This window comes from Camelus ferus, chromosome 35 (genome assembly GCF_009834535.1).
Source record: "Camelus ferus isolate YT-003-E chromosome 35, BCGSAC_Cfer_1.0, whole genome shotgun sequence".
Lineage (NCBI taxonomy): Eukaryota > Metazoa > Chordata > Mammalia > Artiodactyla > Camelidae > Camelus > Camelus ferus.
In genome coordinates, this window is record NC_045730.1 from 6,737,861 (window position 1) to 6,809,949 (window position 72,089).

Below are 72,089 nucleotides of genomic sequence, written 5' to 3' on the forward strand. Positions count from 1 at the left end.
TGTTTTGGTTAGTACCAAAAGATTATTACTGCAACTCATAGCAGTCAGCCACTCCAGTCAGTCTTGAACCCCATCTGGGAGGACTCCACTGGACCTTCCAAAGGGAGCTTTGCAGAAAGATCTAATTACATTTCACCCTTTTCACCTCCCTGTTCCTTCCCAGGGGTAGCAAGGGTGAAGAAGAGAGGCAAGTCATAAATTTTATATAAACTACATATGCACATGTGACATTCTTGAGGAGGAAAGATATTCTGCTAATCAGTCCCCAGGTTTCCAGAACACCAACCTTCCAAGCTAAACACATGAATTGTTTCTGGCATTTTTATTTTCACCATAACAATTGAAAAAGAATTCCAACCACAAAGGAAAGAAAAGCTGGTTGTTTCAAAAATACATTTACTCTTCAACAGAATGTTCCTACACACCCATTACTTGTACACTGAGGATTTGAAAGCCCTTATTAAGCTTAATTCACTGGGCCTCAAACCATTCACTTGAAGCATAGTTGCTTATTTTAAAGTCCAAAGACAAATTCAGTCCTTATTCTTTTAGAAGTTCTCTTCCACAATGATAGCAAATAGGAAAAGGCAGCCTTTCAACTTTCAACATTGGGTTCTTAAAGGGTTTTTTTTGTGCATTTTGCTGCACATTGGGACAGACTGTCACATAAAATATAATCCTTCCATAGAAAATAATTAGGAAGAATAATATAATTGTCTACAATCATTATCTTTTGAGGGGAAAGCCAACAAAAAAATAGACTCCAAAACTAAACAGAAAGACCATGTGAGACATATTCTTTGGCATTTCCCCCACTTCTACCATCTCTGCTAAACATAAAATAGTCAAATTTAGTATTAGATATTGGATAAGTGGCATCAAAAGTCACATATTGTAAAGATTTCATTTTTTTAATATAAAAATTTCTTGTGTGAGTCAGAGCCATTTACCAAGACAGAACAGTAATACTTTGAATGTACAGTAAAAGAGATAAAGGTAGCCAAGAGCCCAGCAGATGGTGGTTTGCGACATCCTGAATGTGCAGACCAAGTCAAATGGCAATTTAGATGAGTTCCATTTCTGAGTTTTGACCACCTCACAGATCCGCCTCTCCTAGCAAGAAACATTGTTAATTAAACTGAGGCTGGCTAATAATACAAATGACAACCTCCTTCTAGATTATTATTAATAGAATTCATATGCTAATTTCAGCTCATAATTAATGGGAAAAAGGAAAAAAGTGTTAACAATGGTTCATGAAGAAAGAGATTGCTGTTTCCCATTGAGAATGACTCATCAGGAATACGATGCAAAAACCATGCTATTTAAATAAATGTAGAGCCAATGACTTCATTTGCTTTAAAATTGATTATTGTTTACCTACATGTGTGGGATGGAAGACTTTCCAGAGAGCTCTGGGTATAACTTTTCCAACTAAAGTTCCATTCTACAACCTTAGTTCCATATATAAATTTAAAACATTTATAAGAAGCAAAGGTAATTATGGCAGAATCTTGAAAAGCATACATTGTTCAATCTAATGGAAAGAAAATGGATTTTATAACATTAATGTATTAAATATAAAACCAGCCTTCATAAATAGGTACTAATTAAAAACTTGAGGTATTGTTAATGAGAATACACTCCGTTTATTAAGACTATTATCTAATAATCCTAACTGTGTTTTTCTTTAACATATAAGAATAAGCTATTCTTATCATTTTCAAAAGCATATTCCACCCTATAAACAAATCCATCTGCAGTTTCTGCTTGGTCACAATTATGAAAATGGATTAACAGAAACTACCTCTTCTAACAGTAAGTAAAAGGAAACTGAATGATTTGTCTATAACGTTAAAAGTACATATATAGAAATATTTGTTGTGATTACGCAAAAATCCAACAAGACTAACAAACTCTAGTGATCCAGAGTCTTGTCTGATGGCCACGCCCCACCTTAGTCCTTTCAGTGCCTTCATCTGTTTCTACACAGACCTATCTTTTGTCTTTTTTCTTCTTTCCTGTCTGTGGACACACACCTGAAGACTCAGATTTATCTTGGGTTTTGCATTCAGTTTGGCCCTTGACAAAAGGAATATAAAGACTTTAACCTTACAGTGTGCAATTGTCTATCAAAATTTTGCTAAGTCCTTGCCCAGACTGACTCCTAGTCAATGGCATTTTGACCTTTAATACTTCTTTGATTGTCCTGCAGTGATAACCAGGACCTAGAAGTAATGTCACTGCTTCTTACCTTTATTCCTAGTCTTTTCAAGATGGGAAATCCGAACTAGATACTAACTGTGCTAGGCTTTTCCCAGGCAACACAAGGACAGTGAATTAATGCCCATGTTATTAGACTCTGACGCTGTCCACAGATCCTCTGCCTTGCACCTCCACTCACACTCCTCTCACACCACACCTTTCCCTCTTCTTTGCCACTAATACTATCTTTACAACAGGGTACATTCTCTGAATCTCAGGAGGGCCCTTCTTGTTCCTGAATTTCAGTCATCCTTAATTTGGGACATTCACCTCTGCTAAAATAGCTGTGCTAATGGCTAATGAAATCATGAAATATGGCCAGAGCCTGAAAACAACATTATGACATGCTCTGAATTAATTCTTTGGCCCGTTTGGTTTCAATAGCAATTACAAAGAACAGCCCATGTCATATTACTTAGATGATCAGCATCTTGATATTCAACATGTCTTTAGCTTTTCTTTCAGCAACAATAAACTTAGCATTAATAATTTGGGTGGCATTTCTAAAAAATGTCAAGAGACAGATTGAATCATCACACAGAAGTTGTGTTATAAGTGTACTTTTCTGAATATCAGACGGAGAAAATAAAAGGCTTTAAGGAAGACATCATTAAAATTTTTAATCACACTAATGCAGTGAGTTAATGAAGAAACCCAGTTTTCATTATATGTATATTAAAATTGTACTCCTTTCATTATGTCTATGGATGTAGCTATTGTATCTGTGGATGCTACATTTTTTTAATGGACTGCAGTTTAACTAAGGATAAAAAGGGGGGAAAAATCACCACCAAAGAATAATGATGTACATATTTCTTGGAGCCAAATAGAACAGTGTCTTAGATGTTTTAGGAGATGAGATGACTAATAAAGCTATGAGAAACTAAATATATAAGAAGTTAAGAGAATATTCTTGATAAAGAATGTTTTTGTTCATGGCAATGTTATATACTGTATAAACTGAAAAAAAAAACAAACAAACCTCCAATTACAGAGCAAAGAGAAATTCTTTTCTTTTTAAATAAAGTTTTTAAACTTTACTTCTATTGTTTTTGTTTGTTTGTTTATTGTTGTTTGGGGGGAAGGTAATTAGGTTTATTTACTTATTCTTGTTTTTAATGGATGTGCTGGGGATTGAACCCAGGACTTCATGCATACTAAGCAGGCACTCTATCAATTGAGCTATACCATCCCGCCTGAGAAATTCTGAATAAACATAACAAACATTCATTAAGATGCACATTTAAGCTCCCATGGAATCAAGGGAAAATCTGGGGGAAAGACTGCAAAAAGGTTGATGGAGAGGCTTTCTTAAAAAGATTCTAGGTCTTGATAACCAATGAGTTAAAGGGTCAATGGTCATGAGGAAGAGAAGAGGAGTACAGTAACTTCTTCAACAACTGACTCATGGATTGAACTGCATGGGTCCACTTAAACATGGATGTTTTTCAATAAATAATGACAGTATCACATAATCTGAGGTTCACTGACTCTGTGAATGTGGAACCATATATACAGAGGGCCAACTACTGTTCCTAAACATCTATAGATTAAAAAGATCTTTTTTTAATTGAAGTATAGTCAATTACAATGTGTCAGTTTCTGGTGCACAGAACAATGTCCCAGTCATCCCCCAAACAGAAACAGACTTGCAGACATGGCAAACAACATCTACAGATTTTGATGTTTGGAGCAAGTCCTGGACACAATCTCCCATGGATACCTGGGGACAACTATACTTGCTCCCAGGTAAGGTAATGTTGATATTCAGACCCCCACAAAAAGCTAGGGGGGTTGATGGCAACATCCTTAGTGAAAGATAGACTGGAAAAGCTGTCCATCAGTCCAGCAGATAAAGACAACAGGGAAATGTTACTCTTGGTCTGCTCTCTTGTTGGAAATAATATAGTATATCTTGAGCATTTATGGTATTTGACCTACCATCATAAAGTTGGTGTTTACAATGCGCGCTAACTACAAGTTGTAGAAAACCTTGGGTTGGAAATTAACATTCAAAGTGATCCTAGTCTGATAACATCTCTGAATTAATTTGTAGAAGTCAGTAAAAACTTTTTATAATGGAAACACATTTAATCAAAATCTCATAGTTATCTAAAATTGATCTCACATAAGAAACAACATGTATACCCCAAGGACCTCATATACACAACCATTAGATAAGGATTATAAATATAAAGATTATAAGTAAATATGTTAAATAAAGACATGAGGCATTACAATAGGAACAAGCCACTTATCAAAGACCAAAATTACTTCAGAAAAGAATAGACACAAAGAAATGAAAATTTTAGTCAATAAAATAAAAACTCCAATGGATAGTTACATAAGAGACTTAAAATAGTAAAAACAATAAACTAAATAAAATTACCTGAACACATACAGTAACAGAGTTCTCAAATACAGAAGGAAAACTTTAGAATTTACTGAAGAAAGAGGAACACTTGTAATAATCAAAACTGTGGACCATCCAGTGGTACCATCATACATGTCCGTAAGTTCAAATGTCCCCAGCTCTACAGCTGCTCAGTAATTTTTCAGTATAAGGTGCTGAAACACCAACAGTATTAAATCCAAAACTATCTGACATTGACGTTAGTTCTGGAAGTGATGTTTAACCAGATATCTACTTTATGTAGTTATCAATTATCACTCCAATTATAATATGTATAGCTAAGATTTTAGAGAAAGACAAGAGGTAAGCAAAGAGAATATATGAGAAGGGAAAGACCATTTCTATGCACTTGAGCTAACTACTCTACACAGGAAGTAATGTTTAAGACCTCTTGGAAGATGTGTCCATGATATACAACTTAGCAAATGGCCACGCTAGTCTATCTTAATAGTAACGCCACTTAATTTTTTTCACCAACAAATAGAGCAAATATGTGCGTTTTTATTTATCATAATGGCAGTAGTGCTGAAGTAGCAAATCTTACATTGGTGCTATAATTTCTTCATTTTAAAAGGAAAAAAGTAAACCCATGAAAAGAAAACCATTATTATTATCTCTTTGGCATAAATTACAAATTCCCCAGAGGTGAAGTTGCATAGCCTGATGAGATAAAAAAGGATATAAGTCATTTGTTATGAATCTGTGGTAAATATATTCTCCTTTGGCCCAGTTATTCACTGAGACTTATATTGGTATACATTCCTCTACTTCAAATTATTCCATTAGAAAAGAGTAGACATTTGCCAAAAACTAATGACCAAAGGCTGATATTTTTCTTAGTGCAATCATGGCTTTCGTGTCAAAACTTAAAATTGAGTCTAGCTTCTGAAGAAGGTTTTAATCACAAGGAAAAACCCTGACACTCCCTACCCTCTATGATATAACCAAAGTAATGCCATCTGTCTCAATATTATGTGTTTGAAAACATGATTAAGGCATTTATGCAAGTTTATCAAATCTCATAAAATTGTGGCCTCTGATTAAAAGATACAATGTTATATATCATGAAGAAAAGTAAATGCTGCCCAAATGCCACCCTTTTAAACAAAGACCCACTATTAATGGATTTAAGAGATGTACAAATGTGGGGAAACGTGTGTCTTAGAGTAAATGACAGAAAGCAAATTAATTGGAAATTGCTTTTTAATTGTCATATTATGTTTCTTTCACAAGAACTTCATTTTGAAAGTTGGCTATACAGGAAGTGGCTTCATTTTCTATACTTCATAAACTGTGGGAAATTCAGTTTCTTCAGAAGATGCAGAATTGGAATGGAGAGTGGTAAAATGAACTAAAGACACCCAGGAGGAATTCTCAGCAGAAAAACAAAGACACAAAAAGAGGAACAGTCCCTAAAGAGCCACAGTCAGGATTCTGGTAAAGCATGGTGAGTGGAGAGTATTTTTGTCTAAGAGCATATGCAGGGTAGGCAGTGATGAATGGGGAAGAATAGTCTGAGGTTCTGGTGAGTCACAGGGCCCACAGAGAGTAGGCATAAGGTCGGGGGCTGGGGTGGGAGATGAGAGAAATCTTGCTAAGGGTTATGACTTGAACTCCTTAAAATCATCCAGGAAAATACACTGAATTGCGAATTCCTTTAAAGTATTTTGTATGCATTTTGGACTGTGCTTTTAAAAATGTGTTCTGAGTTTATTTTAAAAATTGGCCTATGGTGTGTATAATATATATCGACACACACACACACATACATATATATTACAGAGATGGGATAAAGTCAAAGACAAAGAGAAAAATCTGAAAATCAAAGAGAATTTGCATAGTAAACTCTTTATTTTTCATTTTAATGCCCTCTTTCTATCACTTCAACTTCCCTTTTGTACTAGGAAATGGCCACATTTGCAAGACAAACTCACTGGTTTCAGGTTCAGCTAAGCCATCAGGCCTTGGAGACCTGATGTTTCTGTTGTCTTATTTTGCCATCTGTTTTGTTTCATTTTAGATTTCCTGTGCCCGGTGGGAGCTGAGTTCCATACAAAGGATCAGAAGGGAGGGAGCAGACTGGAGGGGTTGTATGTGAAAAAGAGAAATCCTCTCCCACAGAAAGGAGAGGCTGAATTTGCACAAGACCAGGGCATGATCAACCTGGATTTCAGGATCCAGAAGGCCTTGTCCCCAGAAAACTCCCTGAGACAGCTCCTTCCTTCATTTGTTTTCCCTTTCTGTCCCCTCCTCCTTCTCTTCTGTCCCTTTCCCCCATCTTTCTCCTCCTCCTCCTTCTTTTGGGGTTTATTAAAATATAAATGATACAGAATAAAAAAAAAAAACCCTTTTCAGTAGGACTGTTCTGAATTTTGACAAACATAAAATCATATAACCATCACCACCACAATCAGAATATAGAGCATTTCATCATCCCCCAAAGTTCTACCTGATTCTCTGTATTCAGTTTCTTCCCCCAGGCCCTGCCCCAGGGAATCACTAGTCTGTTCTCTATTACCTTTCATTTGCTTTTTCCAGAATGTCAAATAAATGAAATTATATAGTACTTATACAGTTTTGCATTTGGCCTCCTAATCTTCACCTAATGCATTTGAGATTTAGCCTCGTTACCGAAAAGTAGTGGCAGTTATTCATTTTTATTGCTGAATAGTATTTCGCCATGTGGATATTCTATTTACTGGCTTATGAAAGTTTGGGTTGCTTCTAGTTTGAGGCAGTTATGAATAATGTCACTCTAAATGTTTGCATGCATGTTTTTGTGTGGGGAGCTATCTTATTTCTCTTGGGTAAGTATCTAGTAGTGGAAGTGCTGGGCCATACGTGGGTGTATGTTGAACTTTATAAGAAACAGCCAAACTTTTCCATTTTACATTCCCAACAGCAGTCTATGAGGATTCCATATGCTTTGCATTTTCTCCAGTACTTGATATTTTCAATTTTCTTTTTAAGCCATTTTGATTAATTCTAATAAGTATGCCTTGTGCTGTTAAGTTACATTATTTTATTATTGTTGCAAAAGATTATAAAGGAGGAATGGCAATGAGATGAGACATATAGATTATTACTGGATAATACTGAATAAGTGTTTCCACAAAAGAAGGAAAAAAATAAAAGACTATTTTATTTCAATAGAGCTGTAAGATATCAGTGTATTCCACTGTGAACTTGGTTGCATTTTGAAATGACACTGAATTTAAAAACAATAATAACTTAGGAGAAATAATTTTTCAGGAAGAACGAGTCATGTTAAAATTGACTCTAGTATACCCTAGCAAAGGTGCCTAATAAAATAATTTACATTTCCCCTCTGTTTTGCATCTATTAACTGAATTTAGAACAACAACATGTACATTTCTCAGGATGGTATTATATTTATACCAAAATCCTCAGCTTTTAATAGCATTTATTTCCAACTTCTTATTAAGACTATTGGCATGAACTACAGATGCAAACAAAGGAAAAAGGTTAATTACCTACTTGAATCTGAATATTATAACAGAATAAAATCCCACCTGCATACAACAAAACTTTCCTGAATGGGCACAGAATATACTCCTAATTTTGGCTAGGCATCTTGTAAATTGTAAATACTGTTCTATCTGGGGAAAAAAAAATTCACCCTGGATTAATTAGCATCAAGATCAGGCTTGTCAAAATTAAAATTTTTAGAAAAGTAATTTTTAAATGTAAACTTGGGAATGAATTTGAGAGAGTAGAGAAAAAAGAAAGTGAGATCAGAAGTACAGACAGCCAGAGTTAGGTTTTCAAGCCCCAGTGAAACACCAGGTTAAGAGAAGTAAAAGAATGATTAGGTTCCTGGGCTCACTGGTCCCACAGGAAGAAAGGCAAAATGCTAGAAGTAAGAATTCCTGGAGATCATAAAACTGACTGTGATTGAGAAGAGAATCCAGAAAAGAACGTGGTATTTGAAACTGGATGGATCCGAGTTCAAATTCTGAGTCTGTCCCTTGTCTGCTATATGACATTGGACAAGTCATGAATTTATTCTATGTTTCAGTGTCTTGTCTCAGTAATAGGAATTGTCCTATACATACTCACAGAACGAATTAGGAAGTTTTTTCTCTTTCTCTATTTTTTATGAGAGATTGCAGAATTGGTGTAATTTCTTCCTTAAATGTTTGGTAGAATTCACCAAGTCAACCCATTTGGGCATATGTGGTTTCTATTCTGGAAGATTATTAATTATTAACTAAATTTCTTGAATAGTTATGGGCCTCTTCTGATTGTCTGTTTCTCTTTGTGTGATGTTTAGCAGATTGTGTCTTTCAAGGAATTGGTCCATTTCACTTATGTTGTCAACTTTGTGGGCATGAAGTTGTTCTTAATATTTCTTTTTTATACTTTTGATGTCCATGAGATTGGTAGTGATGTCCTTTCCTAAATTTCTGGTATGAGCAATTTGCATCTATTCATATTTTTCTTAGTTTACCTGGTTACAAGTTTATTGATCCTTTTATAGAACCAGCTTTTCATTTTGTTGACTTTCTTTATTGATTTCATTGCTGTTGGCTTTAATTTTTATTTCTTTTCTTCTGCTTACTTTGGATTTAATTTGTTCTTTTTTCTAGTGTCCTGAGGTAGAGGTTTGATGATTAATTTTAGCTCGCTCTTCTTTTTTAACATATACATTCAATATTATTTGATACATTTCTCTCTAAGCACTGCATTTTATGCATCCCACAAATTTTTATGTTTTATTTTCAATTTCATTTAATTCAAAATATTTTAAAATTTCTTTTTGGTTCATGTGTTATTTGGAAATGTGCTGTTTAATCTCCAAATATTTGGGGATTCTCCAAATATCTTATTTATTTCTACTTTAATTCCATTGTGGTCTGAGAACAGGCATTATATGATCTCTATTCTTCTAAATTTAATAAGGTGTGTTTTTGGTCCCAAATGTGGTCCACTGTGGTGAATGTTCCAAGCTTGAGAAGTATGTGTATTCTGCTGTTGTTGGATGAAGCAGTTGATAGATGTCCATTACATCCAGTTGATCGATGGTCCTTTGAATTTTACTGTATCCATACTGATTTTCTGCCTGCTGGGCCCAACTGCTTCTGATGGAGAGATGCTGAAGCCTCCAACTATATTATAGAGGATTCACCTATTTCTCCTTGCAGTTCAATCAGTTTTTGCCTCAGGTATTTTGATGCTCTGTTTTTAGGTGCATAACACATTAAGGATCATCATGTTCCCTTGGAGAACTGACTCCTTCATCAATATGTAATTCTCCTCTTTATCCTTGTGAACTTTCCTTGCTCTGAAGTCTAAAGCAGCTACTTCTGCTTTCTTTTGATTAGTGTTAGCATGATATATCTGGCTCCATCCTTTATTTTCGACTGCACGTGTCTTTATATTTAAAGTAGGTTTCTTGTAGACAGCATACCGTTGGGTCTTATTTTTGATCCACTCTGACAATCTCTATCTTTTAATTGGTATATTCAGACTGTTGGTGTTCAAAGTCATTAACTGATACAGTTGGATAAATATCTATCATATTTGTCATTATTTTCTATTTTTTGTGCTTGTTCTTTGTACTTTTGTCTTCCACACTTTTTCTGCCTTTGTGGTTTTAATTGAACATTTCGAGTGATTGCATTTTCTCTTCTTTTTTTTTTTTACTTTTTAAAAGTGGTTACCCTAGAATTTGCAATATACATTTACAAGTAATCCAAGTCCACTTTCGGGTAACACTGTACTGATTAACAACTAGTGCAGGTATCTTATAGTCATAAAATATTCCTAATTCCTAACTCATATCCTTTGTGTCATTGCTGTCATTCGTTTCACTTATACATAAGCATTCATAACTATATATATGTGTATATATGTATACATATACTTTTATATATGCATATATATTTTTTTCCTTCAGAAAAAGCCCATTAGGTTGGCACAAATACATGAAAGAATGAATTTATGTCAATGCTATGAATGGGGAGAAGGAAGATTAACAGGTAAACTATTTGAATTTTTTCTGGAAAATTTAAAGTGAATGGGGCCAAATTAAGGGATACATTAGGGTAGAAGAAATGATAATTAATAAAAGGATATGAGAAACCTACAATCTATCATTCTTTCCAGGAGAGTTTCAGAGTCTCCAGGCTCCGAATCAACAGGTATGGTGAGCCTGGCAATCAGAAGTCTGAATAAGGAAGTGAATTGCTAAACTTCAACCAGCTGGTATGGGATTTACCATCCTTTCTCCCATCTTCACCCTTACAAAGTGATTAGAAGAGATAAGGCCATATTTGCTCCCCCAAAAACTGAAGATCTGATCTGCTCACCAGAGAGTTTTATTCTCAAGAGGACTAGAGATCCTGGTAATGAATGGACCGCTCCCAGTTTAAGTCCCCCTTATTTCTACATTCAGCAGTGGGAGGCTCCTGTGTTTTATGTCCTAAAGTGTAGTTGACCCTTGAACAGGGTGGGAGTGGGAGGCACCAGCACCCCCACCCCGACCCTGTGCACAGTGTAATTTTACAGTGGGCCCTCTCTGTCCATAGTTGCACATACCCAGATTCAACCAACTGCAGATTGTGTAGGACTATAGTACTAAGTTATTGAAAACAATCTGTGCATAAGTGAACCTATGCTGTTCAAATCCATGTTGTTCAAGAGTCAACTGTAAATGTTCGTTGATACTCCCCCTCACATACTCAAGCTCAAGTTTCTCTCTCCCAGTGAAAGGAGAGAAGGAAATCAAAATACTGAATTAAGGAATTATTAATATCTATGTAAAATATAAAATAAAATATTAGCAAAATTAGACTCAGTAGCACATTGTAAATAGAAATGGTACAAAATGAAATGGGCTTCAGGTGAGAAACATAAGGGCAGATCAATGTTGGGAAATATAGTAAGATAATAACCATAGGACACAAAAGAACATGATAATAGATCTATTTGCATTTTTAAAGAAAAAAAAATCTCTTAGCGAAAGAGAAACAGACTATCAACAAGAATAAATAAATGTATATATGAGTGAAAATAAGTATCATGTTTAAAAGCATCCCCGTTGAATTCAAGAACACCCACTAATATCACTATTCTTTATCATTATTCTATAAGTATAACCTGTGCAATTATATAAAAAACAACAAATAAGAACACATGGAATAGAAAATAGATAGTTAAAGTACTTTCTCTGTAGGTTGGGTGTGGGGTTCTATTTTGTTGTGGTTATATCAAGCTCACTAATTTTCCAGTTGACATTTTCTGTACCCTTAAGAATTTTTTGTGTGCTTTTTTCAGTTTTTGTTAGAGAAATATTAAAAACCTCCTAAAAATAAAGGTAGATCTAACTGTTTATATAAGCACATGACATCTTCCTGGAAGTAACTTTCTCTTTGTTACATGATTTCCCTTTTTTTTTTGCCAGAATGATGTGTTTCAACTTAAATTTTATTTTGCTGATGGTAATATGTCAGTCCGACTACCTTTGGTTTAATATTTTTCTACTCTGTCTACTTAGTGTTTAAATTTGGTTTTGTGTTAGGCATATCTCTTATAAGCATTTATGTTTTTATGATTGTTTTATCTAGATTCACTTCTAACTTCTTATTTTCAGACAACTACTTTTTCTTTTTTGCTTCATTTTCTCCTCCTACATTTTGTTTTCTTATACTCCAAACTTTTGTCTCTGCTGGCTAAGAAGCAACATATTTCATTTACATTCTTTTAGAAGTTACACATTAATTTTCAAATATATAGATAACCATGATTTTTAAATATTCTAAGTCATATTTAGTATTCCCATCTCCTTCCAAACATAACACAGAACTCAGCAAGATTTAATTACCAATTAAATGTTCCTTGGCCTTTGCTGATATTGTCTAAATTTTTTTTTTACTAGTTTACGCAAAATCTGCAATCCTTAATTTTTACACTTAATATTTAAATTAACCTATTTTTAAAAATCAAGTTCTACTTTATCATTGATTCTTAAGCCCTAGGCCTTCAAACCTGTTTATTTTTCTTCTTTCTGAGATAATTCTTTACTAATGTTTTTATTGAGGAACTGATGTTTGGTTAAGTCTCTTACAAATTTTGGAAAATATCTTTATTTTTGTATGATAATTTGGCTGAGTATAAAGATTCTTTGTTTAGGGTATTTTTCCCTCAGGGGCTTATAGTTGTTTTCTGGCCTCTTGTCATTGCTGTGATTAAATCTTCCATTGTTAAAAAATTTTTGCAAATGAAACCAAGAAAAGCTTGATCTCCAGAATATATAAGCAGCTCATACGACTCAATAAGAAAAAAATAAACAACCCAATCCAAAAATGGGCAGAAGACCTAAACAAGCAATTCTCCAAGGAAGAAATACAAATGATCAATAGGCACATGAAAAAATGCTCAATATCACTAATTAGCAGAGAAATGCAAATCAAAACTACAATGAGGTATCACCTCACACCAGTCAGAATGGCCATCATTCAAAAATCCACAAATGACAAATGCTGAAGAGGCTGTGGAGAAAAGGGAACCCTCTTTCACTGCTGGTAGGAATGCAGTTTGGTGCAGCCACTGTGGAAAACAGTATGGAGATTCCTCAAGAGACTAGGACTAGACTTACCATATGACCCAGGAATCCCACTCCTGGTCATATGTCCAGAAGGAACCCTACTTCAGGATGACACATGCACCCCAATGTTCATAGCAGCATTATTTACAATAGCCAAGACATGGAAACAGCCTAAATGTCCATCAACAGATGACTGGATAAAGAAGAAGTGGTATATTTATACAATGGAATACTACTCAGCCATAAAAACTGACAAATAATGACATTTGCAGCAACATGGATGCTCCTGGAGAATGTCATTCTAAGTGAAATAAACCAGAAAGAGAAAGAAAAATACCATATGAGATTGCTTATATGTGGAATCTAAAACAAATAAACAAACAAACAAACAAAGCATAAATACAAAACAGAAATAGACTCACAGGCATAGAATATAAACTTGTGGTTGCCAAGAGGTTGGGGGATGGGAAGAGATAGACTGGGATTTCAAAATTGTAGAATAGATAAACAAGATTATACTGTATCGCACAGGGAAATATATACAAGATCTTCTGGTAGCTCACAGAGAAAAAAATGTGACAATGAATATATATATGTTCGTGTATAACTGAAAAATTGTGCTCTACACTGGAATTTGACACATTGTAAAATGATTATAGATCAATAAAAAATGATTAAAAAATCTTCCATTGTTTATCCAATTGTCATCTTTTTTAAGTAATGTGAATTTTCACTCTGATTTCTTTCTTCTTTCCTACCTACCTTCCTTCCTTCCTTCCTCTTTCTTAAGATTAGTATTTTGAAACTTCAGTAAATATGTGTGGATTTTTCTGTATTTATCCTATTCAAATTTTGGAATCCACTTTTAATCTGGGAACTCTTGTCTTGATCACTCGTGGGAAAATGCCACACATAAGCTATTTAAATGTTGGTTTCACTCCATCTTCTCCATTCTATTTTTTCAGTTATGGTCCTCCAGAGGAGCAGAACCAAAAGTATATATGCAGAAAGAGAGGGAGATTTGTTTTAAGGAATTGGCTTATATGATTGTGGGAGCTGGCAAGTCAGGAACTTATAGGGAAGATGGCAGGCTGTAAATTCAGGTAAGAGTTGATGTTATAGCCTTGAGTCTGAAACCCACAGGGTCAGCCAAATTTGGACACTCAGGTAGGATTTCTTTGTTACAGTCTTGAGGCAGAATTCCTACTTTTCTGGGAGACCTCAGTTTTTGCTCTTAAAAGTCTTTAACTGATTGGATGAGGCCCACCCATATTATGGAGGTAATCTGCTCTACTTAAAGACATCCAATAGTGAATGTGAGACACATCTGCAAAATACTTTCACAGAATCATCTCAGGTGGTGTTTGATCAAATAACTGGACACTATAGCCTAGCCAGTTGACACATGAAATTAACCATCATGGTCTTTCTGCAAATCCAATAAAAATGTGCTGATATTTTGATGTGTTCTCCTTAGAAATTTATTAACCTTTCATATTTCTGAACTCACTTTATTTCTGTTCAATTTTGGGTGAATTTTCCAATTCATCAATATTCTCTTTGGCAGATATTTTTATGCTATCTAATATTTTTTTTTTAATTTCAAAGAATATGTTTTTCACTTTTAATATATAAATAGGGTTTTAAAAAATCTTCTATCATTTCTGGTTTTGTTACATGATCTTTGCGTATTTTTAAGGAACAAAAATATTGTTTTATATATAAATATTTCTTTTAAAATTGTTCCTTTATCATTTTGAGCATTAAAGTTCTACTTAATATTAAAGCTTTTCCAAATTCTTTAAATAAACTATTGTAACTGAAATTAAATCTGTGCCTATAGTTAATTCTGTGGTGTTCATCTTAGTATTTTTTAAATATATTTGAAATTTGCTTAGGGATCTATTTTAAGTGGAAAAATTTATGTTTTAAATTTAATTTTTTCCTTCTCACTATCCCCTTTCTTATCTAAAACTTTATTTCCTGATGGCTTGTAGCTCCCAAACGAAGTTTGGGGATCCTTCTCTGCAATGATATTGGGATATTTACACACCTACTCACAGAGTAGATGCTATTCTGTCTCACTTTCTTGGCATCAGAGTTCATCACTGTCTTCTGGCCTTACTAGGCCCAGAGTGTCCTATAAAGTCATGTACCTATGCGGTGGTAGCTGTTCCAGGCTGTCTGGTATTCTTGCATTTTTTTAAATTAATTAATTTATTTTTTATTTTGTGGGAGGAGGTAATTAGGTTTGTTTGTTTGTTTATTTTAATGGAGGCACTGGGGATTGAACCCAGGATGCTAAGTATGTGCTCTACCAGTGAGATATACCTTCCCTCACTTCCTGTATGTAGCTAAGTACCACTCCAACCCCTAGGTTTAAGTGCAGGTATTCAACTTATCAGTCCTTCTTGAATGCGTACTCATAGGCTTTGTTCCCTGGTGGGAGCCAAGACCCTAGGTACCACTGTCTACCTCTTACAGCTTTCAGTTTTTTGTACTCTTAGCATGGATGGAAATACCCTACCTTCTTTATAAGGCTAGAGACAACCTAGCAACTATTTTAGTTAGGTTGTTATTTATTATTACTCTGTATCTATATCATTTGGAAGAGAGAGTATACTAAAGCATACATTTATTATGCCACATTAATAAAACATATTTCTTGCTGATCTTACAATACTCCCTACCTCTAAAAATTCTGTAAGCTGGTAAGTTGACTGATCTAAGCTCCCTTGACAGAAATTCACAGATTTTCCTGTTTATGGTTACCTCACTAACACCCATGTGGCTTTCAGAAAGAATCTATTATCAATAAAAGAATTATAAATGCCATACTAGATGGCAAAAACTCTCTTATTCCTTTAGAAAATACTTTTTTAAAAAAGCCAAAAAAAAAAAAAAAAGAAAGAAAGAAAGAAAAAGTCCCAATTCCTAAATGTAGCAATTTTGAAGAACAATCCAGCTTGTTAAAATGGGATCATTGCATTGCTATTCATTTTCCAGACTTGTAACTTTTATTGTCACCACTCTCATTAAATAGCATATAATTGAGTGTTCCTTTGCTATTTGGCACTGTTCTAGGTGTTTTAGTATTTAGCTAAGGAATTAATGAACAGTGGAAGCAAATCAGTACAAGAGGTTTTTATCTCTCCAACAAATAGCCAAAATACACCCAGGGCAGCTTTTTGGAATTCAGATAGCCCAATATAATATAAAATATTGTTAGCTCCATCACCTCTGTGGTAATTATTCCATCCCTCTAACAGTGCATTTTGCAATGTTGGATTGATCATTTATTGAATAATTATTTCAACAAATGCTTACTGAGCACCTATTTGGGAAAAGCATTCTGCCAGATGGGGAGACAAATTATTCCGTATCAATATCTCTGATTTGTGTCTCTTGGCAATCACTCCTAATATTATCCGTAGCTTATGTTAAGTGCTTAGTGGATGGCTGTTGAAATTAACAAGTGAGTGAATCACTCAATGAATAAAATTAAATGCCTTTAGAGGAAAAAGTGATATAAGAGGCAGTTTTGTTCTTCTGAGACAATATATTAACCCCTTAAATTTTTAGCACAAAGTCATCACATGTCCACTGGGGTAAATTAATTGACCCATTAACTGTCTCATGTGGCCCAAACTGTTTGCTGATCACTAAACTCACTTTCTATGTTTCTAAGACTCACAACGCAACCACATTTCCAAACCTCCCTTATACTTGGGAGTTCCAAACAAAGCAACTGGAGCAGAAACCAGGTAGTGCATAGAAGTTACCTTCTATACAAGATTGGTACGACCTTTTCTTTTCCCGTGCTGCTAGAATACTGAAAAGGTGAACCTAGCAGACAAGTGTTGAAGAAGAAGGTAGCCTTAAGGCAGAGTGAGAAGGATCTCCAAATCACTCCTTGGAAGAGAACCATTCAAGTGGAAAGGCTTGCTTTGTTCTGGTAAGGACCCTAGAAACAGACTTTTCTTGTGCTGAGCAACTGAGATATTAGACCTGATCTTTTACAGCTGTTATTAATACCTTAATGAACCAACTCTTTTCTCAAGAACAAGTCCACATGACAGTGTAACAATATGATCTCTTCATCATTACATGGAGGTATTACATCCTTGCATAGTTAAGTAAATAAAGATTTATATTTTTGTAAATATTTTTTCTCATTTTCTTATAATAAATACCCATCAGGGATCGAATTCTGTAGAGAATTCAAAGTGTGCAAAAACAGAAAACAGATTGACAATTACACCGTTACATATATTGGTCGTTTTGCATTTTGTTTTTCTTTAAAAAAATAAAAATTAAGTGAAGCATTACTTAATAGCCCTGTTATAAAAAGGACTATGATATTAGAAAAAGTGTTTGCCACCAAATCAAATCTGAGGACATTTTTAGTCCATCAACTGCCTTTCATCTCTATAAAGTTCGGTCATTGACTGAAAGAAAACTTCAGCAACAGCAAATTGCTTATAGTTCATTAAACCCAGCATGGTGTTTCTTGTCTCTTTGCTTTTGCTCAACACTGCTTTTTTTGTCTGGAATGAACTCGCCTGCTTCTTCACTTGGTTACTAACTCGTCCTTTTGCCTCGGTCATCACCGTCACAAAGGCTGACCCTCCAAGGCTGAGCTAAGTGACCTTTACATATTGAAATTATATTTTTCTGTCTCTTCCATACGTCTGTAGGGACATTAATGGCAGGGACTGTGTCTTACTCATTGTTCAACTGCTAATACCTAGCCTAGTGCTTGTTACATAACATGGGTTTTAGTAAAATGTGTATGTGACCAAAAGAGCTGCAGGACAGGAGAGATCACTTTTGACTGGGGAGGAATCAGAAAGTGTGACTAGAGCAGTGTAACAGGTCATCTGGCTTTTAAAAGATGGGCTGGCTTTCCACAGCGCCATGGAATGGCAGTGTTCCAGACAGAGGGAGAGGTATAACCAAGGATGTGGAGGAGTAACATAAATATTTAGGGAGACACTTGAGAAATATGATGTGAAGGAATAAAATGTATACGTACATTGACGGGACAGTTAAGTCTAGAAATGTAAATTATGAACAGATTTTGGAGAACCTTGAATTACTTGCCAAATTAGGCCATTTGACCTTCACCTGATTAGAAATGGAGAATCATTTTAAAAGCTTTTAAGAGGCAACTGGCATCTCTCATTTCATCTAAGAGCTCTAGGGATCTAGGGATTGTACTGTGGTGTCGAGAATGAGCTTGAAAAGATTGGAGGACATGGGACAGATAACAAAGGGCTTGATGACAGATTTCAGGTTTTGGTGAAGAGGAGGCAGTCATCCATGCCACCAAGCTTCCAATCTGGACACCCAGGGAAGAACTGCTTGGGTGCATCAGTTGGGAATATGTTCAGCCACAAGTAACAGGCAAACTATTTAACAGAATTTCATACAACTTGCAGGTTATTCCACATACTGCAAGAAGTCTGAAGCTGAGTGATTGTTGACATTGATTCAGTAGCTTACAGACACACAAGATCTATGTGATTCTCTTGGCCTTTCCTTCGTAGGCACGTCACTGTTAGCCACACACCTGCAGTGGAGATGAAAAGGAGGAGGGCAGGGTTTTCAGGAGCTGCAGCTACCCTTTTTTTGTCCTAAAGCCAAACACTTTACTGAAACATACCTCAGTAGGCTTTAGACATGTCTCATTGGCTAAAACTGTTATTTGGGCCTATTGAGCTACCTGGGGAGACTTTTTTTTTAATGTATATCCTTCAAAGTATAAAGCAATAGGAAAGACAAGAGTTGAGAATGCCATTTAAGTGAAATATTCTGTACTGTCTGCCATAGTTAGTAAGTTAAGTAAGGGGGTTTTTAAGTAAGTTTAAGATGTCTTCATGGAATGAAGATAATTTAAACAGAGCTAAGAGATTTCCGAGGACTCATGTAGGTCAGTTGGAAATGCTGGCAGGATATCCAGGTCTACACTAAAGTTATTCCTCTGTGAACTACTTTAGCTGCTCCAACCAGGTAAGAGCTTTAATGAAGAGAGAATACAGGTGCCCTCCCAGGCTCTCTAAAGCACTGTTATTAAACATAAATATAATATTAGCCAAATAGGGTATTTTATATTTTCTAGGAGCCATATCAAGAAAAAGGAAAAAGAAATGGAAAAATTAATTTTAATAGTATATTTTATTCTATGAACATATACCAAATATAGTCATTTCAACATGTAAGCCATACAAAAACAGTAATATACTTTTCATTATTTTGTATCTGTGATCTTCAATATCCTGTGTGTATTTTACACTCATAGCATATATCAACTCAGACTAGCTATATTTCAAGGGCTCGCTAGTCACTTGTGGCTCATGGCTACTCAATTGGACAGTACAGTTTTAATCACTATAAAAAAAATCACAGGAAATCTCAATCAAAATACCAGTAAGTTAATGGATATCAAACTAACTGTTTCTAAAGTGTATTTGGAAAGGCAAAAGACCCAGAAGAGCCAACATACTCTTGAAGGAGAAGGACAAATTAGAAGACTAACACTCTCTAACTTCAAGACTTACTGTCAAGCTAAAGTAACCAAGAAAGAGTGGAACTGGTAAAAGAATAGACAAATAGATCAATGGAAAAGAAGAGAGAACCTAGAAATAGGCCCACATACACACAGCCAACTGATCTTTGACAAAGGAACAAAGGTAATACAATGGAGCAAAGGTAGTCTCTTCAACAAATGGTGCTGGAAAAACTGGACATTCATGTGCAAAAAAAGAATTTAGACACCGACCTTACACTCTTCACAAAAAAGTAACTCAAAGTGGATCATAGACCCAAATGTAAAATGTATTATTAACCAATGAGAACAGACCAGTCATGAGAAGAAATCTCACTAGAAGTCAACAAACATGCCCTCCATTGCTTCTTTCTTCATCTAGAGAAATCTGACTTTTCCTTCAAAGACCATCCAAAAATATCACTTCCTCTGTGAAGCCTTTCCTGATTTCCCCAGGCAAGTCTTTACTCTCTCTCCTAGATCACCATAGCTATAGTAAACAACCCTTATAGCACAATGATTTTAATAAAATATCTGCTTACATTATGTATTCCTAATTAAATATACAACGCTTAGAAACCTAAACTTCAGAATATATTCTTCAGCTGTTGTCTTTGGACTGGTCACCATGTCTGACCAGTTGCAGGCACTCAAGAAACATGAATATTGGTATAATTTCCCTACTTCCATCTAACTTCATAGCATGCAGTTAGAAATACCAAATAGATCGATGATCTATTTTTCATCAGTAAAGGGGGCAAGTGGATCTTTCCTACTAACCTCACAGAGTCATGTTACAGATGGAGTGAAATTTGTAATCATCATAGACACTGTACAAAGCCCCTAAGAATGACTAACCAGTCAAATGTTGCTGTATCACATGATAATGATAGTGAACACACATAAAATGCTTACTACAGTCCAGGCACTGTTCTAAACATGTTCAAATTTTATATATTTTAATCCACTTAGCCCCTGCCACAGCTTTGAGACAGTTTCCACTGTTATCATATGCATTTTGTATGTTGGAAAATTTCAACCAAAATGTTCAAGTTCCCCTCTCCCTGAGCTAGTTGGCAGTAGTTAGAGTCAAACCAGGCATCCAGAAAAACACACTAAATGCTGACCAACCACCATATGCATTTTTCCATCAGCCTAACAGGACGGGGTAGAGGTGCCTGTGCTTCCGCAGCTAGCCCTTCAGGATGTCACCACTGAATGTGGCTCCAGAGGGACCATCCCATTCAACAACCCCCCCCCCCAAAAACACAGGAAATGAGGAATGGGCTCTACGTGGCCAACCCAGGGGAATGGGTTCTTGGAAACAGATAAGGGCCAATTCAGATGAATATCAGGGACACAGTGACTTAAAAATGTGGTTGAGAAAGAATAGGACTGCCAGAGGCTTCCGGGGTCATGGAGCTTCCCTCAATGCTGTGTGAGTCGCCACATGTCACAGTATCTGAGGCGAGTCAGTAACTCCTTGAAGAATCTATCGTGAGCCTGTAGGGGACACTGAAATGCCTGAGTTCTGTTTGTGTTCCTGCAGCAGCTGAAGAGGAGTTTTAAATGGTGGTGTGTTTTGCGGAAAAGCTGTGTCATCATGGAATACTCATACTGGTAGGGGCCTTAGCTTGGAGTTGAACAGCTTCCTCATCGAGAGTTTATTCCTGGAGGGACAATGTATGTTTCGATGTCCACTTCAGTTTTTTCTTTTACAACGGCAGCATGTGATGGAAATTTACAGTATCTCTGGGCCTCATCATTTTGAAAACCTTGCCACAAGCAAATTGACAGCGACAACACTTTCTGTGACCTATTGAAGCAGACATTTGATGTATGATCAGTGAATTTTGACAATTTAAAATAAATAATTATAAATATTGGGAGCAGATATAAGGGGAGTACAGGTCACAGTTCTCAGTGGGGTGGACAGGGATGGGGCAGGAGAGACACAGGGGTCTCCAAGGGACCAGATTTACCCCTAAAATACCGCTATGGTTTTCTCTTTACAATTTCTCATTTGAGACAATGTGGATTTGGGGATAAAAATACCCTATGCCATATGTGAGAGACATGTTGTATTTTAGAAATCTCAAGTGATATAGGTTTGCCTGTCAAATGATTGCTATAAGGAGCTCTAACTGGCACAAGAAAGCAGTCTCTCCCTTAAATTTTCTTCTCTGGCTTAATCACATATGCTCAGAACAAGTCACGTGTGTCTTATGCCTTTCTCTGCCTTAGCAATTTTTGGGACTCTGAGTTTTCTGCTTGGATGGTGCCCAGTTCTCTGCTCCTTATCAACTCGGCACCTGAGCCCAGCTGCCTTCCCCTTAAAGCAAAACCAGAGCTTCTCTCATGGAATTTCATCTTTCTCCTCCTGGGAGCGAATCAACCAAAGCGAATCAGGAGTTTCTTACAGAAACATCAGGGGCTTCCACTGGAATCACTAATAAAGCAAAATCATAAAAATGTAGATGATTTTCTGCAGTGCCAAAAAAAGAGAGAAGGAATTTCTAAAGATGATGGCAAATCTCCTCTGTGTCAAAGCTAAATGAGGCAGCAAGCAGAAGGGGATTTCAACAGCCTTTGCCCGAGTTCATAATGTTGGCTATTTAGAAACAGACCAAGTCAGCTCCAGAATGGAAATCTCAAATATTTACCTGATTTTAGTTAACAAACTATACTTCTTTGAAGGGAGAAATCTCCTAGAAAGAGATCACTTTTCTGATTCAGATGGGGAGAAATAAATGTCAAAAAACAGGTTGTGCCATGATGTTTTTTGAAATCAAACCAAGTTTCAACTCGGAATCATGAAGAGGTTTCCACCAACTTCACCACACGGGGTATAGAGAGGTTATTTCCTAGAGCTCAAACAGCTGGGGTATTAGTACCATGGGACTTAGAGGTTATTTTACCCAATATTCTGTGGTTGATAGTGGTAAAGTGACTTCCCAAGATCATACATTTAGGTAATGGCAGAAATGAGAGTCCTCATGGATTTCAGCCTTGGGTCTTTGAACAATACACATCTGTCTTTTGGTCAAATTGAGACTCCAAAAGCCAAGATATAATTGCTTCAAGCAAATTATCATTGACTCAGTGATATGATTTTATGCCATTTTAGAAGCACGGTATGGTAATTTTCCTATCAAGAAACCCTTGAAAATTTTACCTGGTGTCTCAGAATCACTGAGACTTGCCTTTAGGATGTTTTCATGTTTTTGGACGCCTTCAGAAACTTCAGAAAATGTATTTAATTCCCTAAGGTGAATGGTAAAACCCCCAGATGTTGATTTGACATTTGGAACACTGCCCAGTGCATGTCAAAGGCACATACCATAGAGGCATGCAGAGTTCATCATTTCAACAAAAAATTGCCATAAATCAGTATATGCTGAAATGGTGATTTACTCAGTAGGACCTCTACATCACATATAATGTGTAGTTTTATTGGCCAGAAAATGGTACCTACAGAACAATCTGCATGCATTGAGAATAAGATTTAGAACTGATGTGGTCTTTTATATTTTCAAAGTCTTTCACAATCATGCATTATTTACATTCAGGCTGAGCTTGGGAGCTGACGCCCCTTACTGAGCCCACTTTTAGGAAAAATGAAAGCCAATTATAATATATAAGAGAGTTATGGGCAATCCCTGTATCCCAGCTCTGTCCGAGGCCTACGTCAGCCTGGGATCTTGATAAATCAGGGCATAGGCAAGGTCTCTGACTTCATGCTACTTACATTCTAGATGGCAATGACAAGTGATAAGCACATAAATACATACTTGAGATCATTTCAGATAGGGAGAAGGGATGCGGCAAAGAAATCTGAGTAATGGGGTAGAGAGTGACTGATGGAGACGGATCAGGGCAGTCCCTTTCCTTTAGACAGGGCAGCAGAGGAAGGCCACTTGGGAGAGATGGTATTTAATGTGGGACATGCCTGATGGGGAGAAGCCAGCCATAGGAAGATGTGGGGAAGAGAGCCCTAGCAGCAGAGTCTTAAAAAGAGAAGGTGCTTGGAATGTTCCAGGAAAGGAAGAAGGTGGCTGGTGTGGGTGGAGCAGAGTACAAGGGCATAGTAAACATTGGCTAGTTTTGGGCAGCCCTCTTCCCAACGTTTAGAGAGTTCCCATCTTACACTGTCTGGTGGGAAGCAGAATTTGCCTCTTGACTTAGAAACTAACAACCCAAATGTCTTGCTTTTGTAGCTTCCCTGGGCCAATGTCAAATAGGGTGGGAGACGGAAGGCCATGAGTATGTGTCAGACCAATGGATACATCTTGAATTTGGAGCTAGAAATGTATGACCACAGTAGTGGTGAGGGTGTCAGCGGAGGCCTCTGAGGCCTCTCAGAGACACAGAGCAAACTCTGGTATCCCGTGCTCAGCTATATCCCACCAGAATGGATCTGGACATTCTTTTCATCAAAAGCCCCTTTGTTTTTTCTAGTTTTCTCTGCTTAGTTCTCCAGTGTTTCCAGTAAGTCTATGAACCCCCTAATAACCGTTCAAAACCTTTATTTTCTGCTTGAATCATTTAGCAATGAAAATCCTTTCAGGCTGATACAGAAATTGGTTCCAGGAGCGAATGCACAGAACAAACCATCATGGAGGAGAGCTCGAATCGGTTTTCTGGCTTGCTTAGAGCTGAAGGCAATAAAAATCATCTCGTATTAGAAACTTGACCTTAGCACTTCATGGCAAGCAGTGGTGAAGAAACTAATCTAATTCTTGCCTGTGGTCACCTGCAGTGAAGTGCCACTCAAGGCAAAACTCTGGGGAGTGGACCCTTCCAGAAAGGGATGGCTGAATTCCAGGACTGTGGATTTGGGTGCCTGTTTCTAATAAACTTCCAGGAAGCTAAAGAAACATGATGGCCAACCTGAAGTTCTTAAATCCTCCAAACAGGTTATAGACTGATTTTTTGTGACTGTGCTAAAAGAGATTTTTTTTTTTTAAATGACTGTGTTAAAAGACTCTCTCATGTCAGCCTTCCCATGGAGGTTAAGATATCTTTTTTCTTGTTGCATCAAAAAGGCTGATCCAATGGGCCCCATGATTGTAGGCTCACTTAAATTTACAGTCTGGGTCTCCCATGAGAATTTTAGGGTGTTCACTAGAGAAGTGTATGACCTTGAGAACTGAAATGGTATCCTAAGGAAATGGAGAACATTCAGAGTTCTCTGAACTATTCCTAACCCCTCACTCTGTGGCACTCAAACGCGTGTTAACTCTCTTTGAGAAATGACTATCTTCCCTTTTCTTATCTGGAGTGACTTATCCATCCCTCCAAAGACCTAGGAATGGCTTTATTCATGGTCACCTGCCAGGGGAAGCCAATTCTCCTAATGCCTTACCACCAGCATCAGTTCCAAAACTACCGATTAGCACCAGATCCTGGTGTGCCCCAGAAGCACGCAAGTACAAACTTCACCTTGGGAGGAGAAAACTGACAAATGCCCTAAATTGTAAAACTTTTAAACATTTTCTGCAAAAACCTCAGAAATATATGTGAAAACAGACTCAAGCAAAGAGGGTAGAACATTATTTTGGATTTGGCTGAGTTTATCAATAGAGATGAATCAATCAGGGTTCCTTGACTAAGTGTGCCAACTGGGGTAGACAGAGCTGATTCTACATTTTTACAGGATTACTTGAATGAATTCTGGATGTAACAGTGACATGTTTCTAAGGGCCCAGTAGACAGCAGCTGGTTCCCTGCCCAGCTGAAGAACAGCCCTAGAAAGGAAGTAATGGGTAAAATGGAGGCAAATGCATCAACTATCTAGATAAGCACCCTCCAGGTAGAGACCCCTAGGTAAGCAGAGTTTTCATCTGTTACTCAACTATGCTTGCTAATACTGAACTCTGGCCTTGGAAAACATTCATATAATCTCAGGAGTGTTGGATCAGGAAAGACTTTGACCAGCTTCCCCCATCCACTCTTTCTCCCTAGGCCAGGATTTAGTCATTTACAACTGCAACTCTAGACATGTTCACTATGGTGCTCAAAATCTGTCCTGATAAACTAACTTAAAAACAGCAATTCTTTTTTCTCATTCTTCATGCTGAAAAGGCTTATTAAAAACATTGTTTTCCCTACCATGGAACTCTTGCTTAACTGCCGACAGACCAAGAGCAGGGTGGTGGGGGGCAGTCTGCCTGGTTTCAACCATTTCTTAATGCTTTAAGAAAATTAAGAACCATAATAAAACTTATTAAAGTCAGTCTGCTTTTTATTATTACCATTTGCCAGCAATTCTAAACAATGTCAGTGATAAAATATCCCTTTATGATAAAATCTTTTGTTGTTCTAAGTTCAAAACAATTTCTACCACTAAATTTCAATAATACATAAGCTCTAAAATCACATATTTTTACTTATCCTTAAATAAACATTGTGTTTTATCTGGAAAGTAGTTCTGAGTACCCCCATGTAAATGATTAGCCCCTGACATATACAGACTGATCTACATACTTTTGTTTCAAAAGCAAGTATGTACATGTTGGGAATTGTTCGAGTTTGTTTCAAGTGCAATTTGTATCCCCAAATACCCTCGTGGTATTACATAATCCTACATTTAAACTATAGATCCAGATAAGCAGGATGGCATAGCTATTGCAAAGACACAGAAATCAACTTGGTTTCTTTAATTCTGTCTGCAAACACTGAAGTTTTCATTTGTGTTTAATGTTTGCAAGAATGAAATGGAATGCCAACTGTGAGATGTAGCATTTTTGTTTGTCAAGCCTAAATGTTCATTCACACATGAAATATTTTCTTGAATTTCAGTAATATCTTTAAAACAGAAATGTATTCTTCCTTTTGTTAATTGCTTTACAACTACAGAACAAACAAAAATAATGATTGTACTGATTCTTCCATGGCTGCTATGAAAAATAATTTTGTCATGTAGAGGAGTGGGTGTTCATTAAAGATCCACTCTGGATACCAATATCAATTAGTTACAATCTTATCTCCTTGGAAAAAACTAAGGCGATAAACTGAGGCAGGGTTCATCCTGAAGTCCTGACACTGAAGAAGGGGTATGAGCTTGCTAACAACCCATGAGGCTGATCTTTTCTTTCTAGGCCCCATTTTTTGTCCAAAGCCTGCCCCTTCTTGACTTCCATCACCTGCCTCTTGGCTCTGATCTGTGACCTGTGCTTTGTAGAGACCTGGGGGCCTTTACTTGAATCTCTCCTTGTACAGAAATAGGCACTTACCTGTAGAGTACAAAGGGCAGTCAGCCCCTGAGGTCAAAATACCCATGTCTGCTAATTTAAAGCCTCTGACACCCAAACCACGGCAGCTTAAAGCCGACTGCCCAACTATAAGCAGCCGTCCAGCTCAATGTCAGTCTGTCCACACCCTCATCAAAGCACGTGTCCCCATCCAGAGCACAGCGCCCAACAACATAGAGCCTGGCTCTGCTGAAAGTCTACACCACCTATACTTTGTGAACCCAAATCCCACTCTCTTTAAAAAAATGTCTCAGTGAAGACACTACATCAGAAACTTTTTGGAATAATGGGAAAATTATCCAAACATCCACAGAGAAAGGAGTGCCAGAATGGATTTATCCCTGCCTATCTTCCCTCCCATCCAAGAACAAGCTATGGCCCCTGGGAGGACCTAAAAGAACCACCCTGAAGCTGTGAGAAATACTGTGGGAGATGAGGTCTGTGAGCCAGCAATTTGACATGAATTTCTTGGCTGCCTTTGGTAGCTCGTAGCTGCTGCCGAGTGGGAGGCTTCACTGGTGAAACGGCCTCCTTGACGTGCAGAGGGGACAGCAGGCTTTTTGGGTGGTAGAGGCCCCAAAAATGGCACGAGGCTGGCAGAGGCAAGGGGTGTGTGGTGACTGTGACAGGCAGCAGACCAGCCCCTCCCTACCTGGGACTGTGTGTTCATGGAATCCATAGGGTCAGAGAGATGTATACCCACCAGGAGTTTTTCTATGAGACTCACATGATGAGAAAATTCCAGTTTGGCTGAATGAGAGCCTGGTTTAAAAGACCTTGTTCAAGTCACAACTCCTCACATAATTCTCTAATGTGAGTCAGTTCACAAACCCAGAATTAAAGAAGCAGGTGTCGGGGCAACCTTTAGTAAGGGCTCTGTAAAACTGGTGAGTAACAGACAGGATAACTGGAGAGGGGGGTGAGGGAACATCCAGCCAGAGCTTTTAGTGTGTCTCTGAGCTCACATTACTTTCTGGGGCTCCAGGTCACTACCATGCTTTACATACCAGGTGAGACTACAGGGAGTAACTTGATATATAAAATTTGGGTTCAAATCAACTTTATAATAGGGTCAGGGGTATCTCAAATCCTTCCCATGTTTATCCCTTAGTTCCTATATGTAGTGTTGGATGAGCCACTGTTAGCAAGGGCTTTTTGGCCCCTTCAGCATGGAGCTCTCATAGGAAGAGACAAATAAATCCAAATCAGTACCCGCTGCCATGGGAACTACTGAGAGAGCCCTGTCCTCACTAGGTCTTGATAAAGGCAGGGTGGCTAAAGCCATCACTACCCCTTTGACTCTAGTTTCACTGATGCATAACATGAATAAGTTTAGAATGACACAGAATTATGGTTTGTTTACGCAATCCTACGTGCTTTCCCAGATATGTCTCTTGGTGATAAATCAAGAGATGCCCTGGAATTTATTATTCTGTCCTCAGGTCAGGTCAGCCTTTGCTGCTGTATGAGCTATAAAAACTTATTTTTGGAAGTTAAAAAAAAAAATCATGATTGCAGACACAAACTCTCTTCCAATTTACCCAGTCACCTGGTTATTTCTTTTCATCCTTATTCAAAGACATTACCTCCTGCCTGTGCCTTAAATGCTGTCATTCCCCACCACTGAACTCTAAATCCATTTCTCTTCTAACTCAATGCACTTCCCTTGGGTATTTTTATCCATTCCTCTGGATTCAATTTCTCTCTGACTCATGAATTCCAAGTCTATATCTCCTGTCCAAATATCTTCCATGAACACTAGTTCCATATACCTGATGGAATTCCATTTAACTCTATTTCAGACAGGTCAACCTCATCATATTCAAACTTAAAAGCCTGTAATCTCCTCCTCCAAGGCCCCCTTATCTCAGTAAACAGCATGCATATTCATGCCAGAACAATCTCTTCAACCAGAATGCAGAGAGGCAGGGCTGCCTGCTTAGGATGAGGGCGCCCAGGGTTCCAGTGACTGTTCTACCTCTAACTTTAGGCAGAGGTCTTAGGCAAGTAACTGATCGTTCTCCAGCCTAAGACGTGTCATCTACCAAATAAGATTTTTTAAATTGGAAAGCCAAGGTTTCAGAACTGACCCTCCCACTTACTAACTAGGTAACTTTGACCATTTTGTCATTTGAAAAATGGTAATAGCAACACAAGGTTCATAAGGTTGTTGAGGGAAAAAGAAGCACCCCCAAAACCAAAGGAGATGCAGATGGATATATTTTATAAAATGTACGGCATTATACAAATACTTGCTATTATGATGATCATCTCTGGGGTTTTTGGTTTTTTTTTTTAACTCTAAATTGGATTCCAAGGGTGTGGAAAGGAGCAGACCAGAATATCCTCTCTAAATACAGCCAACCAACTGGCTATGGCATAAAAATCAGGAAGTGGGAAAGTATCTGTTCTCTCTCTCTCTTTTTTAAATTTAAAAATGTTTATTTAAATTAAAAATGATGAGAATTGTGTATATTTAGGGAGCACAACCTAACGTTTTAATATATACGTATTTAATAAGAAGATTACTAGAGTTAAGCTAAGGAACATATACATTTCCTTACCATTCATTTACCTTGTTATGTTTTTGTGCTGAGAACACCTGAAATCTACTCTTTTAGTGGATTTTCAGTCTATAAAACAGTGTTTTTAATGCTAGTCCTCACACTGTACCTTAGACCTTAAGACTTTTAAGGCCTTATTCTACCCACATAACTGCAGCCTCTGGTTTCAATGAACAATCTCTTGACAAGGTCAGGAGTTGTGATTGGCAACTCAGAGGCCATGGCCATTCAGGCTGGAAGGAAAGAACACTGGGGTCTAGACTCCTTTCAGCCTTCACAGTGAAGCTTTGTTTGGACCCAGCTGAATTCAGCACCAGTTCCCTGGGCAAAAAGATCAGAGGCATTTTTGAAAGTCAAATGTGCAAGGAGAAATCTTCCTGGGCAGGGTAACCCCTTCATCTACCTCCTTCCTCCTCTTTAGGGCTTTCAAAGGGGGCAGCCGTTCCTTGTTCTTAGTTCCTTAAAGTCTTTCTTTTCATCTGCAGCACGTCTAACTCTTGTCTCATTATCATTTCACTTATTTCTATAAAAGAATCCTGACAGCTACAGAAAATTGGAGGGGGGAGCGGAAGGAGGGTGGGGATGTGGGGGAGTGAAGCAGACACAGAGAGAAAAAGGGAGGAGCCCACAGCTTGGATCCTCCATGAACCACTCTGGGTGACACTTTCAGGAAGTCCTGCCTCTCAGCCATATGGCAGCAACGTCTCTTGGTGTGATTTTCAAAAGTACCTAGAGGATTCATAGAAAATGGGATGAAACCATCGCAGCCTAAATAGCAAAGAAGTAGCCTGATTTCCACGTAAATCAACTAAATATTTAGTTCTTTTACAGGAACACTTCCCAAGGATGCTGGGCAGCTGTATGTCCTGTGCTTGCTGCAACCATAATGTATGTGCCTGTTAGAGGCAGCAAGTTCTGACTCGTGGATTCATTCATTCCTTTCTGCATTTCTTCACTTATTTCTTACCTCACTGCAAAAAGTGAATTGCAGGGCATTATGGACTGCACGTCTGTGCTCCCCTCCCCCAATCCACATGTCGGAATCTTAAGCCCCAGTGTGATAACATCAGCGAGTGGGGCCTTTGGAGGTGATTAGGTCACGAGAGCTGGCACCCTGGTAAGTGGATTAGTGCCCTTACAAGAACAGGCCAGAGAGCTAGCTCCTTCCTTCCATCATGTGAGGGTACAGTGAGAAGCCAGCAGTCTGGGACCAGAAGAGGGTGCTCACCGGAACCCCACCCTGTTGGTACCTTGAGCTCAGACTTCCAGCCTCAAGAATGATGAGAAATCAAGCTTAATGTTTATAAGCCACCCAGTCTCTGGTCCTTTGTTGCAGGAACCTGAACCCAGCAAAGCGATACAAACTTCTGCTGCCCTTTACACACCTGTCCTCTCTAATGGTGCCTTTCTTGTATGGAAGATTTCACAACTAATCTGAGAAAATTACTTGTCTTCCTGTGGAAACAGACAGCAAAAGAAAGAAGGCTCTTTCCTCACAATATATCCCCCTGTTTCAACAAGCTTATAGTTTTCATATATACCTCCATCTAGACCCTAGGCTGTACTGGTTATATATGAGTCTTTTGTAGACTCAGTAGGTTGTAAATTAAACTCCATCTTGTTTTGATCACTATAACTGACATGAAATAATTTTGAAGTAAAAAACTTTCACTTACTAGTTTATCAAATATTTGAAGAATGGACAAAAAGAATAATCTAGATGATTTTCCTTATTATTATTACTAATGCAGCATAATACAAATCTTCCCTATGTTTAGAAGTAAAACAGATAGAAACTTATGTTTATGTACCTTTGTGGATAAGAGCATTAACTTATGATTCATGGTTATAAAAGATGTAACTTTTACTAGCTTCCATAAAGGTTCCTAAAGATAAACTTTCTTGAACAAATAATATATTTCCTTTATAATTTTCATTTCCTTAGAATTGCTGCTGGTCATTTATTTTTTGGATACTTTTTGGAGTGGGAAGAAGATGGGGTTTGGCTGTTACAAACAGGAAGCTGGGACTGGTCCCCACATGTGGGAATAACTGTGATAATACACAGGATGGCTAACCCTCTTCTACTAGATTTTATAGGGGTAATCTCAACTTTTCATACATTTTTAATTGTTATTCTTTCCAAAAGGAAAAGTCTCTGTGGATTCGGGTTCCTTACATTCAAAATCATTTTTCTCTTTCCTAACTTATCTTTGTGAGTCTTATCTGTACTTTTGTTTCCTTAGCTCTTTTAAGAATCATAATTGGTTTTGATTATCGTTGCCATGAGAATAATTAGCCATAGCTTTTTGACACTCTAAATTGGGAATGCAGAATTTTCCAGCAGTGGGGACTGAACAGCTAAACCTTTCTACTTTGAAACTGCAAAGGGTGCTGCTGATTGAACTCAGGTGCAATGATTCTGAGTCTTTCACAGTTTTTACTTAATCGGGTAGAGGGAAGACATAAAGCTCCTCACATCTTCACATGAGAAACTGAAGGGAAATCTCCTTAATGGGATAATTGCCTGTTAGGACCAATAAATAAAAAGAAGTGAGTGATCAGTATATTGAGAGCTAGATTTTTCCTCATTGACTTACTCCATCGCCTTGGATAATGACTGCAATGTTTTAAAAATTCAGGCAAGGAAGCTATAATCCTGATAGCTGACTTAAACACATGAATCTCCCTCCTACCATTTAGAATGTTCTAATATTTGAATGAAATGGGATTTTTGTTCCGAATACAGATAAGTTGAGGAAGCTCTGAAATACCTAGAGGGGGTAGCAGCACTCATTTACATAATCATCAGGTTATATTTTATGTTTATTTTGATAATATAATGTAGCCAATTTTACTTTTTCCAACATTTAAATTGCTTTTTTATCTGAATCCAAAAATGATACTGGAACATTGCAAAAATAACCAAACAATGAAGAACATATAAAGGGGAAAATAGAATTTCTCTGAAATTCTTCCTTCCAGAGATTACTGAAATTTGCACTGCGGTTAATCCCCTTCCATAAATGAAGCCACGCTATACATGATTTATAAACTGTTTTTGCATCCAATAATGAATGGCAGTTCATAAATATCATAGTGTCACTAAAATAACAGGTTTAGTCCATCATAATAAAATGCCCTAGTTTATTTAGCTGGTCTTCTTTGATGGATATTTAATATTTGCTTTTATGAGCAATGCTTAAGAGAACACATTCAGGGCGCACTCTTTGGGGAATTTTCTGATCCTCCCCCAATGTGTGACCATAGATGTTTAGAGTTAGATTGGAGCTTAGAGAAGATCTAATCCAACAAGGGTTCAAGAGTTGAACCTATTTGCTCAAGGTTATAAGCTTAACTAGTGACAGAACCGAAATCATCTATTTACTGAATGCATAGGGTCAGCCTCAAATCATGACAAGTACTGCAGTGAACAGAAACGTAGATTTGAAGGTGAGAGACTCCAACTTGCCATTTAGAACCTGTCAAAGCTGTAATAAGTAAACTGTGAACCACGTGCCAAGGTGCTTAATAATTGCATGGTGATTAAATTCAACAGTCTCACTTGATACCAGACTTTCACAAGTTCTAATCCTAACTATTCCTTTTGCTTGGTCCCTCACTGTGTCCATCCAACTTGCATCTTGCCATTAGTCATCTCTTTCTAAGAGTCAAAGCACTTTATGTCCTGGTACCATCCTTTATCCTTGTAACTACTGCTGAACCCGGCACTAACATTATCACTCCTTGCTGATAGAACAATGAGTTGATAAAGAGTTTAGATACAATTCAACAGAAAACTGGAAGCTGTTATTGTTACTGAATAGGTTATTAGTGGATTAGAACCATTCTGCCTTTAGAGGTTACATGTATGATGACTCACAAGGTAAAAATGGAAGCAATCTTGGACTTGGCTAATATCTGTGGGACTGGTGAAGAAAGGGCAGCTCACAGAGACAGTGTGAGGAACCAACCAGAAGGATCAAAGCATTGGGTATTTGGGGCGGGGATTTCCCTAGGGGGACCAGGAAAGGAAGAGTTTGAAACAACACTACAGAGATGATCCTGAGGACCTGAAAAATGATCATTTTTTCTTTTATGAATTATGAAAGTGGCATAGAGGGAGTGCTTAGAGTAAAAGTAGATGACTTCATTTTATTTAATTTTATTTTTTATTTTTACTTTGGATGACTTCATTTTAGATGTGTGGAATCGGATTCCTTAATTTCTTAGTAACTCTAAGTCAGTCACCTCATTGGGTAAGAATGGCCCTGATCTGGACCAGTGAAGACAGGATGCCGTGAGTCTTTGGCAAGTGTATAGATGGAATCCTGGTATCTTCTGCAATTCTAAGACTTAATTTTTCGTAACCATCAGAAATTGAAAGAAGCATTTGACATCCATGGAAATAAACACATATTTAGACTACTAGTCAGTTTAATAAATATTCACAATCTACTTGAAGATTTATCTTAACATTTCACTGATGTTATAGCTGTGGTTCACCAATCAATAGTTTGTTATAGGGATTCTATGTGCTGTTACAACATGTTTAGAACTAGGTCTAGAATAAAGTGCTTGATATATTGTAGCTATTTTTAAAATTCATTCAACAGATATTAATTGAGCATGTACAGGAAGTGGCCAATACTATGAATTCAACGTTCTCTTTAAAAAAAAAACTTTCTTTCTTTTTTCCTTCTACTTTTTCCCTTTGACTTGGATGTAACTTTGAATGACGTGGATGTAACTTTGAACTCAAAGCAAGACAGCACTGTCCAGCTTCAGGGCATCTGTCTCTTCCTTCCTGTCCACATGGACTGCTCTTCCCTGGACACTGGGGGTGCTCCCTGCCTCTCACGCTTCAGGTCTCTGCTGAATTGTCACTGTCATGGAGAGTTCGTCTCTAACCACCATCTAAAAATCATCAATGCCTTTCTCCCACCACCACTTGATTCCTTCATTTTTCTCTTGGCTTTTTGTTGTCATAGCATTTTCAGCACCTGACATATTATATGTATTTTCACTTGTTTCGTTTATAGACCCACCACTTTCCCACCTAGAGCATGGAACGTGTCTACTGTAATCCATGTCATTTGCCTGGTACCCAACACCCAGCAGTAAGTAGATAGTCAGTAATTATCTGTTCCAGTAATAAAGGAGGAGAGGAATGATAAGCATCTATTAAATGTGCTGTGTCAGGCAGTATGCTAAGTACTTTGGATACCTGTTTCATTAATACTCAGAATAACCCTATGATAAAGGCTTTATTATTGCCACTTTATTAAACGTTTGAAGAAATGACTGGCATAGTCCCAGAAAGCATGCGGAGAGTACCCACTGTCTCTGGCTAGGAGGCAGGAATGAATTCTTGCAGTGGGTGAGTTTCTTACTAAAAATCCAAGCACTGAGAGCTCTGTACAATTTGTGTAGGTTTGATTTCAATGCAAAGAGATCTGTGCTACGGTCCCTTGGGATGCTTTTGTGCCTACACAGTCTCCCCTAATGTGATTTGGCTTGACTTATGTACTTGTTAGTCAATTGGAACGTTTACATTTCATCTGGTGCTTTGCCATATAAATAACCCTGTCCTTAGTCGACACAAGATTATGTACCAGGCTGACTGCCCTTTTAAATTAAATAGTACAAAATCAATGAGGTATTGGTAAGTGTATACTGCATGAATAAAAAAAAAAAATTCCTAAGCAAAATTCTTTTGTGGCTTTTTCTGGGTGACATGGGGGCTAGATGTTTGGAGCTACTAGGTTGCATAGGCTGTGTTTTTATGTCTCTCTACACTGTTTTGACATCTTGATGAATCACTCCAGAATGGCAAATAGTGGATCTGATATGAATATCCCAGCTTTCCCTATTATGATAAAAACATCCATTAAAATATGTCAAAAGTAACCAAAGTTAGGGAAGTTAAGCAAAGATGGGAGAAAAAAGAGGGAAAATACAAAAACCCCAAATTTGTTTTATCACTGAAATAAAAACGAGCTATAGCTATAATATGCTTCTTCTGTTAATTACAAGCATTTGTTCAGGAGTCTCTCTATCCACGCAGAAGTTTCTTTCCTAATGCAGAAGTGAGCGAGGGCAGCTCTTCCTCCACAGGATTTGGCTACTTGACTGGATATTATATGTTGGAAGGAAGGTCTCTGGTTAAAGCCAATTGCTATACAAAGTCATGCTAGCTGGAAGACCCTCAGGGGAACTTTGGGCCATCCAACGGGTGTGACCAGAAGGCCCTCTGAAATTCTTTGCATGGCTGAAGAAGGAATGGAATAGCACTCAGTGGTGGAAGTGAAATTATCACCTAACCTCCTTACTGTGTGCTCTTGCACATGTGTTTTTTTTTTCTCTCAAATGCATCATATTTTAGAAGTAGGAACATCAACATAAAGCCTCCTCCCCTTCATCTAAATAAATAAATAAGTAAATAAACACATGTTTATATATACACATGTACATGTATGTGTGTATATGGATAATGTATGCATACATACATGCACACCTGCAGATTCACATGTACACACAACTATAAGTATAGTCCATGAATGGAGAAGCTATATGCTGCTCTTCCTGATTCTAAAACACTTTTGGACATGAAAATACACTAATGTCTGCTAATGCTGGGACCCTGTTTGCACATTATATGAGCACACCCAAGGGCTGTGGGCCAGGTGAAGAAAGAGATCATTATGTGAAAAAGACACATGAGGAAAATAAACCAACAGAAGTTTCTGAAGTAGGAATGTCCTGTAAATGGCCAAGGGGCATATACATTTGATTTTTTTTAAATGTAATTTACAAAGAATTATCAACACCAACCAAAAAAAACCCAAAAAACAAAAAAACAAAAACACAACCAATCATGGATAAAACACGTAATAAATTAGCATTAGAAAGAAGATGTACATTAGGAGATGGAAATTTGGGCAAGAACCAGGCAGGTATAGACCTGTATGTGGAGGGCTTCCCAGGTATCAGCTAAACAGAGAATCTAGGGCCAATGTATCAGAATTAGTGGAGCTATAGCCAAGTGCTAGAAGCTTTATGTGTTTTTGTAATTTATGTGTTCCTATAATTATTAAACATTAGTGAGTTTTCAATGTTGCAGAAATAAACAAAACTATGTATTTTGTACATGTGGTTGAAAATATCAGGAATCTGTCAGCTAAAATATCAAGTTTTTCCACTGGCAATTCTGCCTACTTTGGGACATACTCTACAATTTGTGTATTTACTCTCTTTGGCTCTGAAATGAAGGTAATTTCTAAAGACCCTTCCAGCTTTGATATTATTTAATCCAATAATTCTATTTCTGTATACCTGGTCTAGAAGAGAGTTAAAGAGTGAGAAATATTATATGGGAGAGAAAAAATGATGTGAATTAAGGAATCTGTACAAGAAAGAGAATGCAACATCCTAGGGAGAATAATTAGGAGATTATGGGTTTAAGGCTTAATCATCATATTAAATATTTAAAAAATCAAGCATCATATTAATATTTTTAAAAAATCCTGAATCCAATCATATTCATCTCTAGGCCACTCTCACTACATCCCTAGAAGAGTCATGAATAAGAGACATTATTTCTCCCTAGAAGGTTTTTTTGAATTTGTGGAGATATTTTTTACTGTCCCAATGCTTGTTTTGGATGCTACTTACATTGAACAAGCCATGTAGTGACACTAGATGCCGTAAAATACATGGTTTTCCATATCACACAAGACTTTCTCATGTTCTCCTAGATATTTATGAAGATGAAAAGCCCATCTGCAGTTGATAACCTAACTCCATTTTACTTGTACATACTGTATTACTGTATGCTCTTCATATACACTAATTTTTTCAAGAATGCAACTAACATGTAAATTGACAAAAATATATGTTTTTACTTTGGAACTCGTGCAAGAGTTATTCTGTATTTTCAAAAAAATTATGCCAACTATGATAATTACACTTATGGCACTTAAGTGACCAATATAATGTACCTGAATTTACCTGCATTGGAAGCTACCATGTTTCTGGCTATTCAACAGATAGATGCAAACATCTGAATGCTTTTCTGAGTCATCTATAGTAGTCTGCCCAAGTATTTACATGTGGAAACACATACTATTTTATTATAAATTGTCTTTGTTCAATTGCTACTTTATATTATAGTTATAATAATTTTAACATGTGTGTAGGTAGGTTCTATAACCTATGAATTTCATTTCAGGACAGTAAATAAGCATTACAAAATAGTTAATTGGGCAGGATAGAATTGAGAATCACCCTTCTGGAATATTCTCTTTCCATATGCCTCTCACAATATCTTTCATTATTTTTTCCAATTTCCAGGACAAATGTAAATAATTACACTTAGAAATCCCACCAGCCTCTAAAACATTCAAGTCAACTTGTGTAAAACTAAATGTTGGACCTCATCCTTCAATGAAATGTAGCTGTAACTTGCCTGTTTCTTTCATTCTTATCTAGACTCAGACTTCTTGGTACACCTTCGATATGTCCCTACGCTTTCTGATTTATATCCCTGAGTCCCTGATGGTGGTTGCAGTTCAGATCCTCTGTATGTTCTGCCTTTTGTGCTAGTAAATATGGTGCTGATGAGGACAGAGCTCATAGATTTGGGCCAGGAATCTTTAAGGACAGAGGAATAGAGAGTTAGGGTGTGCTTGCATTAAAGGGACACTGTAGAAATATGTGGTATTAAAGTTCCAAATTATGGCAATGAAGAATCAATATTACAAGCACTCCTAGACTCCAGTTCCTGAAGATTCATCCTCTTGGATATAACATCGAAACTTGGACTGGGATAGACATCTTAGTTTTTTAGTTTCTTTTTGCCATCTTCCTATAGAGCATTTTACTTTATGTAACAGCACCCCTGGAGTTCTGAATGCCTGCCCAACTCCAACTGGTCATACCTCTCTCTGGGCCTTAAAATTTAACTCCTTTAAATGAAACTAGAAACTTTGAGGCACAGCTGGCATCAGTGACAGCTAACTCAAAGGCTAAACTGGTTTTTTCAAAAGAGACTTCTCATGCCATCTACTCTTACTGATAATCATCAAGTTCCATGTGTTGGTTCAAAACCTCAGGAGTTTCACTGAAATATGAAACTAGCCCCCATATATGGAGGGCAAGGAGAGACAGAAGGAAGAGGCAGGACCACTCCAAATTGGTAGGGGGCAGAGTTATAAGTAAGGGAACTCACAAACAAGGCTTGTCTGGGGCCACAAAATGAGTAATCTCTATACCTACCCAACAGAATCATAAATATTTGCATAGAGACCCTAACTAGGGTTCAGTCCAAATGGTCTCAGCAAAACCTTGCTCTCTTAAGGTTAGGTCCTTGAAACAGCTACTAGCATGCAAATAGCAGGCAGAACGTATATCCCAAAGGCAAGGAAGAAAGTGAGGAGGCTCTAAATATTTGGGTCCAGGTCACAGGTCAACTTTGAGATTACAGTAGTCCTTTGAATGTGAAGGGTTAGGAAAAAGACCAACTTAACCACTTCTAGTGCCCTGAGTGGTATAGCTTTATAACTTTTTTTTTAGTGCTTAAATTTAAGGATTTCTTTGGAGGGTCAGATGTAAAAATCACCATATTTCTTAATTAACGGCAACTTAAATTCAATAATAAAGCTGAGAATATCTGCATTGCTGTTCTATAAACAGTACTTTATTTTAAATGAAAGATAGGCATTGTACCCAATTTTTTTGACTTTCCTAGAATGCTGTTTTGAATGCTGTTCTAAAGCTGTGGTCAATAACAGAAGAAATGGTTTGTCACCAGCTGTGTTCGATAGTTACAGGCCATTAAAATTCTCCTGATAAAATTCTCCTTTGGTATATAAGGTAATACATTTGTCAGACTGATGGATATAGATATAATTTATAGATTTCTAAGGAAGCAAACAGGGAACATGCATAAATATAGATTTCTGCAGAAAGACGACTACACAAGAACCAATGAGCAGATACAGTTCCAAAAGATGCTTGTAATATTCTGCTGTCTTCTTTGCCACATTGAATTTGACAAAGACTTTTAGCTTTTAGAGTTAATGTTTCTCATTGACTTCTAAAATTAACATCAACTTGGAGAAGGCAAAGACATAATAAACAGCATCTGTTTCACAAAGCTCTTCAGTGGGTAAAAACTTGAAAAAGTTTCAGACTGGAGATTCTCTATTTAGACATATTAACACACACATGCATGCACGTGCGTGCGCGTACACACACACACAAACACACACACACCCAAGTTTAGGGCTAATTAAATCCACAAGTCTGTATCAGCTCAACTACTCTTCAACAGGGAAAAGTTTTTATATTTGTCATTTGTCAGTTTCTTTCAGTCCATGATAATTGTCTGGGTGTAAAAATCTAAATACAGTTGTGAGATCACCAGACAAATCAATAAGTAAACTTTAACCTGACTCGAAGGCCCTGGGAAATAATCAAGACATGTTCGTGTACAAAAAGCACAGTGCAAAGGAGGCAGAGTCTAAATATTTTAAGCAAAATCAGTTTTTGAACTATTTTTTATTGTCTTGAAATATCAGATCAAAGTGAGAATTGTCTCAGTTATCTGAATAATTACTTAGAATTTTTTTTCATTGTCTATATATTTGTGAGACTTAACACCTGCAGGAATCTAAAATGATTCCTTGTACTATCAATTGAAAAAAAAGTGGAGAAAAGCATCTAAAATAAATCCTTTTCACTTTTATTTGTGTTAGAATTCAAATCTACTAGGTACCACTTTACCATTATCACTTAGCATTATAACTCAGCATCATTATTCCAACATATTCCTAAATAATGTGATGAAAGAAGGGAAAGAAAGGAAGGAGGGAGGGAGGGAGGGAAGAAGGAAGGAAAGAAGGAAGGAAGGAAGGAAGGAAGGAAGGAAGGAAGGAAGGAAGGAAGGAAGGAAGGAAGGAAGGAAGGAAGGAAGGAAGAAAGGAAAAATAATGAATAAGTGAAGCCAATTTGGTTATAAGTGGAACTGTTCGGCAATCAAAACACCCTTAAGGATCAATTGTTATGCTGTGTTAATCTAGCATCTATTAAATGAGAAGAGTGTTTTGGGTTGATTTTCATATTTTAATTATTGGGAGATAGTTCCAGAAGTTGACTTTCTGATTACTGAAGTCTCCTTTATCTTTACTATATTTACAAGTCCAGTAGTAATGTGAATATTGGCAAAGAAGTTTAACAATTTAAGGTAAAAATTTTAGAATTTTTTGTTTCACATAGACCTAGACAAAACTTTAAAATGTATGAAATTTGTTACGGCAAAAGAAAATTACACATGAGATTATAAAAATTAGCAACAAAGGCAAGTATTAGTATTACAGAAGGTGAAAGATCTTGGAAAGGACCTTAAAAATCATTCATCTTGAAAGAGGTCCTCATTAAAACTGTCCCGTCCAAAGAAAGAGCAACTAACATAATTTTCAGTAAAACCTACAGCACTTCACAATCTATTGGGAAATTATTTTTTAATGTTACACATAAAAAGAATAAAGAAAAAACCAAACATTTAGATATGACTTTAAATAAAATTTTTAATGCACATAAGTGCTCATTTAAAAAAGAGTAAGTCATTGGATTGTAACTATCATAATGAAAGCAAAGTATGTTCAGATGTCACATTTTTAGATTTTCAATATTTTTCTGTTTACATCAATATTCAAATTCAATAAAGCCCTAAATAAGATAATTAGCACAGATCAGAGATACAAGTTGAACTGGCTTTAAAATAACAGAGAAAACTTTATTTTTCCAACCCAGATGAAGTCACAGGCAATAATACACCTTTTCATCAGAGATAACTATGGAAAAAAAATAGCTAAGTATAAGAAAAATGATTTTAAAAAAATGGAACATCAGAAAACAGAGGACAATGATTTATGAGACATAAGAAACAAATGAGATGAGCTCTTGCATTTCTTGGTTTATCACTAAGTGACAGTTTCCAGGGTAAAGCATAAGATGAGGAAATACAGCAGAGCCCAGAAGTCTCTTTGTGATCAGATAAAGCTTGAATTCTAGTATAAAATTCACAAGACAGAGTGAGAGAGCTGCACACAGAAAGAGATCTTTAAAGATCTGTAGAGGATCCTCCTTAAGTCTTCAGTGAATGTGAGGACGTGAACTGAAGCTGGCGAAAGTATCATTAAAAGGATTAGAGGGAACAACACCTAGGGTTCAGGATTGGCTGAGAATAATTCCTTTTTTTTTTCCCACAAGCTAGAGTAATTCATGGGGTATCACATAGAGCACACGGAAAAGCTTGCCTTCAGTAGTGTGACAAAGTTAGCCCTAGAACCAGGCATTTAGTATTTCCAAACACTTCAGTAGTTTGTCATAGAAAATTAAAAAAAAAAAAAAAAAAACAATACAGAGCCTAATTCATGCCTGCAAGAAACCAGTCAATCTAGGCAGACAGAACTAAAATGTACAATACAGGTAGAGAAAATTAACAGCCAACTGTGTGACAAGAATGATCTGTACAGCAGACTTTCAAAAGAGCATACAGAATCCAGACTATAGACAAGGCAAACAGACAAAATAAGGGATGATTTTATTTCTTGAAATAGAAATTGAATTACGTTTGAAATCTGAGTATATTTATACAAATTGGGGTTGAGAGAAAATAGTGTAGAAAGGTCAGAAAACAAGGAGGAGGAGGAGAGAGACAAAGAAAATTGAATAGACCTTTCTGGTTAAAATTGAGTTTGACTACTGAGAATATTCTCAACAGGGAGCTGGAGACATATTTTAAGTCAGACAGTGGAAGTTGGAGTCTATCTGGTGGGATTAAATCCTCCCAAATTCTTATACAGGATGTCTAGGCAGGAAAGCATTGATAAAGGCCTGGTCTTTAGTGGAAGTAACTGCAGATTCCCACCAAAAACCATGGAAACCACCTGCTGATAAAGCAAAGTTAAGTTTATTGCTGATGTACTGTTAATGAGGTACTGGTTGAGGGGAGTCATCTGAAAAATAGGTGTTTATCAGTGGTTGTGGGGCATCTGATAGGCCTTGAACATAGTTTATGACAAAATTAGTGTGGACCGACAAAGCCCAGTGAGTGCCTGAAGCAGCCTTTGATAATCTTAGTTGAAAAATCTATTGGTCTGAAGGTTTCTTTAAATCCTTTATTGTTTGGATAAATGGATTTGGGGGAGATTTCTGAAATAAAGTTATTTGCAACTCTTCCTCTACCTGGGTAAGAGTTTCCTGAAATAATAAAGGCATATTAATACATGCAGTTGGATAGTATATTGTGTTAATGTTGACAGTGTGAACGAAAAATACTGCAAACCATATCAGTAAACAAAGAATGCTGAAGCCATCAAGTCATCAGCCGCTGCCGCCACCCCCCACAGTGAAGACAAGCCTGCAGCCCAGCCTCTGCAGCTACTCACAATGGTGCCCTCTGAGGGGACTCAGAATAACAAAAGACAAGATATTGGCCCTAGATAGCTAGATGCCTGTCAAAGGAATGAATTCAATGAGCCCAAATGTTTGCTTCCTCCCATACGTAGAAAAGCTCTAAATTCTTTAACTTGAGATGCCTGTTTTTCTTTAGATAACAAGTAATCTTTTATTGTTCCAACCACCTGGTCTTCACTGTAAAGCTCCTATATATCCTAGCTCCTCCCCTACTTCTTCAGAGCAGTCCCTCAGAGCATCTGAGAGGCTGTCATCCTGGCTCAAGTCCTCCTGCCAAATAAAACATAACTCTCAACTTTTAGGCTGTGCATTTATTTCAGTTGACAACAGTAAACTACATAATTGCCAACGCTTTTGGCTCTCAGTGGCGGCAACAGTTAAATAAAGGAAAGGACGACCTAAGAAACAGTAAGATTTGGCAGCCATTATATAAACGGTATAAAAAAGGACAATTTAGGATGATCTGAGGGTTGATATTTTGAAAACACTAATCAAATTGTGATGTTAGAATCATAATTTAAAGGTAACAAGAATTCACAGTGAGCACTGCAGACAGACGCTGTTGACAAATATTTAACTTAGGTAATTATTAACCATTCAGAATTCAATGTATATTCACTAATATAATTAAAATACATTATAGTCACATCAAATCATTTCAGAAACAATGTAGGTATATATGATGAAATAAAAATAAGTGAATTGTAATGCATTAAAATTCAAGATAATTATGTTGGTTATATGTTCATTCTAAGTGCTTGAATCTGTAGTTACAAAGCAAAATTTCTCTGTTTTGAATGCCTGAAAGACATTTTTTCCATACCAATTTTTAAGACTCCTGCTTTGTATTAAATTAACTATATATATTACTTTTCCTTCCATAGATTTTGTATTCCTTGTGGGTGCAAAACTGCAGTGAACAGAATCAAATAGGCAAAGAAGACTTAACTCAAGACTATCACAATAAAGGATTAAGTTTGACTCCAAGTCTACTGAAACAAAAGGCAGGAGGGTTTGTAAGCACTGACAAAGTGGAGACTGCTGGGGGAAGTTGGTCTGCCTGATGCGGCCATCTGTGCTGGCTGAGTGTCACTTATCCATGTGAGGCTCCTACCTCTCCAAGAGACTGGGAGATGGGGCTGAGGTCTCTTTTGATGCTTACCATTTCCAAAAGATGCTTTCCATGTCCTTGAGAAAGGTGTTTCTGGGTTATAAAAGGGAATGAGTCTGGGGGAAGATTTACATCTCAAAAGGGCAGAGAAAGAATTTACAACTGCAAGTTTTCTAAAGGAAATTCTCTAAGACAAAGGAGATCTGAGTCCCACAGGAAGAAATGTGTCTGAAATTTAGTCAAGCTGGAGAAGCATTAAGGCCTCCTTGTTCAAAGTCTGAAACATTTGTACCCACTTATCCCCCTTTACAAGGATAAATGCCTTGTGCATACTTAGTGCACATCAACATTTGTTAAAATATTAAAGATGGAAAAGATCTTACAGCACACCCAAGATCTTAAGACACATCCAATCCTACTTCCTCATTACATACACTTTATATTATATACATTATATATAGCCTAATCTGTAACATATATAATATATACACTTATATACATGAATTATACATTACTATAAATAAATTACTCATATACTACAAAATCTAGATATAATTTCTAAGCAATACCGTTGTGCAAAGAAAAGTCTGTTTCAGCTATTTAAGAGTATTTTAAAAAATCAGAACATAGGCTTTGATCTTCCTGGTTTTTCCTTAGATCTTGAAAGACTCGGTAGTTGCTAAAAGTTTAAATCAGCTTGAAAGATAAACATCTTGAAGCGTCTAGGCTCCTCCTCATGTTATCCCCAAGCTTACTGCTCTTTATAACACAAAAATTCTTTCTTCTTTTTTAAATTCTGTCTTCTTTCAGAAATGGTATTTTCAGTCAGTTAGATCTAAGACAAGTCAATCCTTCCCTTTTAAGACTACGGACACTGCGGCAAGTTCTCTGAAAAAAGGAATATATAATAGCCCTGGTTCCTTTTTCCAAGTGGCATGACTCTCCCCAATCAGTGAATTCTAACCATTAAAAAGTCTTGCCCTATGAACCTAACAATTGTGTGTGAACAATTATTTCCAAATCTATACAAACCCTCCCTAACTATTCTGTTTATCAAGTATTTTTTAACGTGAAAAGATAAGTCAATATTATTTTAAAGACCAAATTTAAGGAAACCTTAAAAAAAAATTCTCCACCCTTCCATTTACATAAAAAATGAATCATGCAAACGAACTCAAGTTTGCAATATTTGTAACACAAAGATTTCTGTCAAAAAAAGTTGGAAATAACATGCTGTTTGCAATGTAATTGTTACTATTCACTAAAGCAGAAAAGGGAAATGCAGAGAGCTAAAAACCTGACAGCCTAGTCATTTAAAACTACAGGTTGTCTCAGGAATGACAATGGTTTTGAAATTCAGCTCAACCCATGCCGAGCAGTTGCTAGCTCTAGATTTGGGAGGCTATTTAACACTTTAGTTGAATAAGTTTTTCCTCTTTTTTTCCTCAGAACATTTCAACTAACCAAGGAAATCTTAGCCTTTTTATTTTAAACTATATGAAATATTCAAATGGGCCCTGATTTTCTCTGCAGAGCGCTCCTAGAATCTGAATTTTTAATGAGGACATTTGTTCAAATGTGTATGATCAACAGAGTTGGAAAGACCACCAATGGTTTGTTTTTCTGTGCTAGGAAGAAAAGGAAAAAACACAGGCTAGGTTTGCTGTGTGTAATTCTTAATAGACCCACATATTTGCTTACTTTTTTTTTCATTTTTAAAAGAATTTCAATCTGAACTTGGACCTGCCCTATTGGGATGTCAGACCTGAGTGATCCCTGTGCCATGTGTCCTCGGTGTGCACTGTTTGTCTCTGAAAAAGACTCTCTTTGAACGAGCTTTAGTCAGAGTCCACTGAGCCCTTTCTCCACTAGGCTTCGACTGTAGTCCCCATCCTTGATGGGCCTGCATAACTCAGTTATAGCAAGAATCCTGCTAAGTCAGTTTAGGGAGAATCCAACACCCTCAATATCCATTGCCTTTGATATCTGATCGAATATACCCCAGGTGATGTCTGATTAACTGACTTGCCTTCAGCATGAAATCGGTTAGGTCAATTTAGCAAGAATCCCCCTACCCCAGTCTCCTCTTAGTCATTTCCTACCCACAGATCCCCTCACTCTGATCCTCTGCTATAAATCCCCACTTGTTCTTGTTGTATTTGAAACCCACCCAGTTCTAAAATAAAGTCTCTTTCCCCTATTGCAATACTTCTTGAATGAGATATGCTTTTGTCACTCTAACTGTTGCCGATAGATGCAACCAGTGTTCCAGGTTCTTGTCAATCCCAGAAAGAATTCTGAGACAAGACATAGTGGTTAAAAAGGTAAAATGAGGATTCATTAAAGAATGGATAGCACACTCTCAGGGGAGAGTGGGCAGGCTCAGGGGAGTGGCTGCCCTGAGTTTCTTTGGCAAGTTAGCTATATAGGGTGTAAAAATGAATGGGTGGAATATTCATTGGTGAGGGAAGGGTTTGGGGTCATATTCCCTGATTATCATCCCAACTCCACCTTCCCAAAGGGTGGAGGGATTTTGTCCCAAAGGATTGGAAGTGTCATGGCGTCAGTGCATGATGGGTACTTCTGATCTGCAAGGCTAATTTTATTGCAATGAGGGCATAATGAGCAAAAGGTTACATTCAGACACTAGAAATTCCTGCCTTTTCTCACCTTTCTTTGTTCTTCTCCAGGCCACTTGTCACCCCAAAAAGCATGATCCCTTATCAACCCCAAGGTTCCTGCTTTTCTTTCTCTGCCCAAGGATCCCTGCTGCTCACATGATGTGTGGTTTCTTGCATTTGGCCTGTACCCCCCCCCTTTCTGCCCAATTCCTGCCATTTGGTCTGTGTCCCCCTTTCTCTACTCATATCTAGCTATCTGCCAGCTCTAACATAACCACGGTCTGGTTTTCTCTAACACCCTCACTGACCCCATTACCTTGAGTGAATCTGGCTTCTTTGGATGCTCTCATTCATGTTGCAACTGCCACACAAATTTTCACATACAACCTTCTCACAAACAAGAAAGTCTGAGTGATTGGCCAGCCAGTCTCAAGCTCCTCTCTTCCTGACTTTGTGGTCTTGTGACTGCACACGAGGAAAGGACCCACAAATTGTGGCACCATCTTTGTTTAACCTCCTCTTTCTGTGGCCCTTTTCCTTTTCTAAATTTGAGCTCACAGCTATTCAATGACCAGAGAGATAATACTGACTGACTACTCTGCACCCCAGTAATTTATATGAGCCTGAACTGAAAACTATTTTAGATATCATCCAATCCATACATTCATCCAATCCATCACCATTTTGTTAGGCAGAAATGAACACTGGGCAAGGGGAGAGGAAGACAGGGAGGGAGCAACCCAGAAAATAACAGTATGCCTGCACTCAGGATAAGGGACTCGCAAAACTTTCTCTAAATGAGGGCCAGAAAAGCCAGTTAGAATCGAATGCTGCAGCTGCGCAGTAGAGAGAAGGACCTGGCTTAACTTGACCCAATGCTCAATATAATGTAATTAACATTGCCATTTGAGCCCCCTTCCATAGGTTTCTCTGTGTGCATCATAGGTAAGAGCATGTGCAAAAAGGATGGGTGTACCTGAGTACAAGGAACTGAGCTGTCAATCAGCCTGAGCAGTCAAAGAACATAAGCTGTCAATCAATCAATCAATCAATCAATCAATCACAAAAGCGCCCCCTAAGCCAGGATATAAGAACAGGAAAAACAAAGAAGTGGCACTATTTTTCCCTTCTTGGGTTGACCCGCCCCCAGTTCTCAGGGATGTACTATATTTTACTACTTTTTTACTTCAGTAATAAAACCTGTTTACATCACACTTTCTGTCTCCCATTAAAAATTCATTTTCTTCATGTGACTAAGGACTGAGGTAACTTTTATTCCCCTCCTCCCAGTAACAATTTTACAAATGAGGAAATTGATGCTTGAGACTTCGTATTTCTACTTAACAGCAGATTTAGGATTAGAGACCAAACACTTCTAACTTTAATTCATGGTTCTTCCTACTAGAAAGAATATGGAGCACAATGCCTCATAAATTTGACAGTTTCTAATGATCTGTACTCTCTCTGCATTTGCTTTGTTGCTATTTTATCCATTGCCAATGTACTGAATTCCTTTCAACAACATCAAATTTCTCATGCCTGCTTTTCCTTTGTCAGAGATGCTGAAATAGGAGTCATGCTGTCAGACACTTGTGAGTTCAAGGCTTGCTCTCTCACTTACGTGTGACCTCTCACCCACTCAATTTTAAATGTAAGAGAGAGATGGAAGATACTAATGGAATAGTATTTAATTATCATCACAAGTTATAAATGTGATATTATAATATCCATGCATGAGTTATAGAAATCCTTGAATTAATTGCTTTGTATTTTAAACTTCAGACCTCATTAAAATACTTACAGCAGAAAATTTTAAAAATATCGCCAATCTATATGCTTTGGAGATGAAAGAGACTTGGAGGAGCACAATTGGCTACTTTGCTAATTGCTCCTAGGACAATCAACCTCGGGTGACTGGATGAGGAAGCGTTGGAATTCAAAGCTAACAAAACATGGCACTGATAATTTCTGTAACACAAAGAAAGCTCAGCATACTACTTATCAGATCAAAGACAATGCAAGTAGACTCTATCCTTGTTCTTATGATACATATATAGCTTTTTAGTGAACTGAATTTTGATCCATGAATAAGATGGGGTATTTTTGCATTTTGTACTGACAGATGGTGTTATATGATGAAATTCTTATTACTATTGGTTTTTCAGGAAAAACTGTCCATAAATAACATTCAAAATTATTGGCACTGTTTTACAGATTATAAATGAGTAACTACTATCCCATGGAATTTATTTGAAAAGGAAAGTTTCTCTCATTGCAAGGGCTGTTATTTAGTCTTTTTTTTTTTTTTTTTTTTTTGTATACATCTTCTTGCCTTCAGCTAGTAATCCTCTTCTGAAATACCATGGAAACAAGCAAATATGCCTCATTAAACTTTCCTTGCAGGAGAAAAATTGAAAGAATTTTTAAATTGTAGAGTAGATAAAAATAAAACACATTACCTTTAGGAGTGATTAGACTGTCCTTTTAAATTCTTTAAGGAAAGGTATCAGAGTTGGCAGAAAAAATTTAAGACCAGGTGTTTTTATATTTGTGAACAGATAGCTTATTGTATTTCTTGAATAAATACTGAAAATAAACATTCTCAGTTATATTTCATATTTAGTACTAAATGACATTTCAGCTGTATTGTGAAAGTAACTATTTCTGATAATGCATAAACATAAGTATGAGTGACATTAAAGAACTTCTCTATTAACAAGCCATATTTGCATAACGCCTTCAAGGAGAAGGGCTTAAGAGAAAAAAAAGCCTTACTTAACTTTGTTCTACAGTAACCCATGAATTAGACAATGTGCTTGTCTCTTCAACGGATGAGACCAGACCCAGGGAGCCTTAAATTGTTTCCAAATGTGAGTGAAGCTTCTAGTGAGGCAGAGGCTACTGGATTCTCTGGTCTTTTAATGGACAAATAATAAAGAAAATCCTTTTGTCTTAAAGACATTTTAGCTTTCCCCAAAAAACTGAAGTTAAAATTGACCTATTTATTTCACGTGAAGGGTTGATACTATCACATAGCTTGGACCATGGCAGTGGAAGACAGTGTTAGCTTTCAGGAGTGGTCATTTGGTCCTTCCCTATCAGAATAAGTCCAATGACTGGATCTCCAAATGCACAAAATACCACACTTTGTTAGAATCTCCCTCTTTATTCTGCCAACTTGTATTGTGTGCTCTTAACTAAGGCAGCGACTATTAGGAACGTGTCCTGAATTAAACATCCTCTCTTTGGAGAAACTGAATGATGTTTTTAAAAACACACTGTGAAGTGAAAGGAGCTATTGATCTTTGTTGAGTTAGTATTTTCTACATTGAAATCCACTTTAACAACAGAAATCAATATATACCACTTTCAAATCACTGTTGTGGAATTGTTCCTGTTGTGTTTTTTTTTTTTTTCCTTTGCTAAACCATGGATGTAGCTCATTTAGTAACATGTTAACTTCCTATCCATCTGGATTGAAAGGTTTCTATGTTAGTGATGTATTAATTGAGGCACCGAAAGGGTATCCTGAAACCTCCCATGTGTTAAGCAAACACAAGTGCTTTGAGGGATAACATGACAGGCCCCAAATATGAATCGTACACAGCAATTAATCAGCCAAATCTAGACATTGTTATGCTTCAGTAATTGGTGGCTGTTTCCTCGCAGTTAACGATCTAAGTTTTATTCTATTTCTTATAAAAAGGGCATGAAAGAGTAGGGAGTCATCATTAAATTTTGCAAAGTTTAGGTATCAGATTACAATGATTTTTGAGTCTCAATAACCTAAACTTCAACCTGGATTATGAATAAGGTGATTGCAGGTGACTGATAATTCTTGGAATAAATAAGCCATTCCAATAATATTCAGATTTTCTTTTTCTTTCTCTTATCTAGTTTTCTTGTTTGCCTTTTTTACCCACAGACTCTATTCACTTGGGCTCTGAAATCCCTTTACTTGGTTAGAGTGTTTCTTACTAAGTGGGGATAAAATGTTATAATAATTATATTAGACAGATTACATGTATCATTATATTTGATGAATATTTTTTGCTTCACTGATCATGAAAGCCATATTGCTTTTCTTTCTTTTTTGTTTAAAATTAAATTCAGCAACAGAGTTCACTTCTTTTTAAGTCTTGATAATGGGAAAAAAAAATGTACTGACTCTACTTGTTATTTATTTTAAACTTGTTGGATATTTTCATCCTTGATTTTGCAGTCTAATGTCCATGGAAGAACATCAGCATTTTTTAAATGATTGTGCTTGACAGGGCACATCTGTAAGTTTTACCGTATAAATTTACTTTCTTTCTTTCTTTTTTCTTTTTGACATTTGCAGATGTAACGAGAGGAAGAGACATTAGCAGTCTACCAGGATTCCAAAAGAGGAAAAAATAAAAAATATTCACACCTATGTGTGCATATCAAGAAATGTGACTTTATGTGGGGTTACTTGATCTACAAGTAGGAAGTTAGGAAGTTAAGTGGTGAAAAATATTGTTTCTATACTAATTTTGACAAGACTGTATTTGCATAATTAACATCAGTTTTACAGAAGCCTTCAAGTTCTTCCACTGCTTTCACTTGCTATAATTGTCCACTGAAACACATATACTGCAAGGGGATTTTAGCTCATTTTTATTATCAATATTTTACTGACTTTATAAAACAAATCCATCTCTTTAATCCATTTTGATTTGGGATCTCAACTAGTAGAATAAATTCTATGGGGAAAGAAGGCTGAGGAACTAGGACAGCTCAGAGAGAGCATGTCGGGGTCAGGAAAGGCTTTGTGAAGAAGGTGGGGCCCCAGCAAAGGGCAGAAGAAGGAATTAGCCACGAAAATATGAAGAGAGAGATTGAGGAAAGAATGGGGGAGAATATTAAGTAGAGGGAAACAGACTGGCATAAGGCAAAAGGCATAACGATTACAACCTGGGAGAGGGAAGAGGTTGGGGGTAGATTATAGATGAGCCAGCAAGATTGACAGGGAAGACTGGAAAAGCAATTATAAGGCATTTAGCCACTTCTCAGAAGTCCCATTCACCACTTTTCTATCAGTCAAATATTCACTCATATTTTAGCAATTGACTATCGGGTACTAGCTTCTGCAGTCCTCTGGGGTTAAAACCCATCCTCTGAATTTCTGCATTTTTTTGGTTCATACTTCCAGTTTAACATAACGAAAAAAAAATTTCACCCAGAACATACTGAATCTGACCTGTTACTGACTGAACTATTTGTCTCCGAGATCTTTTCATGTCTGTATGTACAGAACGTCTTCACTCTTTAAAATTGCTGCAAAGCTTTCCATAATGTGGATTCATTTCTAGAAAAATTTATTTACTTTGCATTTTTGCAAATGTTTATTTGCAATTTCATACTTCTTATTGTTTTTGTATTTCCTTAGTAATTAGGTTGGGAATTATTTGCAGCATTTTTATTACCTCTTGTTTTTTTGCCTTTACATATATTTACCTTATTTCATACTGTGCTGCTTACCATGTTATTAATTTATATATCTTTTATATATAATTAACCAATATAAATTGATTAATTTATATACACACAATATTTTACCTCTGTTTTATTTGCTGTAAATATATTCCTCCAGCTTGTTCCTTATATTTTAATTCTATTGTGGCATATTTTGTTTCAAAATTGTTTACATTTTGATACCATCAAAGCATCAGATTGATTAGGGATGACTAGGAATGACAAAACTGCATCTTTTTTTTCATTATGGACTTCATATTGCAGATACCCCATATTTTATTCATAATGATTTCATAGTTCTATTTTTATTTTCACATTGAGGTCTAAGTGAAATTTATCTTCATCTTTAGGAAAAAACCCATAAAATTAGATCTTTATCTTACAGCAAAAGGTAAACTATTCTAATACCCTTTATTGACTAGGCCATTCCTCCTTAGCAATTTGTAAGGCTATCATTTTCACATTCAAATCCTCATATATACTGCATCTACTTGTGGATTACCTATTTTTGTCCACTTGTATACATGACCATTTCTGCACAAATACTGCACACTTGTATTACTATTGCTTCATGGTACATTTTCATATTTGATAGAGCAAGTGTAACCTTACTGTTTTTCTTTTGCAAAACCTTGATTAGTTTTCTTAATATGTCATATAAATTTTTGAGTTAGCTTTTCAAGTTCATGAAAAATCCTTTCTGAAATGTTCAAATTGAATTGCATTGCATTGCCAGACTAATTTGAAATGATTAAAATCTTTTAAATATCATGTCTTATCCATAAACTTTCTCTCTTCCCATATATTCAGATATTTCATACCCTCTAGTCACACTACACAGGCATTATTAACAAAGGTCATGCACATTTCTTGATATGCTTATCCTTATACATTTCATAATTTTGTTACTACTACTTATTTCTACTTGATTTTCTAGAATATAGACAGAGCGATCAGTTATTTAACATTGATATCAGATCCAGTCACCTTATGGAATTCTTTCTGCAAATATTTTGTCTGATAGTGAATTTTCTATATGTATATAATCATAGAAATGCTAGCCTTATGTTTTAAAAGTGCTATTTAAAATCTCATTTATATGCTTTATAACACTTTGAATAACTGTGAGTATAACAGATAGTAACTATGGTAAAAAAAAAGGCATTCTTTTCTTGTTCATGACTATAACACAAAAGTTAGGGTTTCTGCTCAAAATGCTGTTTCTATAGGTTTCTGATTTTGCTGTTTACTTTTTGCTCTTCTCGTTCTGCAGTATAGTTGAGGGAAAATGTATACACCGTTTAACCATTCTTCTTTAGATGAATGGGTACTTACTGGATGCTGGGATAAAGAGGCCAGCTCCAGAGACTGAGGCTGATTTCTTTTAAGGATACTGTAGAAATCTCAGGATGGCTTATGGTACATTGAAAGGAGGAAACTTCTCTGACTATTCTCAGCACCTGACACCTCTAATACCTCTGGGTATTATATATACCTGGGTATTATATATACTTCTCTTACATGGGCTTACGTGATCTGAAGCCCATGTAAGAGAGATAAAGGTTAATGATTTAGAAGATAGTAAACAGCCCACATATTTTTAGACACTACAACAGCAACTATGCTAAATGGGCTTTATTGTATAAATATAAAAAGGAAATAGGAAGGCCTCTATAAATGAAGAAAGAATTGTTAAATTGTTTTTAATTCCAAATTCTAACTAGATACACATTTATATAGCTGACTAAACGTAACATGGCCATCAATTTGAATTTACTCATAACATTCAAGCTAGCATTTGAATTCTAATCATTGTCTCCACAAACATGCCATTTTATCATTTTTAACAAATGATAAAAAAATACTTGTGTCTTTTACAACTAGGGTTAGAATGAAAGAGAGATTGTGTGTGGACCATTTCAATGCACGGAAAAATTCAGCTCTGCAAGGGACTCTTTCTTTGGTTCCCATGATGGTACGAGGGAGCCCATGAAAGGCTTATGCTAAAAGAATGACAAAACTGACAATAGAAAAGGAAGGGCTTATGTGAGAAAAAAGAAAAGAAAATACTTTCAGAATTTCACTTAATGGCCTGAGTTGCTAGAGAATAAAATATCCAACTTTTGTGACACATGGCACAATGGAAACCTGGACTTCAGAGAAGTTGGAGTGCGTAGTTTAGCTCTTGGGCACCAGGAACTAAACTAGGCAACCACTTCTGGTCAGGGGGCAGGACTCCGTCAAGGGAACATGCTCTGAGTGAAATTGCTTAAGAACTTATTTTTTCCAAACCAACTGGTAAGTTAATAATATTTTAGATGGAATTTGACTTTAGAATTCTCCCAGGAAAATGAACTGCTTGACCAGAAACAAAAGATAGGTACTTGGTTTCTTAACTCTAAGAAACTATAAGTATTGTGTTTTCTACTCCAAGCATAAGTCTGATTGCTAAGTAAATAATTCAAGAGAAGGATTTTTTTTTTCGGTCCTTGACCCAATAAAAAATTAGCAGGACAAAATGATCTGGTGGAAAGGACATGGAATTTTGATCTCATTTTCACACAAATTTGGCATATTTGGCAAATTTGACTTAGATATCTTGTAATTCCCTTTACTTCTGTGTCCTTTAGTTTTCTTAACTACAAAATAAATTAGTTGGCAGGGATTAAAAAATAAAATAACTTTATTGTGTAAACCAGACAGCAAACAAATCAGATGCCCCATGTTTAAACTCCTAGTTGGTCTGGAGAGAGTTGCGATGAAAGGTCTACTTACAGAGCCTCCTGGCCTTCCCCCAAACTTGAGGTATTCCTAAATAAACTACAAGTCCCCTGTAATTCTCAGACTCTACGATTTTGAGTTATGTGTCCTATTGAGAGCTGTCTTTTACCTCCAGTGTTCTCTTAAATGTAAGCAATTCAATACAGACCTTTCGTTGATGTTGTCCTGTTAGACTGGGAAATCCTGGGATTACTTTTCCCAACAGCCTTGCAGTTCAGGCTGCTTCAGGATTCATCGTTTTGGACACTGGCTGGAAATTCTTCAGCTGGGACACTTGAAATTTAGCACATGTTTAGATGCCTTTGGGGGAAACAAAAACAGAAACTATACAAGTTAATATTGAATCAGAAATAGTTTGGGGTGTCTCTGAGCCCTTTCCAATCTCTGCTGGAATCCCTGCTCCTACTACTAATAAGGAGGCAGTAGTCACCTAAATGTAAAGTTATAGTATATTCTCCCCGAGGGAAGGTAATATATGTATTTCCCTTATCATTTAGAAATATTTATTTATTTAACCTAGAAGTTTGTAAACCACTGTACTGAGGTGTCATTCACATGCAAAAAGTTGCACACATTTAATGTATACAACTTGATGAATTTGGAGATAGTTACATATTTGTGAAAACAATGCCATAATCTATGCTATAAACATAGCCATCACCTCCCAACTACTGGGAGAGATATAGGCCTATCTCAAGAAAAAAGAAAAATCTCGAACAACCTAACATACATTTAAAGGAATTAGAAAAATAAGAACAAAGCACAAAGTCTGCAGAAAGAAGGTAATAACAAATATCAGACAGAAAATATAAACTAAAGGCCAAAAAATAATAGAAAATAAATGAAAAAAAAGAGCTGGTCTTCTGAAAAGACAAACAAAATTCATAAGCCTTTGGCCAAAATCATCAAGAAGGTAAAAGAGAAGACCAATAAACAATATAGAAGTTCCTCAAAAACTAAATATAGAACTACCACACGATGCAGCAATTACACTCCTGGCTGTATATCTGAAAATGCAAAAACACTAATTTGAAAAGATACATGTACCCCAATATTTATAGCAGTATTATTTATAATAGCCAAGACATGAAATCAACCAAGTGTCCATCAACAGGTGAATGGATAAAGCAGATACACACACACATATATATGCTTACATAAACATATATATACACACAATGGGATATTATTCAACCTTAAGAAAGAATGAAATTCTGCCACTTGCAACAACATGGATGGACATAGAGAATATTATGTTTAGTGAATAAGTTAGACAGAGAGAGGCAAATGCTGTGTGTTATTACTTATATGTGGAATCTAAAAAATAAAACAAATAAAAGAAGATAACAAAATAGAAACATACTCATAAAGAAAACAAAGTAGTGGTTCCAGTGGGTCAAGGGGGGAGGGGGTCAAATTAGAGGTATGGGATTCAGAGATACAAACTATTATACATAAAATGGATAAGCAATAAGGATATATTGTACAGCACAGAGAAATATAGCCATCAGTTTGTAATAACTTTAAATGCAGTATAATCTAAAAAATATTGAATCACTATGCTGTACTGTAAATAAATTATACTTCAATTTAAAAATAAATAAATAGTCAATCAGAAAATAACAAGGGTTGGCAAGGATGTGGAAAAATTGGAATGTTCGCACACTGTTTATAGGACTGTAAAATGGTACAGGAGATATATAAAACAGGATGAATTAAAAATAAAATTACCATATGATCCAGCAACTCCACTGTAGGGGATGGGGAGTTATCGCTTAATAAGTATAGAGTTTCAGTTTTACAAGATGAAAATTGTTATGGAGGTGTGTGGTGATGATGGTTGCACAAAATTTTGAATGTATTTAATACCATTGAACTGTGCACTTAAAAATGGTTATGATGGTAAATTTTGTTATGTTTATTGTACCACAATAAAAACAAATGGAAAAAATTGTTACACTGTAGTGTGACTGATACTAAGATCAAGTTATAGTTATTTGGGGAGAATATAAGTAGGACATTTAAATCAAAATGGAGGGAGGGGACAGGGGTGATCATTGACCTTGGAGAATTCCAGAGAGAAGAGCTGATATCCTACACCCTGCTGTAGGCTAAATCTAAGAAGGTCTGCCTTTGCTGAGTTTCTACAAAATACCACATGACAGTTATTAATGTAGATTTCAGGAGGATTGTCAATCAGAGAAGAATATGCTTCTAATTTTTATTTCATTAAACAGAGATGTCTGCAACTTCACTGAATAATGAGGTCCTATCTCATGTGACTAGCTTCATTGCCCCCATTGTGGGGTTGTGGTTTCCTTCAAGGAAATGAACAGCTGGAAGAAATCTCAGTGATCATTTAGTCTAACTCCCTCACTTTACAGAGGAAGGAATGAGCTCAGGGAAATTAAATAATTTGGCCAAGGTCACATGAGTTATTTGACAGCTGGATAAGTACAGCCAAATCTATAGCCCTTCACAGACTCTATAGATACAGATACACAGCACACTGGCCAGCAACAAGCTGTTTCTTTTAGACACAAGCTCTTCCTGCAGATTATACTTGAGAGCAAATCTTGATGATATATGTGACTCTGCCATTGATGCATCTGGGAACCATCAAATTAATAGATCAAGTATGACAAAAGTAAAATGTTGGTCTTAATGGGGTAACGCTAAATAAGTGTAAGAGTTAAGTTAGCATGGTGAAAAACAGGGCTGTCTGAACAGTGACTTCGGACATCAACTGGTGCACGTGAGATGACATAACTAATTTCTCTGCTCACTAGGCCACCAGTAGCCTCCAAGTCTATCACTGAATGATCTGTTTTGCTCTAATTTCATCTACTTTTCAAAATGTTCCTGACATCAAAGTAAGCCCCTAGGTGTCACGAGGGGCCTCTGCAAAAACTATTCAGTCTTACTCATGTATGAGCAAATATTCTCTTCTTCTGGAAGAGACAATTCATTTAAAAATCTTAAATAGAGTCTGCCATAAAAACCAGAATTGCTGTTTAGGGATATATGAGTCTTTGATATCATTATGTCGGTAGGAATGCATTTTTCATAAAATATCAGAGAATGGAGTTGGCTTTCAGCTATCCTCGGAATAATGGAGAGTATACGAGTTACAGCTGACATAATGACAACACATGTATTAATACATGAGTGTCTGGTACACTACAACATCCTTGATCAAAATTTAACCACCTATTCTTTTTAAAAGCAATTAATTAATTTATTTTTCCTATTAGGAATAAATCTTTGGAATTTTAATTCATGTGTGATTTGGAAAGTCTGCAGAAGAATAGTTCAAATTCAGTCTATGATTAATATTTGTACCTATCAGTAACTATGATTTTTTTTTAACTGAAGAACAGTGACAATGTGCCAATTTCTGGTATACAGCATAATGTTTCAGTCATACATATACAAACATATATTTGTTTTCATATTCTTTTTTATTATAGGTTATTAAGATATTGAATATAGTTCCCTGTGCTATACAAAAGAACTTTGTTTTTTAATCTATTTTATATATAGTAGTTACACAACTTCAACTCCCAAATTACCCCTTTTATTTTTTATTTTTTTATTGGAGTATAGTCGGTTGACAATGTTGTGTCAATTTCTGGTGTACAGCATAATGTTTCAGTCATACATGTACATACATATATTCCTTTTCATATCTTTTTCATTTAGGTTACTAGTTCGGGATTTGCAGATACTAACTACTATATATAATCACCTATTCTTTAAAAACCTGATCAGAGCAAATGGGAATTAGGGTAAGGAACAAAATAGAAAAAAAGAGAAAAAAAAATTACCAAGATCATTGTTTCTGGATGAATATAGAAAGAAAATATTATTTCCCTTTATCTCTGTTTCATCTTTTCCCTACTTCTCCATGTGATTTCTATAGCTTGTATATCCTGTTACTGTTGTATTCAGGGATAGAATATACTTGAATAATCTAGGCTTGAGGATTAAAAAAAAGTATTAGTAAAAGCCCAAGGGAAAATTTGGACAAAGCATACAAATAAGATGAATGAAAGGAGTTTGGTGGGGGAGTGAGGAGAACAAGGAAGGAAAGAAGGAGGAGGGACAGAGAAGAGAGAGAGAAAAGAGAATATACAACTGGTCATATTTATTTCCTGCCACCCAATCGGCAATGTAGGTCTTAGAAGTGGAGAGAATCCTAATTACCAGATACAATGTTGTATAGAAAAGGTTGAAAATGTTCTCCTCTGGGACACTGATACCATTTTAAATTATTTACTTTGTGATCCATTTTAATTTAAATAATCACTGTTTGAATTTATAAGCTGAACAAAGATTTAAATTCAAGTGAGAGATGCTAATGTATAACAATGAGTTTACAGTCATTCTGTACCTGAAAAGAACAACATTCATCATTTCTGTGACTTCAGGAGACAAAGAACTGCTATAAGCTTTTGAGCAATGCCAAAAAGGCACTAAAATATATTTGTGTTTCATGTTTATGCAAAACTTTTTGCAGAAGTACTAGAATATGCTGCAACACAAAATCTGAACATTTAAGGTTCTGAGTGTCAATCTAAAACTCTTGTTGAAACAGGTGTTTTTCCTAGTCATTTTGGTTTCAAATCCATCATTTTAATAGTCATTAACTTATTTATTAAGCAAATATATACTACCTATCATTTATCTACTGTCTACCACATATTTTTTTAAGTGTTGGCATAGAGTAGATTTCACTGCAGACGCTGTCCTTGGTCTCACAAAGTTTATCGTGTGGGAAGATACAGGTGATCTAAATGACTACTGCATACATCCTGTAAGGTACAATAATTAAATTAGAATCATAAAACCATTTAATGTGTTAATAGAATCATATAATCATTTAATAATTTAATTTAAGTCTTGATTAGTCATATTTTTGAAACTTCCACTGGAAAGAAAAAAAGGGTTGGTTTTATATTATCCTTTGTAAATGGCTATCATGTTTCTGCTTAAATATATTAAGTAATAGGTAGCTCACTAATTTGTGGCTGACTTGTAGTTGCTTATTCAATTCTATTTAGAAGACGCTTAATGAAAGGAATGTTAAGAAATGATGAGAACACTGTAAATTCAAGTAAGAAAATAAAATTAGAAGAAAAGTTTGAGAACAATGAATAGGCCAGGACTTTAGGCAATAGTGGAGTGATTTCTTCCCTACTATAAACACAGAGAAATGATGGACAGATTATGACCACAGTGATTTTAAATACATAGCCAAGAAATAAGAAAAGGCAAAGATAAGAACAAAGAGGGAACTCACATACAATGTAATGAGCTTGAACTGAGGCTTTGGCAGTCTAGGGGTGTATGAGATTTAGATACCAGCTGAAGGAGCTAGTGGCTGGGGTGTCGGCACAAAGTCCTTGTGGACTCCTCAACAGATAATAAGTTGCACTTAAGCATTTTGTGAAGCTAAATCGTTAAAGGCTTGTCTTGGCCATGAAAAGCAAGTTAGAAAATACTTCCCATTAGCCCAGAGAAGCAGTAACAAAGGCTTGATACCTGCACAAAAAACTTAAAAATGAATAACTAATTTAATAAAAAGATTTCACATGAATTGAAGCCTGCAACCTATGGGGGCTGCAATTACATCTTTGTGATATCTACATTGACACGGGAATCCTAAGTCACTAGATAATATACCATCAAGTCTGAAAAAACATCATATGGAAAGCTTCTATCACAAAGAAGGGTTCAATAAGCTTGCTGGGTAAAGATCAGCCTTCACAAATCAATAGTGTTCTAATATAGCAGAACAACCAACTTAAACATGGAATTTAAGAAATCCCCTTACCAATCACAACAAAAAACCCAAAAGTATAAATCTAGCCTAAGTGTTACAGATGTTTATGGAAAACCAAAACATATGTTCAAGGATGGAAAGATTCTGTATGATAAAGATGATTCTTTCCAAATTCATAAATATGATGCAATACCAATTAATATTAAACAGTTTTACTTTTCTAAGACTTGACAAACTGGTTAAAATGTATGTGAACAACTGGCCCATAAAAAAAGTACGGATTGTTATGTGTTACTAGATACACGATTTATTATAAAGCTATGGTATTTAAAACAGTTCCATGGCACCCCAGGGATAGATATATAGACTAGTGGGATATAGTGAGCTCAGAAACAAAGCCACACATCTAAGGCATCTTCAGTTATTATTGCAGTAGACATAAATCTTGTTGGCCTTCTTAGAATCCCTTGACCTTTCTCTTCTTTCTCTCCTGATTGGCTAGCTGACATCCTCTTCCCACCACTTTTCCTCTTTGAACACTCTTCCATGGCAGATGAAATATGGCTTCTTGAGAAGTGGCTGAGGGGTTGTAACCCAGATATTCAGGGGGAGTTAGCTTCCTGTGGTGTGAGCATTGACCAGTGGACCAACAGGAGAAGGGAAGTAGACAGGCAGATTATTTCCTCACCACCCCCTCTCCTATGGACAATTCTAAAGTGATCTCACAGGGTATCTTCCCCAGAGGAGCCTGGAGGGAGCCGTGTGCCTTAGAAATTCATCTGGAAGCAGTATTTACTGGAGTGGCAATGCATCATATGTCCTTGCCTCACATCTTTGCTTACCTCACTTTCTTTTTTTCCTCACTCTTAATACCTCTGCTTCTATTTTGCAAAAAAAAGTCTTAGCCCTTAATCTTGGTCCATGGTTTGCCTTCTAGAGGACCTTGGCTGAGAAGTTACTGGTGGTATTACAGTATAGCATTTTAAGAATAAACAATTCAATAAATGTGTTTGGGGGAAAAAGTGGATCTTTATTTGACATCAAATAAAAAAATATGCTCTAAATGGCTTAGAGGCATAATTATGAAAGACAAGCATTTAAAATCTGAGCAATCAAATATAGGAACGTTATCTTTTATTAAATCCGATAAAGGAATATTTCTTGAATAAGCCACCAAAGGCAAATCTTAAAGGAAAATACAAAGACATTTGAGTCCATTAAAATTATATGTGTATACATAGGTAGGGAGAAAAACATAAAATCTTTTAAAATCTTTGATAAAAAATATTAGACAAAGGATTGTTATTGCATGGGATATAGAGAGAAATTCTCTAAATCAAATAAATAAGTGCCCATCTAGCATTTCAGCACTGGAAGTAGTGAGATGAGGCCAGGTTCTGATGTATCCTCAAGGACTATAAGTGGTGTAAAATAAAGAGAGAAGTCAAAGATGACTGTGAGATTTTTTTGACTTGAGTAACTGACAAGATGTAGTTATCAGCAAGTGATTCAGAAGGCTCTCAGTGGAGTAAATGTGTGGATCAAGATTGCAGGTTTGGACATGTTAAAGCATAGGCGTTTATTAAATATCTAGGAGGAGATGTCAAGCATCCTACTGGAGTTGTACCTATCCTTCTGACAGTTGTTAAATAATTGGTATTTAGAAGCGTGGGAGGGAGGAGCTCACTAAACACCTGAGAGTTTATAGAGCGGAGAGGAGGGACAAGGAAAAGGACTGATCCTTGCAATGCTCCAAAAACAAAAGGCTGGGAATCAGAGGACCCTGAGAAGAAATGAACAATTTGGTAGGAGGAACAGATAAGAATGGTCCCCTGGAAGCTGATTACAAAGCTGTATCCAGGAGAAAGTGATCAGCTATGTCTGCTGATTTATCAAGAAAAATAAAAGAGTGAGAAATGATTCCTAGATCTAGCAGTGTGGAAATCATTGATGATCTTGATAAGAACATTTTCAGTGCAGTCTGACCAGAGCAGACTAAAGAGTCAGAGAAGAGAAATTGTAGATAGTGAGAATAGAAGACTCTTTTGGAAATTATGCAACAAATGGACAGACAGCAAGGAAATGGAGTAAGTAGGTGAAGATAAAAATGGAGTCAAGAGAATTTTTTTAAATGGAGGAAATAATAATTTTATTCCATTTCATTAATTTCTCATCTGATCTTCATTATTTCTGTTCTTCTGCCCATTTGGGGGTTCATTTGCTACACTATTTTTTATTCTAATTTTTAAGGTGGAAACTTCGGTCATTAATTTGAGATCTTTCTCTTGTTAAAGTTGTACATTTCCCCCTAAGCACTTCTGTAGCTGCAACCCACACATTTTATGTTTTGCTTTCATTTTTCTTTAGTTCAAAATAACCTCTAATTTGCTTTTGACTTTCTTCTTTGATCTAGGAGTTATATAGAAGAGTATTATTTAGTTGTTGTGTTATTTGGGGGTTTTCCAAATATTTTCTGTAAGTTATTTGTAATTTATTTGCATTGTGGTCACAGAACATATATTTATGACATAAGTCCTCTTAAATTTGGGATTTGTGTTATAGCCCAGAAAATGGTTGATCATTAAAAATTGAAACATAGTACAACTATTTCAATATTTTATTCCTTCAGGTACTCAATTCCTCTAACAGTCTACTGTATGTTTGGCTTATTTTATACAAAATGATTCCCCCTGAATTATAATTAATCCTTCAGTCCCACCCTTTTTTAACTTTCTTCATATGAAAATTTACAATATCCCGAACCAGTATTTCACAGGACCAGATACAGTGACTATCGTGCTATTAATATCATTTCATGCAAACATTTGTTGTTAGATGAAGATAGATTTATATTTTATGCCTGTTGGCAATACTTGTAAATGAGCATGGGACTCCTAGATACACAATGACAACCTTTTGTGAATGGGAGAATCCTAAGAATAGAATCATCAGGCAGAAAACAGAGCTGATAGACAATATATGCATAGATGGAAAAGCTTCTACAACACATGTGAATACCTGGTCCACATATAAGACTGCCCTTATACAATGTAACTGAATTATTTAAAAGTCTTCATTTATCAGGACATATTTCTAAAGGCAAGGAAGTGAAAACTTTTTGGATACTACCTGTTTAAGTTTTTGTGTTTTTTGTGAATGGCTGTTGCAATGGAACATGGTATAAGAATGCCTACCAATGGTCTGTAGAAAAAGGTTCAATGAACCTATCTTTACCTTTAATGAAATTGCCTTGAGGGGTTCAGTAATAGTCTTTAGGTTCCCAGTCCCTGAAAAAAGTGCTCATTTCATTATCTTTATTTTTTTCTTCTCCTTTATGACCTCATTAGCAATGAGACTTAATTGAACACATCTTCTCTTAAAATGATAAGCCTTCCCAAGTCTATTTGATTATGTCTAGGATTGATGGGCCAAATAGATTTAGTGGAATGTACTGTTTTTCCAGGTGAACAAAAACTAAAGTTCAGTGATATTTTCTCCTATTGAAAATGAATATGCTGCCACTTCTCACTCATAGTTTAAAAATACCAATCCAAATCCTCAGATGATAATTCTTTGATTTTTTCCCCCCTCAAGCTTGTAATAATAGGGTTATAAAATGTAGCCTTTTGGCTCACATGTGCACTTAGAGGCTAAATTATATCATCATCACACTATAATAAAGCCTTATAAGCAGCTCTCATGGGATGTTAGACTGAACTCTTAGGTCAGAACTCTAAGTTGCTGAATAATTATCTCATGAATTTAGATAGTAGAATCAGTACTTGAGCATCAAGTCCATAAGAAACAATATATTAATTGTGTCTTTCCTATGTCTTTTCATCATGGAATTCTTTGGTAAATTTCTTTTAACTTGGTAATTTTTCCCTCCAAATGATCAATAATCTGTCTTATATGATGGCCCCAAACATAATCTGAAGTGCTAGAGAGTTTAGATACATTTTCTATGTCTTGCCTGGTCACTCCATCTTGTAAGTGCCCACTTTTGGCTTCACTTAAATATACAATTAATTATAAGAGGGTGGATTCCACCAGATTCAGCAAAGTGTACTTGCAATATAGTAGTGTTCTGGCTGGACTATGTGAGGATTATTATGATTCTAGTTGTAATTTTGATTGTTATTATTACCACTTACTCTGCAAGAACTGCTAAGGTGATAATGCATTTCATACTACTACCTCATGTAATTCTCAAAACATCACGAATTAGATACTGTTAACCCACACAAATATAAGAAAATTAAAGTGTTTAAAACTTTAGTAACTCATCCAGGCTTGTCAGAATTAAATTATGGTCCTCAAAAATATTTCATATTGCTTCTGGTCAAACCCACTTCCTTTAATCTACTTTATAATAAATGTAATATACAACCTAGAAGGAGGAAACGTCTATAGATTTCTATCAACCTCTGGAGTCATACATTCAGAGGGATATGCTGTCTTCTGAATCTGGATTGACTCTTTAGAAAATTTACAGAGAGAAACTGTGTAAATTTTTTTTCTTTTAAGACTCATAAGCAGTGTTGAGCCTATACGTCTACACAATTATAATGACTCATTATATACTGAGGGGGGAAAAGCTTAGAGGACATTTTCTAATTGATTAGGACATGATTCATTTTGAGCTAACTTGGCTCCCAAACATGGGCAAACTAATCTGGAAGCTTGCAAGGGGACTTAATGTCAAAGGATAAACTAAAAAGGTATGAGGGAGATAAATAGAAAAAGAGAATTAATCATGAAATGCTGAGCATGAGTAAAATAAACATATTAGCTACAATCTTCCTTACAGTGTTGGAAGACAAGTGAAAATGTACTGGGATCAATTTTTAAATAGTGACTTCTTGCAGAATTCATAACATAGAGCAAAGTCTTTTTCCCTATATCCACCTGCTTGTCTCATAAGGTTGATATCACACACACACACATAGAACTCTTGAGGAAAGTAAATCTCACCTCATTGTTATAACAAATAGTAAATAGAGGTTGTTGTTGTTGTTGCTGTTTTGCATATGTGCAATCAGAATTAAATCTTTTGAGAAAAGGCAGGGAGACAATAAAAACAGAAAATGTTAGCTGATGGGGAAAAGGGTGGAAAGACATTTAAATTTGAGTATAATGATTGCAAAATAAATAAATAAATAAATAAATAAATAAATAAATAAACAAACAAACAAATAAATAAATCGCTGTCATCCAGAATGCTATACATAAATCTCTCAACAAGTTGCAGAGAATGAAGAATAGTTGCTTCTGGACCAATGCACAGTCATTTAGTGGGCCTGTCAAGCTGACAGTGAGAATACTAGACCTGATACACATGAATGCCCAAGAAGAGTTTCTCTGGATGTCAGCCTTGTGTATGTCAATGAAACAGGAGTACAGGAGTTTCAAAGCACACTAACAAACCACTGGTAAGCTTGTTTCTGCTACAAATATGAAACCAAAGGCTAACTATGATCTATTCTTTGAAACTTGTGCTATAAGATTAGTGGCCTTAAGGCACAGACCCACACATATTGGATATGGGAGAAAAATAATAGAGGCTGATCCATGAACAGGAGCTTGCTCTGCATATGAAAAATTGTAAAACTCATTTGAATGGTCACAATTATCTAACTTTTAGCTTTTTGTGTGTGCAGCTGCCCTCTACAAGTTCAAATAAATTTGTTATGATGGCCATTCTGCACTTAAATAATCTAAGCTTTAGAGCATTCTGCGGCATTTAGTCATAGTTATAACGAAGTCCTCCTAGAAACGTGCTGTCCACAGTGCTGATTTTTATAGGTATAGGCTAAATGCTTTAGGTTCAGTGACTAATGCTGGAATTAAACTTGGAATAATTATTTTGTGAAATCCTTTAGTTTACACAGAGAAAACAATCATTTTGTGTCTTAGTCAAAAAAATATTAACCGATTAAAATCAGTGCTGCTGGGAAAATAGTTTGTATGTTGTGACTATAAAATGAATGAGGTTTTCATCTTCACAGCCTTCTTACTCTATAACTAATATATTATGCTTTAAATTACAGACCAGATATAGTATCATAGTATCTGATAGCATTTAAATATATTTATGTATTCTGAAGATTAAATCATTTCCTTTGAACCATAACAACTGCCCATATAAAAAAGCCTCCTGTAACACGGTCCACCTTCAAGATAGTCAGCATTATCCATTTCCTTAATGCTAGCATTGTGAAAGCTTAACTGTTCTCTAGAAAGGGTTATAATTACCACACTAATACTTAGTTACATACCTGGGCTTTTGATCAACAAGTATTCAAACTATTTGTCAGTGGTCTTGGTAGCGTTGGGAATATACTTTTAGTAACCACCCCCAAACAACAACAACAACAAAGAACAACAACAACAAGCTGACTTAAATCCTTAGGCTGTTGAGGCTCTGGGAAATGTATACGGCTCTTCCTGTGCTAAATCCACACTTGTTCCTGAATAAAATTGCATCATATGCATTAGTGATTTGAGTGCATATTAAATGCATAGTCTTTACTTTCCACCCACTATATGAACTACTTGATTGTTCTTTGCCTGTTAGTTGAAAACTATATAAGATATAATATGATAGATTAAAAAATCATATCTTCATGCTAATTATCCAACTTCTGAGAATTTTAGGAACTTAAATATCCTAAACCAACTCTCATGTGTATAAAGATACTTATATACATATAGAGTGAAGACTATGAGTGTGTGCATCCTAACAATGTCTAATAATAGAGGAATTTATGTAATCAGTTAAGATATAAACCAGGCAAACTATTAAGCATCTATTAGAATTATTCTTATGACTACAGAAATTTGAAGAATGTTTATACCATTTTAATTAAAAATGGCAGAGTGTCAAATGTTATGTGTAATACCTAGGCAAATACATATGCCCGAATATTTTCTTTTAGAACTATTGTGCTCTGAATTCAGGCTCCTTAGAGGTGAATCTTGGGTTATAAATTTACTCCCTAAGGAGTAAATTGCCTATCCTCTCTGTGCTCAGTTTCTTCAACTGTCAAAAGGAAACTAGTACTAAATAGTATATGTTATTATCAGAGTTGAATAAGATGATACCTATAAAGCACTTTGTGGAATAATTATCATAAACCCAACATATAATAAATATTTACTTACTATCTTTTACATAATGAGGACTATGTATAGAAATTGCTCTTCCACATCTCACTCAGTTACCATGAAAGAAAGTAAAAAGAAAAGAGTGAAAGTGTTTGAATTCCATGCAAAGAAGGTGCCAAATGCATGACTGTTATCATCCTCATAATAGGACACATTCTTTTACTTCAGGAACTTTCTTTCATGGGGCTGTATTACTTGAAGGAAACAGGAATGGATAATTGAATGAGCTACGGAGCCTGAGAAAAATAAATAAATAATTTGTGTCATTACAATGAGAATATGGCCCCCATATACTTCCTTTAATTGTATAATGCTAGCATCCAACAATAGAATTTTTGTAGAAAGCACTATTAGTATTAATTCAAACATAAAAGTTTGAAGGTAATAAACTCAACAATTCTCTACTCAACTTTTGCTCAGTGTCCACTATAAACACACATGAATGACATCTCCCACTTTGAAGAAGTACACAGTTTTAAAGGTTAGTTAAGCATGACAAAGAGAAAATGTTTACATTGGATGCTTCCAAGAGATGCCAATATATTTCTGCATCTGCTCTATTATCTCAATTGCACAAAGAAACATTCTCCCAATTAGTTAATTAACTTTAGGAATAAACCAAATTAGTTTAAAATGCAATTTAAATGTAAGCCTATAAATTGTAATTAAAATTGCAGGCTCTTGGTATAATTTTTTCAAAATATTTAAGGAGGGTGAATTTTGAAAGGACATATGTTTTATGAGGAAGACTGATAAATAGAGGAAAATTTATTCAAATGATGGGTTTTTTAAATAATATTTTAATTAGCCCTTTAATCAGAGTGATTTAGAATTCTAGGTAAGAAAACAGTATTTACTCATTCTGGATAATGAACATGAGATTTTTCTCTTGTACATCTTAATGGTCAATAAAGTCTATTTTTCCTGATAATAAACTGATTCATTGATTAATAAAAATAAAACATAAATTGATTAAAAATGAAAGATTCTTAAACCTTGCTAACAATGCTAGTTTATAAACTCCTATGAGGCTTTGGTTAATGTGTTACTCTAATATCATTATCAAACCAATATTGAGTATTTATAATAGCACTGTTAATGTTAAAATTCTTCCAGCTTGAACTTATGTGTCTGTATAGAAGAGAAGCCTATTTAAAAGTATTTATTAATTATAAATCAAATTAATGACTTTATCCTCAGTAGTCATCTGTCATTATAAAGTAAACACCTCATGAATCAAAAAAAAACTTGGAAAAGTAGGCTTTTTTTTTAAGGAGGAAGTATAAATCTAGAAGATAAGAATATTTTTTAAAAATGTCTAGAATGGAATGCTTATAGTTGAAGGCAAGGCATGAACCAAACTGGATTGTTTTAACAACACGGTTCTCTAGGCGAATCAAACTTTTTGACTGATCTCATCATTTTTTAGAACTAGAAGAGAAATCCAAGGCATTTGGGGTTCTGGTGAAATTGGATATTTAAAAATGATTTATTTTATCAAACTTTTTTTTCATATGTCTTTACTGAATCTTTTTTTCCCCTACATAACCTCCTTTTTTTAAATTCCCTGTTCTACCATCAACATCATTAGAGAACAAAAGAAGATCAAATACTCAACTAAACTTGAAGGAATTTATTAAGTCATCACTCAGATTTTCTTTCTTCAGGTAAATTTCTCCACTTTTAAAAGATAAGTGACAAGATTTCTAAGAGGCTGAATTGATAAAATTCAGCTGAAATCACTGAAACTTCTGGTTAATTCCCTTTCAAATTTTGTTCATTTTCTTTGTCGCTACAAGGAATATATTTATTTTTAGTCAGATAGTTTTTATTTGAATTACTAGTATTAACTTGCTCCCAGGTAATTAATATTAAATTTTATATATCATTCATGTTACCTATTCCATTTAAGAACATTAAAGAACGAATGGAAAAAGAGTTTCTTAAAAGTTAAAAAAAAAAAAAGTAAAATGGAAAAACAGTAAACATTTGGACATAATACGATAAGGTAAGAAGGTAAAGTTTTGCCTAGGATCTATCAGGCTCTTACTATTTAATTTGAAAAGAGTTAAATACTGTATGTTCAATAAAAGGGTTCTGGGGATGAAATAAAGAAAGCAATGACTATATTATAGAAAAACCAAGAACTATAAAAAAAGAACAACAATTGCTTTTAAAAGATAGTTCCCATATAATAAAGAAGTATTCCTCTGTAATTCCTAGTCTCCAGAAGCTACAGTAAATAGCATGCACTATCAGTCAGTAAGAAGAAGGATTATTAAATCTTCTTCGTCTTTTTTTTTTTGACAGACCCTTTTTTCTGGGATATTTTAGGTTCACAGAAAAATTGAGAGGGGAGTATAGAGTTTTCATAGACTCCCTCCTCCAACTCATGCAAACCTTCCTTCATTATCAACATCCTCACCGGAGTTGTATGTTTCTACAACTGACGGACCTATACCGACATGTCATCATCACTCAGAGTCATGGTTTACATTAGGGTTCACTCTCGGTGTTCGTAATCTATGGGTTTGGGTAAATACACAATGCCATGCATTCATCATTACAGCAGCACACTGAATAGTTTCACTGCCCTAAAAATTTTCTGTGCTGTATCTATCCATCCCTCTCTCCTTCCTAATGACAGTCTTTTTCTAATTCCTGATTAATTGAGCTGAATTGGGTGTGAGACTACAGAGAATCCGTCCCTGTCCCCAACAGGCACTGACAGTGGGGTAAGTACTCTTCACCCATTCCTGTTCTGCACTGTGACAAGCAGAGGAAGTGCTGCTTCCCCCCACCCCCATCCCCAGAGTCACTGCCTGGCATTGAACGGCATCATGGAATTGTCCCACCTTGAGGAAAGGGGCCCAGGGTTTTGTTTCCCCTTAAAAGTTGGAAAAAGGCCACCCCAGGAACTTAGGGGTGAAACGGCATCCACAGGTAACGACAGCTCTTCAGGGAAGGGAGAAGTCGTGTATCATTAGCCATCAGCAGTCACAGCATCTGGGCATGAGGGCATTGACCCAGTAAGGCAGAGCCCTGGAGGTCAGCAGCAGCCTCACTAAAAGACATGATGCCTGGGCGACAACAATCAACCTAGTATGTGGATCACTTAGGTCAAAGTTGCTAATCATGTTTTCAGTATCATTACTAACCTCTGTCATCTTGCTCTGTCAGTCACTTTGATAGGTGCGTTAATGTCTGCCACTGCTGTTGTGGTTTGCAGTATTTCTTCTTTTGGTTAAATCAGTTTTGTTTTAACTATAACAAGGTTATGCTATTAGGTATATAAAGTTCAGAATTGCATGACTTCTTGATAGGTTGACTCAATTTTATAATGAAATACTTTCTTTCATCTCTAGTAATGTTTCTTGTATTAAAGTTGACTTTAAGAAGGTAGGCTTATCTCCACTAGCTCTCTTTCTAGTACTCTGGTCAAAATTAATATTCCTGTAAATTGATGTGTCTCCCTTGGCTTAAATGCCCATCACTGGTCAAGCAAAGCAGGAGACCTTACTGAAAGTTCCAGAAAGAGCATAGCAGGATTTCAGCTTTGGATTATTGAGGCTCTTCAAGCCTGACTGCCTCCACGATTTCTACGATCCTTTCAATTTGTGTGCGTGTTGTTTGGCTTTTTATATTTTGTATTTTTCATCCTACTGGAAATGTGAGATATTACCCCACTGTCAAAGGAGGAGGTCCACCTTTCACCACTGTTGAGACTGTGGATGTGGGTATCTGACTTTCTTGGCCAATGATGAGCAAAGAGACCAAGTGAGACAATCAAGTCCAAGAAATATAAACACAATCAGGATGTTCAAAAGTTGAAAGAGAGTTTAAAATGAGCAGCTGCCTGAAAAGATGATTCATTCATTTCTGCTGCTCAAAATAGCCAAACCACTCCTGTGAATTCTGAGGTTGTGGTTTATTTCTTTAACTGATAATGAAAGTCACCCTCAAATTGTTTAATATATGTGCTCAAGTCACCCTGAGTCAGTTTTTACTGCTGACATCCAAGGGAAGTAGCCA